General features: G+C 40.0%; 5 protein-coding genes across 5 annotated transcripts; all 5 read right to left on the bottom strand.

Annotated features, from left to right (window-relative positions):
• Positions 1-25,455: 25,455 nt before the first annotated feature.
• Positions 25,456-26,284, bottom strand: LOC122013719 (uncharacterized protein ycf23-like). The gene is made up of 5 exons (XM_042569951.1): positions 26,204-26,284; positions 26,065-26,124; positions 25,884-25,973; positions 25,699-25,806; positions 25,456-25,623 (listed from the first exon to the last, which is right to left on the bottom strand). Exons 1-5 carry the CDS (start codon positions 26,282-26,284, stop codon positions 25,456-25,458), a joined length of 507 nt encoding a protein of 168 aa, XP_042425885.1.
• Positions 26,285-49,506: 23,222 nt separating this feature from the next.
• On the bottom strand, positions 49,507-51,865 carry LOC122014432 (rho-associated protein kinase 1-like). Its single transcript, XM_042570666.1, has 3 exons — positions 51,508-51,865; positions 51,250-51,442; positions 49,507-51,166 (listed from the first exon to the last, which is right to left on the bottom strand). The coding sequence occupies exons 1-3, from the start codon at positions 51,537-51,539 to the stop codon at positions 49,610-49,612; spliced, it is 1,782 nt and encodes a 593-aa protein (XP_042426600.1). The 5' UTR covers positions 51,540-51,865; the 3' UTR covers positions 49,507-49,609.
• A 155-nt stretch (positions 51,866-52,020) lies between these two features.
• On the bottom strand, positions 52,021-53,895 carry LOC122014433 (transcription factor MYC2-like). The gene has a single exon (XM_042570667.1). It carries the CDS (start codon positions 53,805-53,807, stop codon positions 52,146-52,148), a length of 1,662 nt encoding a protein of 553 aa, XP_042426601.1. The 5' UTR covers positions 53,808-53,895; the 3' UTR covers positions 52,021-52,145.
• A 2,562-nt stretch (positions 53,896-56,457) lies between these two features.
• On the bottom strand, positions 56,458-66,825 carry LOC122014764 (protein SCAI-like). The gene is made up of 10 exons (XM_042571182.1): positions 66,631-66,825; positions 66,147-66,549; positions 65,566-65,772; positions 65,241-65,459; positions 63,799-63,865; positions 63,507-63,722; positions 63,219-63,310; positions 57,558-57,746; positions 57,325-57,461; positions 56,458-57,104 (listed from the first exon to the last, which is right to left on the bottom strand). Exons 1-10 carry the CDS (start codon positions 66,747-66,749, stop codon positions 56,828-56,830), a joined length of 1,926 nt encoding a protein of 641 aa, XP_042427116.1. The 5' UTR covers positions 66,750-66,825; the 3' UTR covers positions 56,458-56,827.
• Positions 66,826-67,537: 712 nt separating this feature from the next.
• On the bottom strand, positions 67,538-68,925 carry LOC122013718 (formin-like protein 6). The gene is made up of 2 exons (XM_042569950.1): positions 68,834-68,925; positions 67,538-68,204 (listed from the first exon to the last, which is right to left on the bottom strand). The coding sequence occupies exons 1-2, from the start codon at positions 68,923-68,925 to the stop codon at positions 67,538-67,540; spliced, it is 759 nt and encodes a 252-aa protein (XP_042425884.1).
• Between the last annotated feature and the right edge of the window lie 2,682 nt (positions 68,926-71,607).

Genomic DNA, 71,607 nt, shown 5'->3' with positions numbered 1-71,607 from the left:
ACATGATCTTGTGCTAGCACTTGTTCCCTCAACCTCTTAAAAGGTGTATCCACTCTACATAGGTGGAGAACTGAAACCAAATTAGTAACCACTTAAAACATCTCCAAATTCTTAGCTGAAAATTTAGTGTGAATAGATTTGTGAAACTCGAAATTGAATTCTGTGAACAGATTTGTTACTGAACCATGAATCAGTGACTTCTATAGAACTTGCAACTTGATAGAAAATTCTTAAGTTCAGTGTATATGAATCAGCTGGTTTATATACTCTGTTTCTATAGATTTCTATATCAGAAATCAAAAGCAGATTGAATTACAAATACTTCCAATAGTTTCAACAAATTCCATTTCTGCAGTACCTGATACTTTTCTCTATGTCTGTGTATTTCTTCCTGCTGCAGGTTTTTGGAACACGAGTAACCAAACCATTTGATTCCAAACATCAGTTTCAGCAGATTCAAAATTTATATTAAATGCTGAGCAATTGAGGTTGCTGTTGAAAAATAGCTTAAGTAAGAATTGACACATATACTTAAAGAAACTCAAACTGTTCTTCAGCAATTACGCAGCAAGAAAAAATATTGTGTTCAGCTGCAGCTGCCAAGATCAGATTCCAATCTAATTCTCAAGGAACTCCTTCAGCAACTGCAATACTTCTAGGATCCAATTAATTTCTGCAATTCGGGTACTCAAGAATCATGTCAAAATCAGAAATACAACTGATTCCTCTTGTTTCCATATTCCAGATTCCACCTCACTGATTCCATCTCCAAAGTGCAACTGATTCTAAATTTTGAATTCTGGGAAACCATTGTCAAATAGAAGATAAGAAGTTAACTTGAGTTTTCTTCATGTACAGAGTACTACACAAAGCAATGGTACTCCACATATTGGAATTGGCATAGAATGCTGCCCAATGAATAGAATTCAGAAACTTAATTGGGTTTCCTGCAACTTGAGATTTTCATAATTTAAGCCTTCCTTCCTCTAGATTATCTGGACTGTAGAACATCAAATTGTTGCTATTAAAATATAAAGCTTGTAGAAATCATGGAAGAACTCGAATACCATTTGCTTCTGCACCCAGAAGAGTTTCACTTGGTTCATTCTCTTATTAAACTGCTACTCTTGAATCTTGATACAAACTTGATACACAATCAGATTTCAGCATTTCTGAATTTTCAGCAAATCCTTAATCTCTTGCAGCTATCAACTAAAACTTTACATTTCTACACAGAGACAATTTCAGCTTCAACATTCTTTTTGTTCTGAATATTCAGTTGCTGCAATTCCTTTCTTTTCTTTGTCTCCTACATTACTTGCGTGTTGCATTCACCTCTATTCAGTTTCCAGAAAACAGTTTCAAAAATCTGCATTCTGTCTTGTTGCTCTTACTTCAGAATTTCATCAATGAACTAATCTTCTGAGATGCCCATTTACAACAATTAGACTCCCTAACACCCTTTAAAATCCCAAAGCAAGATCTCCATTCAAAATGTTGCATAATCATGAATTCTAAATGATGATTCAATATCACTTAACTACTGTATTTCACAAATCACCATCCAATTTCAGCTAAAGTTCAAAGCCTTTAAGTTGCCTAAAGCAATTCAGAAATTCAGATTCCTTTTTATAGATAATTCTTTCACACTTTCAACCTATCAAAGATTAAAAACTTTCAGAATCTAGATTCTGCAGATTTCTATTGATTGTACACTTCTGCATTTAAATCTTTGTGCTCTGGTTTCTTCATACAAATCTTTGCACGTGATTTCAGAAACTAATTACACAACTGGCAAATGTAATATAGCTGGCCAAATCAGAATTTTCAACAATCTGCATATCTTGTCAGCTTAAGAAACTGATATAAGTTTCAGATTTAAAGCAATGACATACTCTTCACAAATGCACCAAATCAGTAACTACCAAATCTGCATTTCAAAGTCCAGCAGCTCAGAACAGGGTTCAAAGTTATCTTAGCTTGAGAAATGAATATCAATATCCTGCAATTGTGTTCTTCTTTCTTTCTTTATTTCTAATTTTGCAGATTCGAATTCCATTGTTGGAGCTCTTGCTCCAAAATTCCAGCATCAAAATGCAGAAATCTAATTCTCTGATTTTTTTTCTTCAATCCAACAGCTAACTCTTTTTGATACTTCATTGACCAATCCATTTCTTCAAATTCCGTTTAGTTTAATCAGTCATGCCATTCGGAAAATTAAGATTGAGGATAAAAGTTCAATAGAATTTCAAGATCTTCTTGACAGAACTGAATCCGATTTTTTTTTTTTTTAACTTTCATTCATAGATAATCCTTACACTTTCTTTTGCAACAGTCCAGAAGTAGAATACAGTTTAACACATCCTGCTTCTTACATTTCTCCTTGAAAGCAAATGGATTTGAGAAATCAAGAGCTTCACTTAAATTTCTTCTGATTAAAGATTTGCAAGAAAACTTGGCACAAACTAGAGTAGCTTCTGTATCTGATTAAAGAACTGAAATCAGAATAGAAATCAAAACTGATTTTGGCACAAACAGAACTCTGTTTCAGCTAGATAAAATCCAAATCTGATTAACTTTTACTGAAATCCAGCTCCACAGAATTGTTAAGATGGTATCTTCAGCAGCTACGAAGCTTTTAGTATCCAAGTTATTTCTGTAATTCTTAAGTTACAACTGATTTCTTTTGTTCCAGATTCCAGTTTTCATATTAACAGTTTCCAGTTTCAGCATATCAGAAATATGCTTTTTATCCACTCTTTTTCAAAAACTTACTGATTTCAGCAACTCTCTAACAGTCTACTCTATTAAATCAACTTTAAATTTTTATCCATTCTATTCAAATTTCTAGCATGTCAACCACTAATTCTGTAGCTTCAAATCTTCTAATTTCATATACTTTATGCTTCTCGTTTCTGCAGAATTCAGTTTGAAAAGGCATGGAGTGAAATAATAAACCATTTTGTTACTGAAATGAATAGAGTTTCACTTGAGATTTTGCTGATTTAAGGACTGCTACTAAGATTTTGGTACAAACTTGATACATCATAGTCAAGTTTCAGCAGCTATATTTACTTCCAGTTTCACTTCCTGTTTAAACTGTGGATCATTGATACCTTTTGTTCCCTTCCAAAATTTATTCCTCACACAAGAATGAAGAATTAAATTCAGCTATCTCACAGCCCAGATCTCTTCCAAAGCAAATCAATACTAACTCAATCAACCCAACTCAGCAACTTTCAGATAGAAATCTGTATTTAAAATTGGCACAATCCATGTGTGTTTCAGAAATCTGATTTCAGCACAGATTTCAGATATAGACTAAGCTGCAAAATTTGAAGAGAGCTTCACTGTTCGAGTGGATTAAATCCTTCCTTCACATAAAGAAATCAAAGTGCACCAAGAATTCCACCAACCAAATCTAAAGCAAAGAAAATGAATCAATCCCCATAGACCATTGCAAAATCTCTGATACTTCCAATAATTTATCTTCGCATCATCTCTCCCCCACACTCAAAACCTTGTCCATCTTACAAAATCTAACTCATCAAGTATTCAACCAAAGCACTCGACAAGCAAAGATTATCAAGAATTAAAATGCTAGACGAGAATGTATAAAGAAAATTGTGAGGAAAGGAATTGGAAAGTATGAAGGGGAACAAAATTGACAAAATCCTCAATTTCCATGCACACAAATGCTATTGTGACTTTGAAAAGAAGCAAAGCAAGTTCTAGAGTTTAATTTGCTATGAGCGCATGGCACACAAGAGAAAATAATAATGTATAGGCTTAAAGTGGACCTCACTAGGTATTTACATGCAATCTAGCTTCATCAATCAAATTGGAATTCACTACCATTTTAACCAATACCATGTAAGAAAAGCATCCAATCATGCCAAGTGACCTAAAGTTGATGATCAAATTTAAGAGACTTTTACCATCTTAAAAGTATCACTAGAAAAATTCATGGAGAATTTTATTCAAATGACATGCTATGTATACCAAACTAAATGTAAAGTATGGAAATAAAATTGCAAAATGTATAAACAAAGTGCAAATGCAAAGTATGAAACTAAAAAAACGTATAAAGAATTTATTAGAGAAAAACTAAACATAAAGCATGAATTTAAATGCAAGAGTAAGTAAAATTGGAACTAACTCCCCTTTAATTCCCGATGGTTGAAGAAGGTCTAAAAGAAGAAGCCACCCCGGAGGTAGAGTAATCATGGTTCCACTCAAATTCTCCTTATTACTCATTTTTCCCTTCAAAATTCTTTCTGGAGGTCTTAATCGGTTCAGTTTTAGCACCCACTCCGGAAGCTTGTGTTCTCCTACGACATCAATAAAAGAAAATACCTCCCACACGCATGTGGGGTAAAAAGAAAATAGGAGAATATTAGTGTGAGTAAAAGATATTTCAAGAAATGATTCACATCTAATAAAATCAATAAATGGTACCTCTATAAAATTCTCTGAAAAATTACACAAAATTCTCACCTTGTCATCTTGAAAGGTACCCGGAGTGGTGCTTGTTACCTTTATCTCATCAACTAATGACTCAGACTCCAGTTCTGGTGTATGTACATCTTCATGTAGTGATTCTTGGGTGCTTGGCTCCATAGCACAAGTCCCTACACTTACATCTTCATCATCATCAAATCCAGGTGATTCTTGAGGTAATGTTTCCAGTAAGCAATCCCCTACACTTAAATCATCTTCAACAATTCCTGCATCATTCACATCATCTAAAGCAACAACATCAGTAGAATCAGAAATTTTAACAACTACATCATCACAAATAAAACTAGAAAATTGTTGTGAAGAAATGGAAGTAGGGTCAGGCCTGACAAGATCTCCATAATCCACCTCTTCACTGGCGTTTTGTATTTGTAACTGATTGATGGACGATGCAATATGATCTAACTGACTCTGAATATTCTGTATCCTTGCGAATTGTTGCTCTTGATGCTCACTCATTTGTTGCATAATTTCGTTGCATTTCCACATTGATTCTTCAATTTGTTCTTGTGCATCCTCATACCTATTCCGTTGCTCCATAGGTAGGTAGGACTGATATCCAAGATGATAAAACTGAGTCTGAGGCTGAAAAAAATAATTCTCCATCCCATCTCCAAAACACTGATGATATGGATCCATGGTCGAATAAATCTCCTATTCTTACACTGAAACACTAGTAAATAAAATCAGAAGACTCAGGAACAAATAAAATCAAACACATGGATATATAAACATGAAAACAATCAAACAACAATCCTAAAATTATTACAATGCTTATAAAGTCCCCGGCAACGACGCCAAAATTTGATAAAGCGAATCTGTCACATCCGCTAATCAAATTGTACAAATGTATTTACACTGAACCCCTTAATTTCACAATAATGTTGTAGTAACGAGCCCAGGATCGATCCGAGGAACCAACGGTAGAATGTAATCTAGGATTGTCTTTATTTCCTATTTTTGGGGTTTTCGATATAAAAATGGAGTTGGGGGTTTTAAAGCTTTGAATATAAATCTACAAAGGAAAACACAGCAGTAAAGAAATTAATCTAAAGCATAACTAAAACCTACCTATGTGCCAACAATCAAACCTTAACGCATTGTCACTCCTACATTGAGATTAAATCATTGACACACTCTTAAACTAAGAATAAACAACAAGACATGAATGAATACGTTCTAAAGCAAAATTTAAATCTTAACTACTAAAACTAAGCTACTCAATAGTGCTGAAATTTAAGCTTAAGCTAAATTAACAACAACTTCAAAATCAATTGAAACTAAATTACTCAAAACACATGAATTAAAACAATTAAGCATAAAATGAACTATGATTACTGAATTCAACAACGAAAACTGAAATCTAAATCAATCAACAATAAAAAGAATGCAAAAAGTAAACCCTAAACCATCTCAACACCAAACCAAGTCTCACGGCAACTTCTCCTTGTCGTCACACAAGGAAACAACGGAGAACACTCCAACTGTAATCGGAGAAGACAATCTCAGTAGCTACACTCAGCCCAACCTTTACCAGCACCATCGGATACCACTCCAAACGAAGCTGATGAAGATCGGAGCCGCCCAACTCTGGAAATCTGCAAATCTGCAACTGCAACCTCATATCTGAAATGGAGCTGATGGTGGATGGATTGTCGTCGGGAATGGTCCAAAAGCAGTGGAGGAACACCGCCAAAGCTCACGGATGGAAACGGAACCTCGAATCGGAAGAACACCTCCAAATCGGGTGCGGCAGAAGTAGAGGTTTGCGGAGCAGAATTCTCGCCGTAGGACCACCTTTGAACGAGCTCAGATGGCCGGAAGCTGGTCGCAAGCAACTGAGGGCATCGTCGCCGATGAAATCGCTGGAAACATGGATCTGGAAGAGGAGATGGTGGTCGGAATCTCGGAGAACGCCGCGGGACGCGAAGAACGGCGCTGTGGAGATCGACGAAGCAGAAATAATACTGTAGCTTCTCATTTAAACAGATCTCATATTTGAACCGACGGCTGAGATTGATTCTGGGCTAAATCAACGGTAAAAAGTCATCAAAAATCTGATCCGAAGGTACTGATGTGGATCTAAGGTCTGGATCTACTCTCCCGTAGGTCGGATCGATCAGATCATCACTGGATGGCCCAGATCGGCCGATCTTCAATGAACGGCCCAGATTAATCCGGCTGGATCAATGGCTGGATGAACTCAGATCTGGATCAAAACTTCTAGATCTTCATCAATGGCTTAGATCTGCTCCCCATTTGGTTGGATCGGCCAGATCTTCAACGGATGGTCCAGATCTGTACTATTCTTGATAAACGGCCCAAATTGACCCAAAGCTTGATCTTGTCTTTTGAACTCCGATTCGAGCCCAATTCCGGTCCAAATAGATCCAAATCTAAGATTCTTTGATGCCTACAAAATAAGAATCAAATATTAGCATCAAATAACACCAAAAATAATATAATTTACAATTAAGTCCAAAATCTATGCAATGCACAAAAATGTAATGTAACCATGATTTAAACTATGAAACCAACATCAAAACCATGCATATATGAATCAAAATAATACAATGAAATCATTGTTATCACTCCGCCCTTGGTAGTTACCATAAAGGAGAGTTTTATTAGTGGAGGGTGTGTGTGTTGGTGTGGATCCTTGGATTAGTCACCTCTTGTGAGGTGGATACCAAGTAAACCAACCGTGTTAGCGTTGTGTGATTGTTTGTGTATTTTCCGCTGCCATATCTTTGAAGAAACAAGTAACGCCGAGCACCGAGCGAACGCGACGAGCTATTCACCCCCCCCCCTCTAGATACTTTTGGTCCTAATAAGTGGTATCAGAGCAAGGCCGCTCTTCACCGGAATCATCGCCGGAAGGGTCAAGCATAACAAGAAAAGCTAGAGGGCGAAGAAGTTGGAGCAAATTCATCAAAGTCAAAGAAATCAAAAGGCTCAACTTCAAGATGCAATTCCAAGATGGACTTGGATTTGACACAAGGGTGGCTCCACCATACACTTCCACGAGCTTCGATTCTTGGAAATCAAGAATCGAAAACTTTCTTATGATGGAGATAGAGCAATGGTTTGCTCTAATGGAAGGATTTGAAGCTCCAACAAACTCGAAGGGCAAGCTTCTCAAGAAAAGCAAATGGAGCTCGGAGCAAGTCCAAAGGTGCGATGCAAATGACAAAGTGACCAAGCTTTTGGTCAATTTATTGCCAAGCACCATCCTTTGCAAAATTGGAGAATTTGAAGATGCAAAGGAATTATGGAGCAAATTGGCCAAGCTTCATGAAGAGATCCCCTCCACTGTACAAGAGCAAGAAGTATCCAGAGAGGGTGACTCTTTGGAGCAAGACCAAAAGGAGGACTCCGAGGTTGAGAGATGCTCAACCTCCGAAGAAGAGGAAATCCAAGAAGCTTCATCCTCAAGGGAATACAACGAAGGGAACAAGGAGGGAGCATACTCCTTGTTTCATATTCAAGATGATGAAGCCTCCACCTCTAGGATTGAGGGGGAGCAATCCTTGGTGACGTCGGATCAAGAAGAAGTAGAAGCTTCTACATCCGGGTCAAGAGACAAAGAGGAGGAAGAAGATTCTACCTCCACAAGTCAAGAAAAATCAAATGGAGGAGAATCAAGGTCCGATCAAGAGGAAGCTTCTACCTCCGGATCTAAAGAAAATGCCACCCCTACAAGCAAAGGTATAAATATTTCAATTAATAATAAAAATCATTTTATATGCTTTGAGTGTAGGGAACATGGGCACTACAAGAGCAAATGCCCTAAATTGGCCAAGAAGAAGGGCCAAGTGGCACAAAAAGGCAAGGTGAAGCCCAAGGAGATCATCCCCAACACAAAGAAGAGCAAGGAGCATATTATATGTTTCTCTTGCAATCAAAAGGGGCATTACCGAAGTCAATGTCCCAAGGGGAAGAAGGTGGTCAAGGCTCAAGGAGGCACTAGTCAAGGGGGAGCCTCCAAGGTAAAGAAGAAGGTATCTTTTATTGAGCCTACCCCTTTACATTATGGTAAAAAGCATGATAGTTCTAATTTTTATCATTTTAATGCGATTTACCATAAGAATAGGAAGCATGAGGGCTTTAAGGAAAAGCATGTGGCCCTACATGCCAAAACTACCCAACCTAAGGTTAGGAAGGTAGATGGACACTTGGGCAAGAACACTAAGGATAATAGATACAAGCCCAAAAACAAAAATGCTCATGGGTGTAATGAAAAATCAAAATCTAAGGATTTAATGATAGAAAATCAAGTCTTGAGATCAAGACTTGATAAGATGGAAAAGACCCTAAAAAGGATGGAAAATATCTTAAAAGGGCAAAATGAGCATAACCTAGGTTTAGGGGTACAAAAGCCATCCAATGGCCATAGAGGTTTGGGATACAAACCCAAAGCAAAAAAGGATGTGCCTAGTTATCATAGGGTTCTATATAGCTATGGAACAAACCCTAAGTCTAGAGGTCAAGTCAAAGATACAAGGGAAGATATCCCTAGAAGTATCTTTGCAACCAAAGTGACTAAGACTTCTAAGAAGTCTAAGAAAGTCACTAACAAGGTCACAAGGGAGGCTATCCCTAGAGTTGACCTAGAAAATGTGACCAAGGCTTCTAAGAAGCTCAACAAGGTCACTAGGAAGGTATCTAGGGAAGTTATCCCTAGAGAGTACCTAGAGCATCCAAGGAGCACAAATAGGTGTTGGGTTCCTAGGAGCATTTTCTCTACCCCATAAATGGGTTAGAGAGTGTCAACTCCGATTAGAAGGGTAGTTAACCCAACTTTGAGGAAATTGACACTCAAGGAGCATTTTCAAGGTTTTGTTAACCTTTGAAAATGAAATGGAATTATTATTTACTCCTTGAAAGAGTAAAATGTGCCTAATGGTGGAAGAATTGATTTTAATCTTAAATGGCACATATTGGGAAATTCATAAGAACTACCAAGTTGGGATTTTGGTATGTTCTTAGGAAATTTAAGGCAATCCGGGCCTTAATTTAAAAGTGCCACTTTTGTGAAAAATGAAATATGTCAACATTTGAGGATATGCTTAATTTCGACTGGCATAAATTAATCAAGGGAATTAGAAATGCCAATTTAGGCTTTGGCATTTTTTTGAAGCACTTTAGGGCAATCTAGGTTTAAGTTGTAAGTTTAGCTAAGGTTTTAAGGATACTTAGATAGTTAATCTAGGTATATTTTATTTATGCTAAATCTTGCCATGATTGTTTGCTCATCATATGCCATGACATCATGTCTATTTTTGCATTCATGTTTTATTATGAAAAATCCAAAAATACCATGTTATGACATTCATACATCATGTAGTTATAGGATATTTTCTTTTGAAAATTATTTCTTTTTGATGTATGCCATAACAGTATCATGCATTAAGTTTAATTCCTTGTAATTAAGGACAAATGGCATTTAACAACACTTATTAACAAGTGACATCCTAGGTGGATGTCTAATATCTTTAAAATGCCTAGATAGATATGCATGATCCCTAGATTAGGGCAAAACCAAAATCTACATCTCACAAAGACTATAAGGTGACTTGTATGTGCTTTAGTGCACATTAGATACAAGTGAGATGTTAGGATGATGAACAAAGCTCAAGATGTTGATTTAGTGCATTCTTTTGAGTTTTTAGGTTCATCAAAACACAATAGTTATGTGTTTTCCCATCATTGGGAAAGCTAATGTACAAGTCATGTGCATTATGCCCAAGGAACATGATGGGATATTGGTTTTGAAAATGTTTTTAAAATGCTTTTGGAAAACCATGGTGAAGGCTATCTTTTGATAGTAATCACCATTGAATAGTTAGACACAAACTTGAAGAAAACGCTAAAGTTTTAGCAAGTTTTCAAGCTTGTGTCAATCTTTGAAAATATGATGTATTTTCATAGAAAACTATTTTTCCATGATTAAGTATGCCCTAAATAATGTCTACACGAAATTTTATGATTTTTGGATTTTTGTAGAATTTTCTAGGGGTTTCTGAAGTTGACTGAAATGGAATTTCAGCAACTATCAGAGCTCCGATCGATCCATGGATCGATTGGAGTGCCTGAATCGATCCGTGGATCGATTCAGTAGGCAAGTCTCCCGTGAGCAGAAGCTCGCTGGATCGATCAGCCGATCGATCCAGGTAGTCTGAATCGATCAGTGGATCGATTCAGAAAGGTTCAATCGATTGGAACCCAACTCCAATCGATCCAAGTTGCTGATTTTGGCTGGGAAGGCCTTATTTCAGCATCTTTGAACCTCTTTGAGTCTAGGTAACCATTCCAAACCCCTACAATACATTTGTATACATACAAAGGGTGTTTTCATGTGAAAACAAGGATGGATTGGTTAAGGAAGGCTTCATTGAAGTTTAGGTTGAGGTTTGTTTCAAATTTTGAGTACATGAACCTCAAAACTTCTAAATCTGGGTTTCCTAAAGGTTTAGGGATTCCAAGTCATTGTTGGTGCAATGACAGAAGTTACCACCATGTCTTTAGGGGGAGGGACTCTTTAAAGACATGAAAAATTATTTTTCATGAATCTTGGAAGGTGGTTAACCTTCTTTAAAGAAAATGCTCATGTATGAGCTTTTGAACTTGAAATGGGGAGTGGATATCCTCATTATTTCAAGTGGGAACTCAAGTGGTTAGAAAATACTCAAGGTTGGGTATTTTTCTACATTGAGGAAGAAGTTAAGGATAAATGAAGGGTATGGGACCTTCATTATCGTGCTGATCACAACGAGCGATGTTGTGAACAACGAGGAGCAACTCTTCAGGGGGAGAGTCGTCAACAAATGGATTTGTTGATGTGTACCCAAAATTGGGGCAAGGGTTGATGTGTGCCCAAAGATGGGTTGATGTGTGCCAATAGGGGGAGAATGAAAGGACCTGTGAATGGGTGTAAGTTAGGCTTTCATTACTTAGAGGGAGTGTGCCCTCTTAGGGGGAAAATGAAGAGCTTAATTTATGTGTTCATTACCTAGTGGCATGAAGATTGAGGCTATAGGATTAGTCTAACTTATATGTGGTATTGTAAGTATTATTGTGATATTGTCAAACATCAAAAAAGGGGAGATTGTTGGTGCAACATCCCTCAGGTCAAGGTTGACCTGGTTGACCAAGCTGAGTCTTGGTTTGAGTTTAGATGTTTGACAATAAGAAATTGATTGAAGAAGAGTCAAGTAGGTCAAGGTTGACCGGATACTTGACTGGGAAGTCCTAACTGGGATGTTAGGCAGAAGGAAAGTCCTAGTGAGTGAAGCTAGGCAGATTGAAAATCCCAGTGAGTGAAGCTAGGTGAAAGTCCTGGTGAGTGAAGCCAGGTGAAAGCCCTAGTGAGTGAAGCTAGGCAGATGGAAAACCCTAGTGAGTGAAGCTAGGTGAAAGTCCTGGTGAGTGAAGCCAGGCAAGGGAAAATCCAGATGGATCAAGGACGATCGGACATCTGGTGTTGGGAAGTCCAAGTAGGTCAAAGGATTGACTGGATACTTGGCACGAGGAAATACAGATAGGTCAAAGGGATTGACCGGACATCTGGTGGAAGTCCAAGTAGGTCAAGGGAGTGACCAGATACTTGGCATGAATAGAAAAATCCAAGTGGGTCAAAGGGATTGACCAGACACTTGGTGGGAAGTCCTAGTAGGTCAAAGGAGTGACCAGATGCTAGGCATGATGTACCAACAGGTCAAGGTTGACCGGATGTTGGTTTGAGAGGCTTGGAACTTGGTTTTGGGCAAAAACCAAGTGTTGGATCGATCAGTGGATCGATCCAGGAGCTGGATCGATCAGTGGATCGATCCAGGCCTTCTCTAGCGAACAGAGAGCCTCTGGATCGATCCGTGGATCGATCCAGATGTCCCAATCGATTAGTGAATCGATCGGGACGATGCTGCTTCGCGCGATAAGCGCTGGATCGATCCGTGGATCGATCCAGGCGTTACTCCAGAGCACAGAGGCACTCTGGATCGATCCGTGGATCGATCCAAAGCCTCCCCGATCGATTGGGAACATTCGAATCGATCGGGATCCGACCGTTAGCGTCGATAAAGGCCACAGGCGCACGATTCCTTCGGTATCTCTTCACCAATTCACTCCAGATCTCTCGCCAGCTCCTCCACAGCACTCACAAAGCTCAGATCGCCAGTTCTTGAAGGATCTTGGAAGTTCTCCAAGTCAAGAGGCGGATCAAAGCTAAGAAGAGAAGCTAGGGTTAGGGTTTATACTCATTGTAAGCTTGTATTTCTTGTATCCTTTCCCTCTCTTCTTGTATTGAGTCTTGTAGGGCTTCTCCGCCCTTGGTAGTTACCATAAAGGAGAGTTTTATTAGTGGAGGGTGTGTGTGTTGGTGTGGATCCTTGGATTAGTCACCTCTTGTGAGGTGGATACCAAGTAAACCAACCGTGTTAGCGTTGTGTGATTGTTTGTGTATTTTCCGCTGCCATATCTTTGAAGAAACAAGTAACGCCGAGCACCGAGCGAACGCGACGAGCTATTCAACCCCCCCCCTCTAGCTACTTTTGGTCCTAACAGCGATGACCTATTATACCTTTTTGGTTTAAGTCCCGTTCAAAAGAGCCTACAACACTCTTTTGGTAAGTTTCAAAATTCTTAGTTATCCTTCCTTTACTAACTAAAATGTTCTCTTGTTTGTCGCAGTGGATACTCTGTTCAGAGCTTTGGTTGATAATGAAATCCATCTGGCCGACGAGAAAGTGTCAGCTAAAGAGCAAGAGCTTAGGGTAAAACTTAATGTTGCTGCTTCAACATCTGATACTCTTTTACCTGAGTCCTCCGACCCACCAACTCTCATGCTTAGCTCTTCGACTACTCATGAGGAAACATCCGCTAGCATTCCTCCAGAAGATGTTCCTCTCGAGACACAAGGATAAGTACCTGAGGTTGTTCCCACCAGGAAATGTCCCGGACGCCGCTTGACACTAGTACCTCGTCCTAAAAAGTGGGCTACTACTACCCCCAAGGAAACATCGGAAGAGGATATCCCCCTTTCTTCCCCGGAGTCTACTCTCTCTTCTCTATATCCTGCTCTCGCTTCCTCCGCTTCTCAATCACTGGAAACCCCTTCGCTTCTGAGCATCAGCCCGGATCCTGTTTTTGCGAAGAATCTTCCTGAATTTACTTTCCCACTACTTTCAGTGACTGAGGGCTCTACCATTCTTATTTTTTCCCCTCCTTCCCTTCACAGTTCCTTATCGTCCTCCTCCACATATATCCCTACCTTCCCAATATTACTGGGTGGTTCTCTAACGACGGCATGGCCAGAGGCTCGCCAGGAAATTGAGAAGCTTGCCCCTATTGAATGGACTGATCAAGCCTCTTTCGAGGAAACTAAGGTAACCTACTTTTTCCACCTCTGCTTTCATAATGCAATTCTAATGATAATCTCTGAACAACAATGGATCACCAATATGAACATGCATCGACACATGTACGAACTAACGCAAGAAGCGGCCAAGCTCATGTTACAAACTCCTAAGACCTCCTCTTCTCAAGCTTCTAAAGAATTATCTTACCAACTACTAGAGACTCGCCAACTTCTCGAGGTTAAAATCCTAAATTCCATAAAATGGAAGACCTCTTCAGAAGATTTTGAATTTCAACTAAAGGCAGAGACCCTTCTCCGCACTGAATTGGCATCCAAAATGGATGCATATACCACCGAAAATGCTCAATTGTTGTCAGAACTTCAAGTGTTTAAAGCAGACTTAGTAGCCAGGGATGCTACACTAGAATCCAAGAATTCCGAAATAACTTCCCTGAATTCATCCTTGGCCTCAATTAAAGAAGAGTTGGCTGCCAAGGAGCTTGAGTCAAAGGCTTCCCAGGATACTCTGGCAGTTTATCAAGCAGGGGAAGTAGAGTGATTCAAGAAGAGGATGAGGGCTATCCTAGAATCCTCCGAGTTTAATACTCCTATTATTGCCTGTATTGCTAAGGCTTTCACTCATGGGGTCAAGGGAGGTATAAGGCAACTGAAGCGGAGAGGACTACTTATTTCTGATCCTCCTGCTAGCTTCTTGGACCGTCATGAATTACTGGCCACTATACCCCCTAATTTGTTTCCTAACTTGCTCACATTCTGTGTTTTCACTGTCCATCCCGAGTGTTAATCATGGCTTTCCCTTTGATGCTATGTATGTTTTAGTGAACTTTCAAGGGTTTGTATAGTTTTCAATGTTGCCTTTGTTGGCTTAGAAACATTTTATTACCACCTTGCATATCAATTTAACAACTTCACCCTATTTTTTGTAACTGTACAAAATAACTTTTATATTGATCATCCGGGTTTAATGCTACCTCCATTTAGTATTCAGTCAGCTATGGGTGGCCCTTAAAGTATAACCCTATGCTTCGACACCGTTCATCATCCGGCCGATTCTTGATGATCAATCAGACTTATTCATATGTTTATATTAAAATTCAACCTCAGACCGATCATTAATGAGTGGTGGGGTTTGTATCATGATTTCCTCTGAATTTCGTGACCGGCCGGACCTTTGATGACCGTCCGAGTTCCTTGTCTATTTTTATTTTTCATACTTGGTCAGTTTCATTGACCGACCAAGTTTATGTTTGAACTAACCCTAAAATTTGATTAACTAGTATTACTTACCAGAGCAAGGAATCCTCCTTGAGTTCTCCGAACTTTTTACGCTTACCCTTAGCAATGATTTTAACATATTGAAAATATAATTTTTCATATTATCTACCCATACTATTTTCTTATTGGTAACACGTCTACCTATGATGTTCAGCATGTACTCGTTTTCCTGCATATGCCGCCTTACTATTTCATGACATGGTTCTCCTTTAATCCCGTTTTTCCTGTGCTCTTAATCCAACTTCTTTACTTGAACTACTCTTTTCGACTTTTAAAGGGAAAATAGGAAAAATCCCTAATCGTTTCGTCTTCTTCCTCGTGTCTGTGTTTTACTTACTCCCTATTCTCTGTTACCTATTCCCGCTTCCCTTATCTTTTTCTATTGACAATGTCGACATCTTATGAATGGTACTTCCAATGTGTTTCTGAGTATTCTGAAGCAGAGGCCTACGAGCTTCGATGGAATTACGACTTTCCTACATACGTGGTTGCTCCTAAGAGTAGGGATCGCCCTCATCTCCCTCCTCCTACGAGCGTGGCGATCTTTTGGGAATAGGTCCTGTGTGGTTTTAGGCTTCCCCTTCATCCTTTCTTCGCTGACGTTAGTGTATATTTTGGGCTTCCCCTAAATCAACTCATTCCTCAGTCATTTTCAATCATGGTTGGTTTTGTTATCATCTCTCGTTTGCCAGACTTTTCTTTGCCAGCTTGACTTTTTCACCATTTCTTTATTCCTCGTCGAGTGGAAGAGGATATTTTTAAATTTCAATCTCGCCCTAAAACTCCCCTATTCTATAGAATTCCTCCTCGGAGGGAATGGAGGAGTAAATTTTCCTTTATGCGTCTCCCTACCCCACCTCCATATCCCATAGGTTGGTGTATGGAGCTTCCTTCTATTCCTGCATTGGACAATGTCTCGGAAGACCCTACTCTCCGTTCTGCGTTGGGGAAGTTGAAGGGTGCAAAATTTAACTTACCTGCTTTACTCGTCGAAGCCTTATTATTCATTTTTGGTCTTAGCCCAGCAGAAGCGGTCTTGGATGTTCCCTTTGGTAAGATTATCTTTTCTACTCATGTTTGAAACTTACTTTTTTTGTTAAGGTTAAGGCAAATCTTTCTTTTTTCTCCAGCTGATGCTATTCTTCCCGCTCTTATATACAAGAATACTCACCTGTTAAGGGAAGTTTTAACTAGAATGAGTGAGGAGTTGTTGAGAAATCATCCTCCCCCTTCTACTTTTGTTTTACTATCTCCTTCCGAACAACTTCAAGAGTCTTCCCATTCCTCAGAGTCAGAGAGTCCTTTTGTAGTGAAACGTCGGTCACCCCACACTTCAAATCCTTGTCCTATCTTGCACACTTTAGCCACTTTTGAACAAATTCCCATTGTTCCCGCTGACATCTCATACTCTAAAGGTAAAGAACTTGCCCCTATTACACATGTTTAATCTAATTTTGCATTGCTTGTGATGAGACAAGGACTCCTCATTCCTGCCTCTCCTATTATTCCCCAGATGTCCCTGTGTCGGAGGAAGCACCCATTGCTCCTGAGGCCACGCTGCCCCTTCGCCCAGCTCTACCTTCTTCTTCTACTCAGCCTCGAGCTAAGAGAACTCCTTGTAGGAGGTCTGTTACTTCTGGGCTGGATACAATACCCATCGAGCAAGACCCTCCGCTAGCTAGCCTCCCATCTCCCAATCCTTCTTTACCAACCTCTGATCATCTTCCCTCTCCTTCTTCATCGTTTACCAATTCTTCTCGTCCTTCCCCATGATTTACAAGTTCTCCCCGTCCTTCTCTTTTATTCCAAGAAGGTCATAGTCTACCATCTTTTCTTGGCCAAGCTCCCCCTCTTACCACATCTGAATTATTACAACTAAAAGGGACGTTAGCTGAGTTTTGGTTGCAATCCCAGGAGCTTCTGAGGAGAAGTACCTATATTGAGCGCGCCGACAACCATACTCGTCAAGTCACTGTAGTAAGTTTTTTAGACTCAACATCCTTTTTTGATACTTGCCAAATGTAATTTCACTATCATTTCCCCTAGTTATATGCTTCGAGTCTACACTTGGGCAAGGTGGTTGTGGATCTGGAGAGAACCAATCAAATTTCAAAGAACAAGGTACAAGAATTAAAAGTTGCATCCAATCTTATCAATAATGAACTTCTCGAGCTGCGGGATAGGGTGAACTCGCAAGTTAAGTTCACTGCCAATTTAGAGAAGACTCTACAAGACACCTGCCAGATGTTACAATCTAAAGAGGAGGAAAGAAGGAACTTGGAGCTACAGCTAAAGGGGCTTAATTCCACAATTAGTATGGAAAAAGCTTTAAAAGATAAAGCCCCCTCAGATGTCACTCACCAAACTTCTCCACTGAACCATCCGGAACAATCACATGGTTCGGGCTCTTAGGATTTAGCTCTAGAGCTGGCTTCAAAGGACTTTGTCTTGCTCCAGCAACAAGAAACATTACGAGCACAAGATCTGCAAATGAGTTCGCTCCTAAAAAAATTAGAAGATATTAAGGCGGAGAAAACTATTCTACAAAAGGAAAGAGATAACCTGCAATCTGAATTGCAAGCATTTAAAGCGGGTGAGGAAGAAAAATGGTACACCAAGTGCAAGGCTTATCTTAAGTCTCCTCAATTTGGGGAGGAGTATGCCAGACGAATTGTGGGAACTCTCAATCACTCAGTAAAAGGGGTGATACAACAGCTTAAGGAAGAGAATTATCTATCTGGAGTTCCTCCTCCCTCATTCATAGATCGTCGGAGACTTAACAGAGAACTCCCCCAAAACCTTTTAAAAGAGTTCGAGTGAACTTAGGATTATGCGTTGGCATAACAATTTATAATTGATGCATGTGATCTACTGTTTAGAAAATGCTACTAAGAGTTCATACTTGTCCTTCCTTGCCTGATTTGTTTGTCTTCAGAACCACCCAAGTGTTTGTATAAGTGAGCCTTCCCAAGATGTTGACCATGTGTAGAGAGATCCTTTGAAAAGATTATACCCAAAGGAAGCAGGTCCCCTGGCTTCGATATGAAGTACTTCTGGCCCAACATAGGAACCGACCTGATTCATATCCTCAATTGAGGTTAGTTACTACATATGTGTTCCTTTGAGGTTTCCTGACTGTATAGAAGACCGCTCGGGTTTGCCTGCCCGAGTGAAATTAAATACGTACTGTATAGGTGCTCCTTCGGGCTCTCCCGCCTATATAGAAAATCGGCCAGGTATGTTTACCCGAGCGAAATTAAATACGTGCTGCATAGATGCTCCTTCGGGCTTTCCCGCCTGTATAGAAGACCGGTCGAGTGTGTTTGCCCAAGCGAAATTGAATATGTTTAAACATTGTTAATGTTCACACTTGTATGATTGATCTTAGAGGAGGTTCAAAGTCTCCGATTCTCTTGAAGGAAGTTAGGTCGATCACTCCTTAGGGTACCCGATCGACTGTTATGGAGGTTTAAAGTCTCTGATTCTCCTTAAAGAAGTCAGGTTGGTAACTCCTTAGGATCCCCGATCGATTGTTATGGAGGTTTAAAGTCTCTGGTTCCCCCTACGGAAGTCAGGTCAGTCACTCCTTAGGGTCCCCGATCGACTATTATAGAGGTTTAAAGTCTTCGGTTCTCCCTAAGGAAGTCAGGTCGATCACTCCTTAGTGTCCCCGATCGGCTGTTATGGAGGTTTGAAGTCTCCAGTTCCCCCTAAGGAAGTCAAGTCAGTCACTCCTTAGAGTCCCTGATCGACTGTTATGGAGGTTTAAAGTTTTCGATTCCCCCTAAGGAAGTCAAACTGGTCACTCCTTAAGTCCCCGATCGACTGTTATGGAGGTTTAAAGTCTCCGGTTCCCCCTACGGAAGCCAAGTTGGTCACTCCTTAGGGTCCCCGATCGACTATTATGAAGGTGTAAAGTCTCTGATTCTCCCTGAGGAAGCCAGGTCGGTCACTCCTTAGGGTCCCTGATCGACTGTTATGGAGGTTTAAAGTCTCTGATTCCCCCTAAGGAAATCAGGTCGGTCACTCCTTAGGGTCCTCGATCGACTGTTATGGAGGTTTAAAGTCTCTGGTTCCCCCTAAGGAAGATAGACTGATCACTTCTTAGGGTCACTGATCGACTGTTATGGTGGTTTAAAGAGAGATAGGTATTTCTCCCAAACAATATTGGCTGCATTTCATTTGTTATTTGTATACAAAATGCTCGAACAAGGTACACTAATGACTAACAATATATCTGTTAAGCTCTATACGGTTGCAGGTGATTAGTGCTCCAAGGCCGCTCGAGTTTTCTTCCTTCTACATCTTGAAGGTAGTAAGTGCCCGATATAAGTTTTTGTATGATTTTGTAAGGTCCTCCCTATTGTGGCTCTAGCTTATTAACATCTCCTACAGGTTTGATGCGCTTCCATACCACCACCTGAAAGAATCTTAGAATAAGCCTTTTGTTGTAATTCTGTCTCATCCATTGTTGATAAGATATAAGTCGAGTTGCTGCTTTATCCCACGTTTCCTCTATTAAATCAAGCTCCATAAGGCGTCGATCTGCGTTGTTGTCATCATAAAGCCTTCTTTGATCGGACTCCACTCCAACCTCTATTAGAATTACTGCTTCCCCGCCATAAACCAAATGAAAAGGGATAATTCCGGTAGCTTCTCGAGGAGTAGTACGAAGTGCCCATAATATAATGGGTAATTCATCTACCCAGCTACCACCCACATGATCTAACTTGATTTTGAGTCCTCTGATAATCTCCCTATTAGTTAATTCTGCTTGTCCATTATTTTGTGGATACGCCACAGAGGTAAAAACTTGTGTAATGCCATAATCAGAATACCATTTCCTAATTTTCCTTCCTTAAAATTGTCTTTCATTATCAGAAACTATTTTATGCAGAATACCAAATCTGCAAACAATATGCTGCCACAGAAATTTGATAACTGCATGTTTAGTAATTCTGGCTAATGGTTATGCTTCTACCCATTTGGAGAAATAATCCACTGCTACCAACAAGAACCTTCTTTAAGCAGGAGCAAGAGGGAAATGCCCCACTATATCCATGCCCTATTGGTCAAAAGGATAAGATACTATAGAAGTTTTCAATAATTCAGTAGGATGGTGAGGAATATTTTGATGTTTCTGACAAGACAATAAGTTCTCACTAACTGAGCAACATCTTCTTGTAAAGTGGACCAAAAATATCCAGCTAATAATATCTTCCTGGCTAAAGACATGCCTCCCATATGACTGCCACAAGAATCTTGGTGCACTTCCTGTATAATATATTGTATATCATCTGATCCCACACATTTAAGCAGAGGACTAGAGAAATCTCTTTTGTATAAATGATCCCCAATCATAGTATATTAACTAGCCCTTCTCTTGAATATTCTAGCTTGCTCCGCATCATCGGGTAAAATTCCTTGTCGTAAAAATAGAATGATTGATGTTCTCCAATCACCTTGAATTTCTAGATTAGCCTGTTGTTCCACACAAGATACTAATAATGTTTGTTCTACTAGCTTATCCAAACTCCAAGGCATAATGGTAGAAGCTAGTTTAGCTAACTCATCTGCAACTTGATTATCTGTTCGAGGGATTGTCTTTATACTTCTTGAAATTCAGCCTTCAACTTGTCAAAAGCCTCCGTATATAGCTTGAGCCTTTCATTGCTGATTCTAAAGCTGCCTGTTAATTGATGTGCCACCAATTAGGAGTCAGAATGAATTACCATTTTAGCAGTTCCCACATGCTTAGCAGCTTGCAAACCTGCTATTAAGGCTTCGTATTCTGCTTCATTGTTGGTAGTTCTATAATTCAGTTTGACAAATAACTGTATTCGATCCTCCCTAGGAGATATGAGAAGAACTCCAATTCCACTACCTTGATGAGTAGAAGATCCGTCCATATAAATAACCCAGGTTTCCTTGGTTTCGGGGCCTGAAATTTCTGTTATGAAATCAACTAAAGCTTGGGCTTTGACGGCCGCACGAGGTTGATACTGTATATTATACTCACTGAGTTCGGTTGTCCATTTGATTAGTCTCCCGGACGCTTCTGGGTTGATAAGCACCCGATCGAGAGTGCTATTAGTTAACACTGTAATCAGGTGCGACAGAAAATAAGGGCATAACCTTCGAGCTGCTAGAACCAATCCGTAAGCTAATTTTTCGAGTATTGTATATCGACACTCTGCTTCTTTTAACAAATGACTCAAGAAATACTATGGTAATTATTCTCTTTCTTCCTGCTTCACTAATACAGAACCGATGGCGTGATCATTAGCGGACAAATACATCCACAAAGTTTCTCCTACTACTGGTTTAGCTAGTATAGGAAGAGTAGACAAATACTCTTTTAAGTCTTCGAACGTCTTACTACAATCCTTGTCCCAATAGAACTTGGTTGCTCGTCGGAGTACCTTGAAGAAAAGGAGACTCCGATCAGCCGACCAAGAGATGAAGCGGGATAGGGCGGTAATCCTTCCTGTCAATCTTTGAGCCTCCTTCAAGTTCTTTAGGGTAGTCATGTCTTGCAACACCTTCACCTTGCTGGGGTTGGCTTCTATGCCTCGTTCGATCACCATGTATCCCAGGAACTTTCCACTCTTGTCTCTGAATAAATACTTTCCGAGATTGAGTTTGGGCTCATACTTTCTCAGAGTCCTACAAGTTTCTTCAATATCAGCACATAAACTAGAAGCCCTTATAGTTTTTATAAGGATATCATCGAAATAAACTTCTATATTTCTACCGATCTGTTTCTGGAACACCTTGTTCATAAGTCGTTGATAAGTAGCCATGCATTCCTAAGATCAAAAGGCATAACATTATAGCAATAAGTACCTTCAGCAGTTATAAAACTAACCTTTTCTTGATCGACCTTAGCAAGTGGGATCTGATGATACCCCTGATAAGTATCCAGCATGCTAATAAATTCACAACCGATTGTTGAATCCACCAATTGATCTATACGGGGTAGAGGGTAATAGTCCTTTGGACAAGCTGTGTTGAGATCTCTGAAGTCGATACATACTCGTCATTTATTGCCCAGCTTAGAAACCAGAACCACATTTGCCAGCCAGCTTGGGAATTGTACTTCTCGGATATATCTCGCTTCCAGTAATTTATCTACTTCTTCTTTGATAATTTTATTTTGATCAGCTCTGAAATCCCTCTTTTTTGTTTGATAGGCCGGACGTCAGGATAAACATGCAGAGCGTGTTCCATAACTGTTGGGGCGATGCCTTTCACCTCCTTAGGTGTCTAGGTGAACACATTGTTGTTTCTTGTCAGACATTTTATCATATCCTCTCTGAGATCAGGATCCAAGTCGGAAGCGATACGCGTGGTAGCTTCCGATCGACCATGCTGTATTTGCACCTCATCCTTTTCTTCATATATGAAAGTGGGTGGTTTTTCATGAATTGCATTGATATCTATCCTTTGAGCTTTCCTGGCAGCATTAGCTTCCGCCCTGACAATCTCCACATAACACTTTCGTGTTGTTATTTGATCTCCTTTAACTTCCCCTACTTGATCATCCACAGGGAATTTTATTTTTTGACAAAAAGTATAAATGACCATCCTGAATTCATTTAGGGCTGGTCGACCCTGGATAACGTTGTAAGCCGAGGGGGTATCCACCACTATGAAAATCGATTTGCGAGTTCGCATAGGGGTTCCTCCCCCAAAGATATGGCCAGCTTTATCTGGCCGAAGGGGTTCACCTCATTGCATGTGAATCCATATAACGGGGTGATTATAGGTTGAAGCTCGCTCGGGTCAATCTGCAATTAGTCAAAAGCTTGTTTAAAAATGATGTTGATAGAGCTGCCAGTGTCAATAAAAGTGCGTGAGATATTATAATTGGCTATAACAGCCTTGATTATCAATGCATCATCATAGGGTACTTCTACCCCTGTCAAGTCTTTGGGTCCGAAATTGATTTCTGGTCCAGGTGCCTTTTCAGCACTACACCCAACGACATGAATAGTTAATCACCGGTCGTGCGACTTCCTCGCCCGATTGGAATTACCATCAGTCGACCCTCCTGCTATCATGTTAATGTTACCTTGAGCAGCATTATTACGATTTTCTTCCTGTCTAGCTGATGACGACTCTGATTGTACCTGGCCGAGTGCTTAAGTCGATGACCCAGGGAGTGGTAATATTCCTGCTTGTGGCCCACTCGACGGATACTCAATCTTGAGCGGATTATTTTGTCGAGGATATTGTCTACGATTCTGAATTGGAGAACGCCGACAGTATCTATTATTGCCTGCTTGTTGGTTCTTCAAAGTAAAATAATTCTCGGTGTAATGAGTATTGGTTAAATAATCACTACAAGAAAAAAGCTAAACAACAACGCTTTTTTGGCGTTGTCGTATGTACTTAAAAAGTGATGTTGTAGATGGTGTTGTAGAAAGTCATATCAAAGACAACGCTTTAAAAGCGTTGTGGTTGGTCACAAAGACAACGCTTTTTAAGCGTTGTCTTTTCGTTCTTAAAAAGCGTTGTTATAGATGCTGTTGTAAAAATGCACATATCAAAGACAACGCTTTAAAAGCGTTGTGGTTGGTCACAAAGACAACGCTTTTTAAGCGTTGTCTATTCGTTCTTAAAAAGCGTTGTTAAAGATGCTGTTGTAAAAATGCACATATCAAAGACAACGCTTTAAAAGCGTTGTGGTTGGTCTCAAAGACATTGTTTTTTAAGCGTTGTCTTTTATTACTTAAAAACGTTGTCTTTTTAAATTTATAAAAAATAGTGTTTTTCTTAATAGTAAAAATTATAAAAATACTCAAAATTTACATATAATTGAATATCCACAACCACAATCATTTTTATAATAAGACTATTTAACAAATAAATAAAACTTTATATTATACAAACAAAATGTATACATATTGATCCACAAATTAAATTTGTATCATACAAGTTATCCTTAACTTCATGACAATAATTTTTCAAACACACAAGTTTTACAAAACCTCATCATTGACTAACCGCTGTTGTTGGTGTCCATCGCATGGAATTTCTTCTTTAAGTCCAGCAATCTCTTCTTCTAAAAGGCTTTCAGCTATCACTCTTAGAGCCATCTTCTTCAACTTGTCATCAGCACACCTGGGGTTGTAGGCAATCAAGAAATTTTGTATGAAAACTTTCATACATGTAAATCTCGTACTAAATAATATGTCAATGTTATATATACATGTAATTCATACCGTAAGTGTGTTTATATCGTAACTGACAAGTTTTCTTTAGGGCCAACTTCTACTCAAGCTCTTTAAACACTGCATCAAAATAAAAAAATTGGCATTAGTTCTGTGCTAAATGAAAATCATATTTAGAGGAAAAAGTGGGAGTGCTGTAGATGGATATATTAACCAAGCATATTAATGTTTGACCTGTCTTTACAAGTTCTAAGCATATATATTAACCAAGCATATAACCTAAGAGGAATAAGTTACAAAATGCTACTTGATGTTTGACCTGTCTTTATTGGATTTTGCGGCCCGGTCTTCTTGTAGCCAGGCACAATGTAATACTTGATCTTGACTCTACCTTTGCAGTTGTTTCGGCTTGAGGAGTGGCAAAGAATGGTGGAGTAGAGGATGGATTTCAGGTATTCATCCGTGCCATCGAGGAAATGACTCCAGTAGGTGACTAGCATGTTGACCAGGGCATGCTTGGAGAAGATGACTTGTTTCAGAAGCTTTTTAGATCAAAGATACGAAGTGCATTGTTATAAAACTAGATGCACGAACACTTGCTTATACGGTTCTTGAAATAAAATACATTCATCATCACTAGCCCAAGCTCAATAAGGAAAATTCACGGTAAATGTGCATAGTATACCTCAGATACTGCAGATGATAGGGAAGGCCAGAAGACAGTTTGACGCAAATATTGAGATTGCCCAAGCCAATCCATGGTACTAATCCTGACAGCTCCTCCAAATATCACTGACTTGATTGTGTCCACCCATCCTTGTTCATCAGCTTGGAACCTTTGAAATGAAAGCTGCATTGGGTACATGGAAAAAACAACAAAAAGGGAGGATAAATGATAGCCACCAACCTAATTGTTCACAAATATCTGTATAAGTTATTAAGGGTGTTCATAGAAGTTGATCCTTTAGCCATGTCTGTTAGATGGTCAAATCTAGGCGCCAACTCAAAAATGTTGGCGTCCAAGTGTTAGTGTTCAACTACTTCTGACAATGAAGTAGTAGCAGATAATCAAGAACACAAGAGAATCTGAAAGAGTCTATATTTCTTTCACTAGTAGCAGATAATGATTAGATTAGAAAGCAAAAGAACGCATACCACACCAGCTGCTCCTGCTGTTAAAGCCATAGGTGCAGTGACAGCGCTTAATCCAGATGAGCACATAACTGGAATCTGAACTGCTCGGGAAATGGAGTATGCAACTGCTAGCGTTGGTGTGGCCTACATTTTAAAGAGGAAAAATATCACATTTTTCATCACAAGTGTGCTAAGATTTCTTATTCGTACTGTTGTTACCTTCTCGATCAAACCAAGGACACCAGGTTTTGATGGACTTGAGTATTTCCCTCCTTCAGTTTGGATTATATCAGCACCTTCCTGTTCCAGCAACTCTGCTAGCTTCACCTTTTTAAATTGAACAAAAAACAACGAGAGATTGTGTTAGTGACAAATCTCAGTTTACGAGGAAATAAATGAGCTACCTGATCAGGGAGACTAAGCATGTGTGGCACGGTTACAGACAGTGTAATGGATGGAAGAATCCTTCTAGTTTCTCTAGTGAGCTTTAGAATCTGACAATGGCACCACAGAATAGTGACGAGATAGAAATAGCTGAAAATACTCGAGGAACTGCAAGGAAAAGTACGATCATGATTCATATACCTGTTCAGGGGAAAACTGAATTCCCATCTCGTAGAAAGAATCATAATTTCCAATTTCCACCTGCATTTAGCACAAGGATTTTAATGTTTGGTATGACAGACAATCCGATCGAAACCAGTCAAGTTCATCGCATCCTAACCATTTGGGCACCTGCTTCCACTGCAGAAGGAAATGCCAAAGGGTCCACAGAGGAAACACAAATATGCAAGAACAAGATCATCATAAGAAAGAAGAGCTGTGGAACTCTGAAAATGCGAGCTACTGAGGCAGCGAGCAATCTACTTGAACAAGGTAATCATGCAGCGTTGGAACTCTGTCGTGAGCATCAAAGACCAAATATTACCAAATATTAAGATCACTGACAAACCAAATAATACCTTATTTTTAACAGCTATCTAGAGGATCTGGCTTTTTGACTTGAAGCTGGTTCAAAGAAGACAAATCAAATATACAAATACTAAGATGAAAGCATAATGAAGTAGTTAACTTTTTCTACTTTACCTGATTATAAGATCTACAGCTTCTTGCTCAGTATTTTGCTGCACGAGTAATTATTAGAAAAACAAACCCAATAGTGGAACAAAAGCTAGATAAAGAAACTAGATAATTTACACTGACAGAACTTTACAGAATAACATATAATACAGTGCTTTGTCCTTGCATATTAATCCAGAAAACATCCTTTCACCTAAGTGACAATTTTTCCAAAACATCATCATTCACTAAAAATTTTCACAAGTTTTTAAACTTCAGTGACAACTTTTCTTTGGGGTCAACTGCTCAAGGTCGATCTGGTAACTATGCACTGCATCAAAAAAATTGGCATTAACTATGATTCCACCAAAAAAAACCACCATTCCATGAACTTAAATCTAAATAGAATTATGGCAACTATCATTCCATACCTATTCATAAATATGATCTTGTATGCACTCCGCCAACTCGGACCGAACCTCATCAATTTGTTCACGAGAGTACCCTATTTTTGTGAACTGTGAGCATACACAATTTATGTTAATGGAAAAAATAATCAACACTGATCACTTTGCAATTTTAAATAGTTTATGTCAAATAATTTGAGATAAGCTAAATAATGTTACTATTGATTGCAGCGAATCTCTCTCAATAGTCTCAACTTCTTCAATAATTTCTCTCATAAATCGCATCACAAAAAAATCACATTGTTTCGCATCCGGTTGTTGAGGAGCCTATATATAGTAATTAGAGTCAAATTGTTAATGAAAATTATACACATTACAATATATGTTAAACAAAAGTACACATACCTTAACTACTTCCCACTTAACATTTTTCCTACCTTTCCTTCCCTTGGTTGAATTAAACAATTTTAAGGCCCTTCATACGTTAAGAATATTTGTTAAATAAGATTTTTATTATAATAAATATTTACTAAAAGAAATCTGAACTCACATTTCCATTACGTATTTTGAATCATCATCGCGAATGCGGCAACTTAGGGAATCCAGTAGGTAAATAGCATCCTTGTAAGGTTCAATAACACTAAGATTCCAATGGAAACTAGGCAAATACATAGGATTAGATCATAAAATTGAATAAATTATTGAAAGGAAGCAATTGAAAGTGATGTTTTACTTCTTGCTTACCCGACATTACATGGCACTAACACTAGTTGATCTATTGATGCACTTGTCAACTTATCTGCTAAAAGAGTTGCCCTTTGATTCTGGGTTTCAAGCTTAACCGATTTGTCTTGTGCCGTTTTTGCCAGATATGGGAGTTTGTGAGGATTCATAAATCTGAATTTCTTTGTCTTGGTATCTTTCACCATCTTTTTATATAGACACCTATCATTGCAAAGAAAAAAAATATTTAGATACTAAATAATAAAATTTAGATACAAAACACTCATAATAAGTTGGAAAAATAATGATCACTCATAACACTAAGTTATGGTGATGATAGTAACATCCATACATGAGAACTTACTATGAACAGTCTTGCATATTAAACATACCGTAAATGTATACATGCAAATTCTTTTATTTCTTGAGGACAAGCACATTTAAGATACTTAAAAATATACAAGAAAAAGATATGAGCAAAGTACTTCCTGTCTAGAAGAACAAATGGCAGAAGGCAAACATTAAGGGTCGGTTGAAAATGAATGAGCTATATTTATGTAAAGTGTACCACATCAATTGATATTAGTAAACCTCTCAATAGAAATGATGAACTATTAACTTAATGAGAATAACATGGTATGAGAAAATTACTAGAAGTTGAATTTTTCAAGAGTAAACTTGTTCACACAACAATATTAGTAAACTTCTTGCAGTTCAAATCAGGGATTTTCTGTCTTGCTAGATATTAGAATTTCCCAACAAACATAAAGCAATGCAGTAATTTCCCAGCATAAGTAAAGCAATGCAGTTGCAACTGAGAAAATAATATTTAGATACTAAATAATAAAATTTAGATACAAAACAATCATGTGGATTAAAAAATAATGATCACTCATAATAAGTTGGTGAAATTGTAACAATAAACCATAATAAGTTGCTAAAATTGGGAAGCAAACATGTGATGAAAAAGTTGCTGAAATTGCTTAAATAAACTTACTTACCATATGTAGGCAACGATCAAATTTCCTGAAATTGACTCCAAATGATACAAAGAATTGATGTCCTCAAGGTCAAGAAAAAGTTCACAATCTTCATCAAACACTTCATTATCTAAGCACATTGATATACATTTTCCTCCATCTAGAGCATGCTTACTGTAACAATATAACATATGTAATTCTCTTGGGACACTTGTTGACAAAGTAGGTTTTGATTTTTTTAGTTCAAACTTCTTCCTTCTAGGCTTCTAATAATTTCAAATATAAACAAGTTAGATATAGCTAGGTTGAATAATAATAAAGTGGCAATATAATTAGAAATATAATAATAAAGTGACAATATAATTAGAAATATAATATCTCATATACCTCATCTTGCTTCACAATCTGCTGTTCAGGCCAAGCCACAACAGTTCCTATGGCATCACCAATTACTTCACATTCACTTGGAATTGGATATGGCAAAGGAGCGGATTTGTCCACTGCTTGATCAATGGAGACTCGAATGCAATTCTTGGGAAATGGAATACCATGAAGCATTTTTTCCATGCCATTGAAACAAACAATTGTACCATATGCAGCAATATTTGAGCAAGATTCCAATGTCAATGCAACTGATTGACCCTAAAATATTAAAAAAAACATGTTGATTATATTTAGTTTATAATGCTATAATAATAATGAATATCACTATAACTTATATTTTACCTGTAAAACTTCGTCTTTACCCACAATCTGTACGTCATCTTCTTCAATATTCTTCTGATGAAACTTCACCGAGCAACTGCCTTTGTCATCAATTGAATTGTCCCATGCACCCCAAATCCAAATGACAGAGTTGAAGGCTTTGCAGCAGTAGGAGCGGAGAACATAGATGCACTGGAGGGAGTTGATGTAGCAGCATTGGTAAACCCAAAGGAAGGTTGGGACACAGCAGATGTCGGAGTCGCAAAAGAAAAGCCAGTTGCCAAGGTGGACGTGGTAGTAACAGGTGAGGACGAAGTAGTACTACCAGACGACACTGCATCGAACGAACTCGGAGCAAAGGAACTGCCACTTCCAAAGGAGAAAGGAGAGGTCGAAATGCTGGTGATAGCAGGAGAGGAGGTAGCGGTAGCAGAAGAAGAGAATAGAGGGGACGCAGAGGAGGAGGCAGGAAACGGGGATACGAAGGATGGAGCTGGAGCAGACGTCGGCACAGAAAAGGCGGGGGGAGATGAGGACGTAGCAAACGAAGGCACCGAAGGTGCGGCACTAGCTGACGAAGCAAACAGTGTCTGAGCCGAGGACAAGGCCGGCGCCGGCGCCGGCGCTGGAGGGGAAGCGGAAGTACCAAACAACGGAGAGGCAGCAGTGGAAGACGAACCGAAGCCGAAGTTGGGAGTCGAAGCCCCCAATCCAAAACCAAAATTAGGGCTTGAGGAAGCGGAAGGTGCGGCGGATGCTGAGGGAAAAGGGATGGGTTTGGGAGAAGAGACCGCCTGCGAGGAAAAGAGACCGGGGGTAGTAGAGGCGGAGGATGGAGCAGATGGCGAGAAAAGACTAGAGGTAGTAGAGGCGGAGGATGGAGCAGATGGCGGGAAAAGACTGAAGGTAGAAGCGGCGGAAGATGGAGCAGACGTCGAGAAAAGACTGGAGGTAGAAAAGGCTGAGGATGCGGCCGATGAGGAGCCAAAGGTTGAGAGGCCGAAGAGAGATGGGGAGGAACCGGCGGAGGAAGAAGCGCCTAGGGAGAAACCAGTGGCGGAAGATGAGGCGGCGCCAGCGGCGGTGGGAGCGAAGGAGAAGGGGGAGGCGGAGGAGAGGGAGAAAGAGGAGGAAGCGGAAGAGACTGAGGGTTTGGGTCGACTTGGAGGAGTTGGGCCGGCGTGAGGAGTTTTGCGTGAGGAGTTTGGGTCGAGATTAGGGTTCAGAGGAGATCACGCGGCAAGGAGAGGAGAAGGCGCTCGTGGAGAGGAGTGGAGAGGAGAAGGCACTCGTGGAGAGGAGTGGAGAGGAGAACTCGTGGAGAGGAGTGGTGAGGAGAAGGCGCGCGCGTTGAGGGTTTAGAGTTTAGCAAAGCGAGGGCTGCGAATTTATTTTAAGTGAGTTTAGGGGAAACATACACAACACTTTAAAAAACGTTTTTTAAAAAAATGTTGTCTTTGACCATAAACAACAACACTAAAGACAACACTTCATTAAAAACCGTTGTCTTTAGTAAAAAGTAAATACCATAGACAACGCTTTTCACTAAAAGCGTTGTAAAACAAAGAACGACAACGTTTTTATTAAAAAGCGTTGTCTATTGGGTGTTGTTGAATGCAAAAATTCTTGTAGTGAATAGGTGCACCACCTTTGAGGAAACTGTTGAGAAGCTCTCACGTGTTGCACTACTTGAGGTCGTGGCTAGGGATGACGATGGGGCAAGTCCGTCCGAGGTCCTTTAGGAGGCTGAGCAAGTCCCCCGGGATGAGCTACTACCGGAACTGGTGCAGGAGCATTAATTTCTTTCATGTGTGCAGCTTGAGCTTCTTCCACATTGATAAATTCAGAGGCCCATTCAATTAATATATCTAAATTGGTAGGAGGGTTCCTAACCAAGTCCTTGAAGAAATCATTATCATTAAGCCCCTAAAAGAAGGCGCTTACCAAGATCTTCGTAGTGGCTGATGGAACATCAATGACCACTTGATTAAATCTCTTAATATAAGCTCTGATAGATTCCTTAGACACTTGCTTAATAGAAAAAAGACTCCATGGAGTTTTGTGATATCTCCGATTGCTGGAAAAATGATACATGGAGTTTTGTGATATCTCTTAATATATATATAGCGCTAGTTTGATACTAGCACCTGCAAATATCACGTTGGTGCTGATCTTTTAATACAATATCTAAAGTAGTGCTAACTAACACCATTGTTAGTGCTGATTTGCATAAATCAACACCAACATGGTGTTTGTTTGCATAAATCAACACCAATGTTAGTGTTGGTTTGCACAAATTAGTATTGGTGCTGGCTTGTGTAAATCAACACCAATGTTGGTACTGATTTGCGTAAATCAACACTATGTGTACCAATAGTGGTGTTGGTTAGCACCACTGTGTTGGATCAAAAAGATGCTAGAGGGAGGTGAATAATGTTCTACGAAAATCGAGAATTGAAACAAGTTATACAGCGGGATAAAGAAAATAAAAACAATGCTAACAAGGCCAAGTTTTACTTGGTTTGGCGCCTTCGACAACTCCTACTCTAAAGATCACACTCGTCAAGTGCTTTCGTTAGACAATCCACTAATAGTTCAAAAAGTTATAATAGTGAAGTACAAAAACTATATATGAAAGGTTATCAACAACAGATAAACTAAGAAGAGCTTGATGTCCTGTTGTCAGTGGAACATACAAGAGCAAAAGTTGAAGTAGATGTTGTTCTGAAATTGCTGGTCAAAGGCCTTTATATAGGTCCATTCTGAGCACCTAGAATCCCTCCGGATGCCTGGACTATTGCTGACGTGGTGATCTCTCATCAAAACTTAATTCGTCAAGTTTATCCACCTTCGGACGCTTGGACCGTTGACGTGGGTTCGGCCAGTTGTCATGCTCTAACTTAGCTTCAAGATGAAATTTTTTGGTCCAGGCACCTGGACCAACTCCAGACGCTCAAACTACCCGGGTGCCTGGCCAGGCCGCCCAAGCGAGGTTGGTCTGGGCGCCCTAACCAGCTTCGGGTACTCGGAGTCCGGGTGCCCGGATCCCTTCCTAGCGCTCGGAGTTCAGCCGCCCGAGCAAGGCTGGTTCGAGCGCTCGGACCAGCTCCGAGCGCTCGGAGTCGGGGCACCCAAATCCCTTCCGGGCGCTCGGAGTCCAGGCGCCCGGATCCCTTCCAGGCGCTCGGAGTCTTGGCGCCCGGACTCTCTCTTTTTCAGCCATCTTCCCTGCAAAAAAAATATAGTCCTGGGCAATAAAAATATATTTATCCTGTAAAATAAAATTAGCATAATATAATAAGATAGGAATAGTAATTAGATCCTGTCTCCTCAAGACCAGGATCTACTCAAGATCTTAAATTAGGTTTCTCAAATGGACCTAGGTTGGACCGACGCCAATAGTTCCCTCAACCGGGAACGCGCCCTCACTAGATCTCTTCTCCAGTTGCTTACCTCTTACTTACCTAATCACTTGACTTACCTTTGACCCACCAAGTCTTTCCGCCAGATGTTAGGTCCGCGGATTCAACTAGACTTTGACCAGTTATTAGGTCCCGCAGACTCAACTGAACTTCCTGCCAGATATCGGGTCCTGCAGACCTATCTAAACTTTGCACCAGCTATCAGATCCCACGGAACTTGCTGGATTTTAGCTTGGTGTCAGGTCCTTAAGATCCATCAACTTCTGCGCACTTGTAAAGTAATTAGACCACAAGCACTTTAATTTTAATCTCTTTGTCATTTATAAAAATCTGAGTTAGATCATTAGTACAAATTATACCAACAATCTCCCTTTTTTTATGCAATGACAACCTGCTTTAAAGTTAGTAAAAAGATAATATTGAAGGATAATATGCAAAAAGCAAACAACTAATTTAAGTTAGTTTTACATTTGAATTAGCTGATTAAGTTTGTTTATTTTTTTCTACATTAACCCTTATCCCCCCTCCTTTCTTTGGCATTCATAAAAAAAAAATACTAGGATAAAAGAATGATGGGCATAAAATGTGATTAAGTAATGCCAGATAGGCATGCAGAATATTACTGAAAATAAACACTTTTTATATCTCAAAATCAGTGAGAGATTTTAACATAAGCTTGTAAACATTTTTAACAATATTTATTAAGTAAAATTCTGGCAAAGTTATTTTCCAAGTAAAACATTGTAGAAATTTTCAAGGAAATTTCTACAATTGTTGAGGAATTTTTTTTCAAAAGAAATTTCTAAGTCAAGTTTTTCAAAGAAAAAAATTGTTAAGTGAGCTTCTACTAAATAAATCTTCGAAAAAAAATTTAAGTAAATATTTGTAAAAAAAAAATCTAATAATGATTTTCAAAGTAAGTTAAAGAAATAATTTTCTAAGAGAAGATTTTTAAAGCAATTTTAAAGAAAAATTTATCAAAGAAAGATTTTCAAAATAATTTTAAAGAAAAATTTTCAAAGTAAGTTTAAGGAAAAATTAAAAACATATTCTCACAAATTTTAAGGTAAACGTTTCCAAAAAAAATTATAAATGATTTTAAAAAGTTTTGATTTTCAAAAAACTTTCAAAATTATCTGAGTAATCTTTTTTAAAAATTTCTAAGTAAATTTTTTAAAATTGTATGAGTAATTTTTTTGTTAAAAATTTGTAAGTAACTTTTAAATTTTTCAAGGAAGTTTGAAGAAAATTTTTCTTAGAAAGATTGTCAAAATAATTTTAAAGAAAAAAAAATTCTTAGTAAGATTTTTAAAGTAGTTTTAAAAAAAAATAAAAAATATTTTCAAAAATAATTTTTAGGCAAACATTTTCCAACAAAAGTTTAGTAAATGTTCAAAAAGATTTTAGGTGAGAAATATTTTCAAAATACATTTAAGAGTATGAATTCAAATTAATTTTCCATATTTTAATGATATGTTGTTCAAAGTAAAATAATTTTAAGAACAAAGTGAACATATTTTTTAAAATATTTGAATTCTTTCTCCCTCTTAAGTTAACACTCCCTCTTAATTCGTATTAGGATTTGGATATATTAAATTTCAAGTGATTGGCCTAACACATTATAATTATCTTTGTTAGTTATAAGAAGTATCCCGTGGTAGTTTTGATGTGGTCAACCAAGTTAAAGTTAGGTCATGTGTATTTGATCCTTGTGTCTAAGTGTGCAAGAGCTTAGAAACACAAGAAGTAGAGTGGAAGACGCAACTAGCGAGAATGACGGCACGAGAGAGAGCCGATGGGCTCGATGCGTTCGAGGGACGAGGTGCTGTGGAAGAGTACACCGGTGGACGAGAAGAACGTGTACGACATTCGAGGGATGAGAAGCCAGGGACGAAGTCTGCTCGAGGAGAAGGCAAGAAAATGGGTTCGAGTGAGCCCTATTTTGGATGGTCAAAATCACTCAAGCGAGTGGAGCAGTAGAAGAGCCAAAGGAGAAGTTTATAGCTCGGTAGTAGCTGTTGAAGGCACCTTCAATGGAATTGAAGGCACCCTCGCGCCTTTCGAGAGGAAGGCGCCTTCAACCCTTGAAAGCGCCTTCAAACAGTGACCATTGCGAGGATAAACTTTATCTTCGCACAGATAGGATTTGTTACGCTGGAGGCGCCTTCCACCCTATTGAAAACACATTCTAACTTCGGATAAGATTTTCCAAGGGCTAAAAAAAACCTCTGGAGCTAGGAATTAGATATCAACTCTTGTATTCATTTCCTATCAACTTTCTGAGCATTCAACGAGTGTAAAAGGCTTCCTTGCCTTCATCGAATGAGACTTTTAGTGTTTTTTTATTTATCTTGGATTAACAACCACCTAGGTTATAACCAAGTAAATTTCATTGCCTATTCTTTTATTTTGTAATTGTTTAATTGGATTAACAACCACGTATGTTATAACCAAGTAAATTTCATTGCATTCTTTCATTTTGTAATTGTTTAATTTACTTGTTATAATTATACTGTTGCTACTAATCTGAGTTGAAAGTCGGGAAAGATTCATTTTTTTTCAACAAGCAATTTACCCCCCCCCCCCCTCTTGCCAATCCACCTGGTCCAATAAGTGGTATCAAAGCAAGGACGCTTCAAAAAAGACTAGCTACCACTGAAGCAACAAAACAATGGTCGGTGCAAACATTCGTCCATCGAAGTTCGAGAGAGACTTCACGCAATAGAAACGCTGGATGGAGGTATTTTTAAAAACATACTTTAAGATCCTGTTAATTATGAAATATGATTTTGTAGCCACCAAGGACGAACATGGAGTTGGAAAGGAAGAGTGTTTATGGACGAAATAAGAATAAGATGATTTCGTGGTGAATGATAAAGCAGAGTGTCATCTGCTAAGCGTCCTTCCACCCAGGAGGTTAATCGAATCGGCAGCTACGAATTCGCCAAAGAGCTTTGGGAAAAATTCCTGCAACTCCATAAAAGTTTTTCGGAAGCAAAGTTAGCAAGGCGAGGCATTCTCTAAACCCAGCTAACAAACCTATGAACCATGGAGAAAAGGTAGCGCAACTCTAAACATGGATCAAAGAACTCATCACTCAGCTCAACAATCTCGAAGAATCAGTAACAAACTAAGATTCAATCTGGTACGCGCTCAACACCTTCCCGAAAACTCCAGAATGGTCATCCTTAGTAGATGCATACTGCATTGATAACTATGATTTGGCTATATTATTTTAATTCATAATGCATATTTTTCATGATCTTTTCATAGCTTAATTTTACATTTTACATCATATTTCAATATTGCATTTGATTTTGGACCTAATTGTAAATTAGCTAATTTTCATGGTATTTGGTGCTAATATTTGATTTTTATTTTGTAGGCATCAAAAGGGTCAAGGACCTGATCAGATCAAGCCACATTTGGGCTCAAATCAAGGGCTAATCAAGTCGATCAAGCCTTGGAGTGTTTTGGACCGCCCATTGAAGATTAAGCAGATCTAGGTCATCCGTTGAAGATCTGGCCCATCCAACCTAATGAGGAGCACATCTCAGCCGTTGATGAAGATCTAGAGCTTTCTATTCCGATCTGAGACATCTCCACCATTGATCAAGCCCTAATTAATCTGGACCGTCTGATCAGATTTGAAAAAGGGTATAAAGGCTTTGAGAAGCTACAGTGCAAGCTGGAGCTCGGCGGTTTTCGCGACACCACCACTGTTCACCCTTCGTCTTCGTCCCCGTCGCAGCTTCCCATTCCACTTCCAGATCTGAACTTCATCCTTACTCATCTCCGACGAAACCCTAGTGATCCGGCGTCCAGCAAAAGAAGCGCAAAGCAGCGATTTAGGGGCGTTCTCCGGTTGTGATCCTGCTGTCCGTGAGCTTCATCCAAGCGAGATTTAGGGGCGTTCTCCGATCTGAGCTTTGGCCATTCTCTCTGGGGGATTTAGGGGCGTTCTCCGGTTCTCCAGAGATCAATCCATCTTCACTTCCACCTCGCGTTCCGGTTTCAGCAAGAGTGCTCTGTTTTCTTTGTCGGCTAGAGAATTCAGATGATTCCGAGCTCAAGAGGCGTTCCCAGTAGCTCTGGACTTCACCTGGATGAGCTATGGATTCATTGGGTTGCTGTGTTTGCTACAAGGGCGTTCTCTGAGGCAAATCTGTGTTTCGGCAGAGAGGAGAGGTTTAGTTTCGGGTTTGGTTGTGGAATGTCAATTAGGTTTTGTTTTATTTATCTTAATCTTTGAATTGTTCATTATCTTGCTCAGATCTGAAGATCTGATAGTATAGATTACATTTTAGTCTTTGATTTGCCTTTCTTACTTTAGTTTAATTTGAGTTTTCTTTCTTGCAATCCCATTTATGATTTCCTTAATTGCAATTCTGATCATGGTGAACTTTTGCTACTTTAATCTTGTTAAGCTACTCCATCAGTTTGTAATTCAGTTTATGCTTTGAATTAGATGATCTTGTTATCATAAGTTCATTAGATTCGATTATTTAGTTAGTTAGCTTTTGTTACCTGCATGAGAGCAATTGTTGTTGAGATGAAGTTGAATTTGTGAATGCTCAAGTTGAGGAATTGATTGTTTACTGTTGTTCAATGTTATTGTGAATGAAAGTTTGAATTTAATTGATGAATAAGATTGTGATCATGAATTAGACGTTACTTCAGTACTTATGAGAGTGTTTGAGCATTTTGGTTTAATGGTTGAATTTGTTTGAAATTTGGAATTAAATGCTAGTTTGGTTTTTAAAAGTTTGTTTGGTGATTGAGTTTTAATAGTTGCTGGATTGAGAATAGAAGGCACAATAGTTGACTAATTTGATTCAATGTTGCATGAGATACCGAATTAAGTTGATATTCATTTGATGGAAATTCAATTTAGATCAATTCTAGAATTCACACACATTTACTAGTTAATCCTTGAAAAAAATACGACTTGGGACTCCTTACTACACTTGTTATTTTAGTTATAATGAGTTTCAATCATAATTAATTTAGAGCGCCTCGTGACATATAAAAAGGCCGACACCATGCATCTCTAAGGACTTTGAGGTAAGTACATTAGAGAATTTGTTTTCTACTTTTGAACTCCATGAAACTCAATGTGTAGATCTTAAAGAAATTGAAAAATCGAACAACAATCTTGCCTTGAAAGCCAAGAAGGAAGATCCAGACTCCGAAGCATCAATCGATGAAGACGAAGCAGCCCTAATGGTAAGAAAATTCAATAAATTTAATAAGTCGCATGCAAAGAAATAAACTTGGAGCAAAAGGAAGGCCCGGTGTTACAACTGCCAAGGAGAAGGGCACATCAAAGACGACTGCCCAGAACTACAGAAAAAGGAGAAGGACAAGGGCAAAAGATTAACGAAATCTAAGCTCAAAACTCTGAAGGCGACGTGAGATGAAACGCCATCATCAAAATCTGAAGTTGAAGCCTATGTCAGACTAGCCCTAATAGCATACCATCAAAAGGAAGATGAAAGCAGCTCAGAGATAAACATTGATGAAGGGGGAGGATCATCAAAGAAAAGCTGCAATAAAGGGGAGCATCAGAACACGAGGTAAGTTAAGTACGTGTCTTACCCCCTGAAAAGTCATTTCAATTTATTAAAGCACTTTTTAAGGATTTAATAAAACTGGAAAAAAAAGATAATGTTAAGTTAAAATTAAACTTAGTAAGATCATGCTCCTTAGATATGTTTGATAAGTTAAAGATAGAAAACAAAAAATTGAAAATAGAAATCGAAAGGTCGAAACATGACCATGCATGCTCAAACGATTTTAAAAAGCCAAAATTAAGAAATTATGGTAGAATCAATTGGTACATTAGAAGTCATCAAGGCCAAATTAGAAGAATCTCACAGAAACATATTCCGAAAAAATTTATGATTAATCCAGTAGAAAGAAACTTATATTGGGTTCCAAGATTATGCCTAGATTAAATTGTAATAATTCAATATTTTTAAGTTAAATTGAGAAATCTCAGAAAGAAATTTGAATATTTAATTTCTTTAAAAGGCTTTGTCTATAAGTGATTGTTGCTCCAATATCCAAGAAGGTCTAGTGCCTCGCCATAACCTACAAACCAATTATTAAAATAAAATATTCAATTAACTAATTGTTAAATGGTTAACTGTTATAAATTTTTTAAAAAAATTTTCCCAATCTAAAAAGAAATTCTTAAAAAATTATCTAACTGATAATTACTGTTGTATACCCCTAAATGGTTTTTTTTTTATTTCTCTATTTTTTTATGTGATTAAAGAGAGAGACATAGGTATAAGTTAAAGGGAGAGTAAGAACATTTGGGGAGTAAGAACATTTTTATCGTTGTTCAAATTTGAGAAATAGGTATAAGTTAAGGGGGAGTAAGAATATTTCTATCATTGTTCAAATTTTTATAATTTTGTTAACTTGGTTAATTCTCTATATTGCAAGAATATAGTCTAACTACAACTTGTTATTATTCTGTTAGACCCTAACTTTAACTTGGGTTGATGCACATAAAAAAGGTAGAGATTGTTAGTATCCCGTGATAGTTTTGATGTGGTCAACCAAGTTAAAATTAGGTCATGTATATTAATCCTTGTGTCAAAGTGTGCAGGAGCTTAGGAACACAAGAAGTCGAGCGAGAGACGCAGCTAGCAAGAAGGATGACATGGGAGAAAGACGACAGGCTCGGTGCGTCCGAGGGACGAGGTGCTCCCGAAGAGTACAACGGTGGATGAGAAGAACGTGCATAACGTTCAAAAGACTAGAAGCCAGGGAGAAAGTCTGCTCCAAGAGAAGGCTGAAAAATGGGTTCGGGAGAGCCCTATTCCGGATAGTCAAAATCACCCAAATGAGCGGAGTAGCAGAAGAGCTAAAGAAAAAGTTTAGAACTCAGTAGCAGCTGTTGAAAGCTCCTTCAATGGTATTGAAGGCACCCTCATGTCTATCGGGAGGAAGGCGCCTTCAAATCTTTATGGAAGGCGCCTTCAACCCCTTGAAGGCGCCTTCAAACAATGACCGTTGTGAAGATAAACTTTATCTTCACACAAATAGGATTTGCCATGTTGGAGGCGCCTTCCACCCTATTGAAGGCGCCTTCCAGCTTCAGATGAGATTTTCCATGGGCTATAAAAAGACCTCTGAAGTTAGGAATTAGATATCAACTCTTGTATTCATTTCCTAGCAACTGTGTGAGCATTCAACGAGTGTAAGAGGCTTCTTCACCTTCATCGAAGGAGACTTTTATTGCTTTTCATTTGTCTTAGATTAACAACCACCTAAATTGTAACCAAATAAATTTCTTTACCTCTTATTTCATTTTATAGTTGTTTAATTTACTTGTTATAATTATACTGTTGCTATTAATTTGAGTTGCAAGTCGAGAAAGGTTCATTTTTTTTAAAGCAGGCAATTCACCCCCTCTCTTCCCAGCACACTTGGTCCAACAAAAGCTCCTTTGCATTTTTGTGCAGGCCGACGTGGTTCAGTTCATCCTTCGTGAGTTCGCACTAGATCGTGTTCAATACCTTAAAGTTGGTTTGCACCTCTTTTTTTCATCTCCGGAGTCCAGTTTTCAAGATCCATCAAAATTTTTGTGTTGTTGTCGATCGGAGGCTTGTATCCCATGCAGATGCTGAACCATTGGTCGAAGTCTGTCTTCAGGTAAACCTCTATCTGCTTCTTCTAATATGAGAAGTCGTCCCCATTGAAAAGGGGAGGACAAGCGGTGTTGTATCCCTCGTTTTGGGTCATTTAAAGATAGAACGTTGCACACAAAGAAGAAGAAGAAAGAAATCTCAAGACTAAGCCTTGGATTAGTTGTGTGGGAGATAATAAAAGTATTAAAACTCAATTGGTGTTGCACAAATTCAAAGTATTTTGTAACAAAAAAATGTCAAAAAAGTTAATTGTGCCAATTTGGACTATATTGAAAAGCTTAAAAATAAAAAAAATATTAAAATAAATTTTGAAAATCACCCCCTTACCTAATTGTGGTTGCACTAATTCTGAGCCAACCGGACTCTGATACCACTTGATGGATCAGAAAGATGCTAGTGGGGGTGAATAATGTTCTTCTAAAATAAAGAATTAAAACAAGTTATGCAGCAGCATAAAGAAAACAAAAACAATGCTAACAAGGTCAAGTTTTACTTAGTTCGGAGCCTTCGACGACTCTTATTCTAAGGCCCGCACTCATCGAGTGCTTTCGTTGGGCAATCCACTAATAGTTCAAAAAGTTATAATAATGAAGCATAAGAACTGTATATGAAAGGTTACCGACAACAGAAAAACAACGAAGAGATTGATGTTCGATTGTTGGTGGAGTGTTACAGTGTCATAGAAACTTTTTCGGAGCAGCACACAAGAGTGAAAGTTGAAGCAGATGTTGTTTCAAAGCTGCTGGTCGAAGGCCTTTATATAGGCTCATTCTGGGTGACTAGAACCCCTCTAGGTGCATGGATCGTTGTTGACATGGCGATCTCTCGTCGAAACTTGATCCGTCAAGTTTATCCACCTTCGGGCGCCTGGACTGTTAACGTGGGTTCGGCCAGTTGTCGTGCTCCAACTCAACTTGGGATGAAATTTCTGGTCCGTGCTCCTGGACCAACTCCGGGCGCTCGGACTGCCCAGGTACCTGGCTAGGCCTCCCAGACGAGGCTGGTCCGGGCGCTCGAACACTCTTCTTTCCAGTCATCTTCTTTAAAAAAAGAGTTAGTCCTGAGCAATAAAAATATATTTATCCTGCAAAACAAAGTTAGCATAATATAGTAAGATAGAAATAGTAATTAGATCATGTCTTCTCGATATGAAAATCTAGTCAATGTTTCAACTTGGGTTTCACAAATTGACCTAAGTTGGACCAACACCCACAGTTCCCTCAACGGGGAACTCGTCCTTACTGGATCTCTCCTCCAGTTGCTTACCTCTTACTTACTAATTTCAATCGCTTGACTTGCCTTTGACCCACCAGATCTTCCCGCCAGTTGTCAGGTTCACGGACCCAACTGGATTTCGGCCGGTTATCAGGTTCCGCGGATCCAACTAGGGATGACAATTTTCCCCGTGGATTCGGGGCCCCGCGGGGAAAACTCGAAATGGGGATGGGGATCCCCGATTTTTCGAGGATGGGGCGGGTATGGGAATACTATCCCCATCCCCGAATCCGCCCCGAATATTATTATTATTATTATTATTATTAAATAATAATAAGATTTTTTTAAAAGTATTAATAATATTATTATTAATAATATTGATATTAATATTATCATTAATAATAATGATAAAATAATAATAATAATAATAATAATTAAATATTGGGATGGGGTGGGATGGGGTGGGATGGGGATTTGATCCCCGTGGATTCGGATTCGGAGAATTCCCGAACCCGAAAAAATGAGAACAGGGTGGGGATGAGGATGGCAAACCCACCCCCGCCCCGCCCCATTGTCATCCCTAGATCCAACCATACTTCTCGCCAGATATTGGGTCTCATGGACCTATCTGGACTTCGCACAGGCTATCAAGTCCCGCGGACCTAGTTGGATTTCAACATGGTGTCAGGTCCTTCACACCCGTCAACTCCTACACACTTGGTAAAGCAATTAAACCATAAACACTTTAATTTTAATCCATTTGTTATTCATCAAAATCCAAGTTAGATCATTAGTACAAATTGCACCAACACACTGTTAGTACTGGCTGGTGCTGGTCTTTAACGTTGGCATTGGTAATTAAGACCAGCGCAACGTGGTGTTGGTCTTTAAGATCAGTATCAACGTGATGTTGACTGTGTTGGTTTCAAATCAACGCTGGTGTTACTCTTAATTAGCATCAAAGACGTCACATTGGTGCTAGTTTACGCAAATCAGCACCATATTGTTGCTGATTTATGGAAATCAACACCAATGTGACGCTGGTCTTCAAGAACAACACCAATGTGATGCTAGCTGGTGCTAGTTTCAAACCAGCGTTGATGCTAGTTTTTAAAGATCAACTTCAATGATGTCACGTTGGTATTAGTTTACTTAAACCAGCACCACGTTGGTGTTGATTTGCCCAAATCAACACTACGTTGTTGGATGGTGCTAGTTTCAAAGTAGCGCGGGTGAAGATCAACACCAATACTATGTTGGACCCCTGTGGTTGTTTTGATGTGATCAACCAAGTTTAGGTTAGGTCCTATTTATTTTCTGATCTCTGTGTCTAAGTGTACAGGAACTTAGGAGTACAGGAAGTCGAGCGGAAGACGCAGCTAACGAGAAGGACGGCACGGGAAGGGAGCCGACGGGCTCGGTGCGTCCGAAAGACGAGAGAGCTGCGGAAGAGTACACTGGTGGGCGAGAAGAACGTGCGCAACGTTCGAGGGACGTAAAGCCGGGACGGAAGCCTGCTCGAGAAGAAGGCCGGGAATTGGGTTCGGGTGAGCCCTATTCCGGTTGGCCGCAATCACCCAAAAGATCGGAGCATCGGAAGCTAAAGCGAAGTGGAAAGGAGCTAGAAAACAGTCCTGAGGCGCCTCACACTGGACTGAGGCGCCTCATACTGGTTGGAGGTGCCTTAAGCAGTTTGAGGCGCCTTCAACATAGCTTGAGGCACCTCCAAGCTGGTCAACTCGACTATTTGAGCGTGGATAGAGTTTTATCCGCATGAATTGGTTAGAGGCGCCTTGGACCTTCGAGATAGGATTTTCAAGAGCTATTTAAAGGCCCATGGAGCTAGGAAATATTCATCAATTGAAGCATCCAACTCTGTATTCATTCTTAGCAATAGTTCTGAATTATTAGTGTGTAAAAGGCTTCTCCGCCTTCAGAGAAGAAGACTCTCTTACTGCGCTTTTCATCGCCTTGGATTAACAACCTTCTTGGTTGTAACCAAGTCAATTTCTGATCTTTTCTTTCCAAGTCTTTTTGTTTTATCATTTTATTACTATTGCACTATTTGAGTTGAAATCGTTGAGGAGGGTATACTTTATATTTTCAGGCAATTCACCCCCTCTTACCGGCCTCGCTGCACCAACAAGTAGTATCAGAGCCAGACTGCCTCAGAAGGACTAACCGCCAACTAAAGCACGAAGATCAAGATGATGGCCGGAACAGGCATTCATCCCTCGAAGTTCGACGGAGACTTCGCGACGTGGAAATACCGGATGGAGGTATTCTTCAAAATGGATTTTGATATTCTTCTAACTATGAAATATGGATTTGAAGTTCCTAAAGACAAAGAAGAGCACCAATGGACGAAGAAGGAACAAGCAGACTTCGTTGCCAACGGAAAGGCTGAGTTCCACCTGCTCAGCGTTCTGCCGCCTCAGGAGGTAAGTTAGATCGGAAGCTACGACTCCGCGAAAGTTCTCTGGGATAAATTCCTGGAGTTTCACGAAGGTACATCCGAAGTGAAGCTTGCAAGACGCGACATCCTCTGGACTCAGTTTACGAACCTCTGGATGAACAATGGCGAGAATGTAGTGCAACTCCAAGCAAGGATTAAGGAGCTAATAACTCAACTAAGTAACCTTGGAGAAGAAGTAACGAACCAAGACTCGATCCGGTACGCACTCAACGCCTTCCCCAGAACTCCAGAATGGGCGTCCTTAATAGATGCATACTACATCTCTAAAGACTTCGAGTTAAGTACTTTAGAAAATTTGTTTTCTACTTTTAAACTTCACGAATCTCAAGTTGCAGAGCCTAATGGAGTAGAGAAGACCAGTCAGAACATTGCTTTAATTTAAAGGCAAGAATAAACGGTTATGACTCCGAAGCTTCGGTCGACGAATCCGAAGCGGCTCTATTGGTAAGACGTTTCAATAAATTTTTTAATACTAATAAATTCAGATCGCAGACAAAGAGGTTTCAACGAAATAAAAGAACGGTTCGTTGCTACAACTGCAACGAAGAAGGACACATCAAAGATGACTGCCCAAAATTGAAGAAAAAGGAAAAAGTAAAAGAAAAGCGACAATCTTCCTCCAAACAGAAGAACCTGAAGGTCACATGGTCAGACTCATCCTTCGAATCAGACATTGAAGAATTCTCGGGGTTAGCGCTAATGGATAACCATCAGCTGGAAGAAGAGTCAAGCTCAGAAATGAGCATAGATGAAGGGGAAGGAACATCAGAAGAAGAAAGTTGCGATGAAGGGGGAGCTACGGATATACAGGTAAGTAAGGTACGTAATCTAACTCCTAAGCTGTCCTTTCAGTTTATTAAATCTCTTTCTAAAGATTTACTTAAATTAGAAAATGAGAACGCTGATTTAAGTAAATTGTTAGATAATTTAAAATCAGAAAATGATCATTTGAAAATGCAAATTAAAAAATTGAAATCTACTGCATGTTCATATGTGTTTCAAAAATCAAAATTAAGAATCTTTGGTAAATTAAACTGGTATATTAGAAAACATTAGGGTCAACTTAGGAAAATTCCTAAAACTTATGTACCCCCAGATTTTTTATTAATCCTGTATGAAGGAACCTCTATTGGGTTCAAAAATCTGTGCTAAATTAAAATTGTTTTAAATTAAGGCTTTCAGAAGAGAAATTAAACGGATAATTTCTTTTGATCCTTTGTCTAAGGAAGTGGTTGTTGCTCCAATAACGAAGAAGGCCTAATGCCTCGCCACGACCTAGAAGCTAAAATATTGAAATGAAAAGTTTAATTAACTTCTTAGTAAAGCATTAGTTAATGCTTAACATTTTTTTAATCTTTATAACTATTTTTGCCTAAGATAAAACGTCTTTTAAAGTTAAAATTTTTTGGGTTTAACTTAAATTTTTTTAAAAAACTTAAGAAAAATCTTAGAATTTTTTTTTAATATTTTTAGAAAATCTTTTTCAAATCTCTTCTTACTTAACTTAAACTTTATTTTGAAATATTTTGAACCTCATTTTTGCTGTGATTAAAGGGGGAGAGATAGACACAAGTTAAGGGGGAGTTAGAAGTATTTTTCAAATCTGTTTGAATTTTTTTTCTTTTCAAAATTGGTATCATATAGAACTATATTTCATGTTGCAATTTATTTAATTGCAAAAAAAATTTTCTTTCCAAATTTGGTATCATATAGAACTATATTTTATGTTGCAATTAATTTTAATTATAAATTTATGCTTAAAAAATGTTAGTTTAGTAATTTCTTCAAAATTACTACTTGTCTATTTTTTCCCTAACTTGAACTTGAGTTGATGCACATCAAAAAGGGGGAGATTGTTGAACCCCGTGGTTGTTTTGATGTGATCAACCAAGTTTAGGTTAGGTCCTGTTTGTTTTCTGATCTTTGTGTCCAAGTGTGCAGGAACTTAGGAGTACAGGAAGCCGAGCGGAAGACGCTGCTAGCGAGAAGGACGGCACGGGAAAGGAGCCGGCGGGCTCGGTGCGTCCGAAGGACGAGAGAGCTACGAAAGAGTACACCGGTGGGCGAGAAGAACGTGCACGACATTCGAGGGACGTAAAGTCGGGACGGAAGCCTGCTCGAGGAGAAGGCCGGGAATTGAGTTCGAGTGAGCCCTATTCCGGTTGGCCGCAATCACCCAAAAGATCAGAGCATCGGAAGCTAAAGCGAAGTGGAAAGGAGCTGGAAAACAGTCCTGAGGCGCCTCACACTTGTTTGAGGCGCTTCACACTGGACTGAGGCGCCTCATACTGGTTGGAGGTGCCTCAAGCAGTTTGAGGCGCCTTCAACATAGCTTGAGGCGCCTCCAAGCTGGTCAACTCGACTGTTTGAGGTGCCTTGGACCTTGTTAGAGGCGCCTTGGACCTTCGAGATAGGATTTCCATGAGCTATTTAAAGGCCCCTGGAGCTAGGAAATATTCATCAATTGAAGCATCCAACTATGTATTCATTCCTAGCAATAGTTCTGAGTTGTTAGTGTGTAAAAGACTTCTCCGCCTTCAGAGAAGGAGACTCTCTTATTGCGCTTTTTATCGCCTTGGATTAACAACCTTCTTGGTTGTAACCAAGTCAATTCCTGGTCTTTTCTTTCTAAGTCTTTTTGTTTTATCATTTTATTACTATTGCACTATTTGAGTTGAAATCGTTGAGGAGGGTATACTTTATATTTTCAGACAATTCATCTCTCTCTTGTCGGCCCCGCTGCACCAATATACTAGTGCTAATTTTTAATGACCAACACCAACATGCTTCTGGTTAGTGCAAATCAGCACTGACAGTGGTGCTAACCAGCACCACTGTTGGTGTTGGTCTTGAAAGACCAGCATCAACAAATCAATGAAATGCTTACTGATCTTTAAAGACCAACACTAATGCTTGTACCGATTTATAGAAATCAGCATCCACTTAGTACTCATTTGTACAAATCAACATCATCTTGCATGTAGGAGAGTGACCTACATGTAGGAGAGAGAATATAATTATATACAGATGAGAGAGAAATAAAAAAACATTTTGAACATCTCAAAACATCGACGTTGGATGTTGTCCATCATTGTACCAGTATCACCTTGAATGTAGGAGTGTGACTTACATGTAGGAGAGAAGAGAATTATATACAGATGAGAGAAATAAAAAAATAATTTTGGCCATCTCAAAGCATCGACGTTGGATGTTGTTCATCGTTGTACCAGCACCATCTTGAATATATGAGATGAAAGGAGAGTGACTTACATGCAGGAGTATATATATATATAAAAGCACAGGCGTAAATAGTAAATAATGCGTACCTCTGTCGGTGCATGGACCCCCTTTATATAGCGCTCCAACAGCCAACGTGCATGTTTCTTGAGGTATGGGAATGTTCTCTAATTTGTGCTATGAAAGGACCTGTCAAGAAAGTGCCTCTGACACCATATCTTAACAGGGCATACATATCCCTGACAAGACAGTAGAAGCTTCCGTCGTACGATCCACGTATTGATCATGTCTTGTGCTATCTCCTAGAAGGATATTAAGAGATACATCAATGATCCCTCTGCTCAGCCGAGCAGAATAGCCGCTTGGCTGGGAAGTGCTCCACTCGGCTGCTCTTTCTTGCGATGACTCGACTCGATAGCTTGTTTCTGCGGGACCGGACTAACGCTCCGATTGCACCAACATTCCTTTGCTCCATGATGGACACCTGATGATCTTGGCTATACGAGCGTTCTGTTTGGACCAGCCCTTTGTCGGTCGGGCAATTCATGCCCAATCGGCCACTATAGGAGAGCTCCGCTCGACTTCTTTTGGTGTATTCGTTGATTTTCTGTCGTTGACCTCCACGTCTATCGTCATCTTCATCTTTTGATCCACAGTTAATGGACCCCACATCATATATATATATATATATATATATATATATATATATATATAAAAGGTATCCACGTGATGTTTTTTCAAACAAAGAAGACATTTAATTACATTTTTAATTCAACCAAAATCTAATTAATTAATGGACGTTCCCGTTCAAAATCAACTACCGACGAGGGCCTATGGTTTTGGTTTTGAGGCCTCACATTTGAGGGACCCGCACCAGGGCAGCGACGACACGCACCGCATATTAAAATCGTTCGAAAGGGAATTTATGCGTCCGCAAAACTCAGCTCCGATTGACCGAGGCAAGTGCAAATTCGTCATTCCGCAAAGCCCAAGGGCAAAACCGGAAAAAGGAAAGGATAAGCGGTCATTTTCCAAATCGCGAGATCGAAGGAACACGACGACAGAAGTCGCGGTGGGGATAATTTAAATCGGTTCGCTCATCTCGCGAAACGTCTTTTTAAGTGGTCGCAGAGCGTCACGTGGGCTGCTTTTGGCCGTCGGATACTCGACGGAGGCGTTGGCGCGCGTCCGATGGAGCGAGCGACATATCGGTGAGATGGAGAGAGGAAGTTACGAGACGATGTGGCGAGAGATATGACGGGAGTTAAATTGAAGTGACTCCGTGACCCGTTCGTGATAGCGACCGTTATTTTGTCCGTATCGGGCAGTGGCTAAATCTAACGTCTGCGGCGACACCGCAGGACGCTGTGACCATTCCATCCAGGCTTTTATCGTATGGTTGAAAAATAGTTATATATGAGAGAATATTTCAATTTTAAATAAAACTTTTTTAATTTGAGTTGTTTTGATTTTTTTTTTCAGATTTGTATTTTTATTTTTTAAATTATAATGGGATATACTTTTGATTATTTGTTATTCAAATATCCGTAATTATAGGATGCGCAAGTAAAAATACTATTTTTTTTTATCGTCCAGCACTTTTTGATTTACTCCCATATTAATGAGAGTAATTGAATTTATTGTATTTTTTAAATAAGAAAAAATTAATTAAATAATTAGAAAAGCAACATTTAATTACTTTTAAAGTGTCTTTAATGTCATAGTATTTATTTTCTTAGGATCTAACTTGTCAACTTTAATTTACGCTCTAGGATGAAGCCAACGTGTGTGCATGCAATAATTGCAAGGTCTAATTTTCTCGATAAAACTTTAAATATTCCTCCACTCAGAAATTAAATATTATATAAATAAATACATTATAATTTATATTTTGGTAATAATATTTTTAAATATATATATATTTTATAGATATTAATGAATTAGTTTAACTTTGCATTGATGGTCCTAAGTATATATGATCTATTTTTAGTAACCTAATCAACATGCTCGGTACGATTGACCCAACTAGATTGATTCGCTCGACCAAATCTGTCAAACCAAATCAAGTGGCTTGACCAACCCAATCGGACCAATCAAATCAATTACTAAGCGTGTTGATACAATGGCAAAATGGCGTTATTAGAAGAAAACAATGTTACCAAGATTGGCATTTCAAAGCATATCGATAAAGAATCTCAAAGTAATCGAATCATATAACACAAATACATGATTGAAGAGCCAACTAATGATTCCCCTTCCTCAGTAGGTTCCCAAAGTTGTAGAGTACTAATGCCCTTTTCTTCTTCCTTTGAAGCTTGTGTCGCTCGGTTCCATTCGTATGAGTAACACCGTCGGAATTCATCTTCGAGTCTAAGTCATCGTCGACGCTTTCCTCTTCAAGTTGCCTTTGTAGTCCTAAACCATTGTCCGTGAGGCCTTCTTGGTAGCGATCCTCCTCGGTGTATTCTACTTCAGTGTTCGATACTCCACTATTTTGAACTTCATTCTCATCATCTAGTAATGTTTCACTCGGCTCCAAATTCTCATTCTTTGATGGTTCTTCTTTGTCGGGGCAAGAATTCGCAAGTTCTACATCTCCGATTGATTCATTCTTTTCATGTTTAGCTTTCAAGGAGGCAATCTCCTCTTCCAATTTTCGAATAGTACCGATGAAGCTTTGTTCATCTTTGCATCTTTTCTGAAGGCACACGAACTCGTATCGCGCTTCGTCTAGCATCACTTCATAGAGTTCTTTCGTGTTTTGTAGAGCTCTACTCAATCGGTCGATCTCTTTGTTTGATTCTTCGATCTCGGTTTGCATCCTCAAAAGCCTTTCTTCCCTCTCTCGGGCTTCCATTGACAAGGCCTTGAATTCCAAAGCCAAACACTCCATTTCCTTGTTAGCCTTTTCCCCTTCATCTTTGCTAAGCTCGAGCTCGGCGGTGAGCTTATCGTTCTCCTCCGCGAGGCTCTCGATTCTCAAAGAAGCGACCTTTTCGACATTAGCAACCTCCAACTTCTCCTCCTCCAATCTCTGAAGCTCCAATTTCAGTAACTCGACTGTCTTGCCAATGTTCAGTGCATCTTGCTGTGCCAACTCAAGCTGCCTGTTTGATTCCTCAAGATCAATCTTCTGCCTCGCTGATTCGATCTCCAATGTGCTTATCCTCGCTCGAAGGATCGATATCTCCAATTCCGCATCCTCGAACAAAGACTTGCTCTCTTCCAGCTTCACCATCATGTCTGCTAGAGAATCGGATGCTGATTTCTCAGACTGATAAGCTTCTTCAAGCTCTGCCTTTAGCCTCTCGACCAATGCACATACATTCGATTCCCCGTTTCGGGCATCGGTCGCCTCGATCTGAAGCTTTTCGATCAACGATTCCATGTGAACCAACTTCTCTTCGGCTATTTTTGCCCTTTCGAGTTCCGATTTCAGCATGCCAATTTCAGCTTCCAATTCAGACTCATGCGAGGCCTTCTGATCACAGGCTTCTATCGGCGCGAGCTCCGCCTTCGCTTCGTGTACTTTTGCGGCCCTTTTCGCATCGTCTACCTCGCGCAATATCATCTCTTTTTCAACCTTGGCACCCCTGAGCTCCTCCTTGACCCTGTGGAGTTCTTCAGCCATGCAACTCAGGGAAGACGCATCTTGCTCATGCTTAATCTGCAATTCCTCTTCCAATTCCTCGATCCTGCGTCTTTCGATAGCCAAGATCTCTTCTGCTCGCATCCGAGCAACCATTTCCTTCTTGAGCTCCACCTCAACTGCCTCCAACTTCCCCTGCAAGCTTGGTTTCTGAGACCAAACCAATTCAAGAATGAGTCGATACGAAACTACACCAAATAACTGAAAGCACTGACTGAACCATTCATTCTTACACTAGGAGGACCGGTGCTGTTCTTGCTAGAGACTTTCGACTCGAATGACTTCGTCGGCCGATCGACGGAGCCACGCGGTTTCGGAAGGGGGGAAGAAGACTGCTTCTCCAGTGGCTGAGAATCTGACTTGGTGGATCCATTCCTGTTCAGTCTGCTCACCTTGAGATCTCCTTGAGCTTTGGTGGAACCAGACCTATCGGAAACTCTAATCTCAGATTCTTAACAAGTGTAACAAAACAAAAGTCGGAGGATACTCACTTGGCTTTGGAGGGCACCATCATCATCATCATCTTCTTCTTCCTTCCAAGAGACAGCTCTGAGCTAAGGAAGAACTGAAGAAGAATAAGTAGAAGAAGAAGAAGAAGAAGAAGAAGAAGGGGGGACAGAGCTAGAAGTTAAAGGCTTGATCTCAGCTCGTTGCTGGTGGTTGCATGAGTAACATCACTTGGTGTGTGACAGGGCACCGACAACAGTTAGCCTTTTATTGTATCAATTTGGTGGCACTTCATATTCAGTGAGCATCGTATTTGAAATGTTATGACAGGGGAATATAATTATATAATGATTAAATATTAATAATAATAGTTTAATTTTTTGATATAATGCAGAAATACAACTCATAATGATCAGCTCCAGCTGGCAATGCCCACAGTTTAAATCAAGGGCCCTTGTCGAGTCACTCTCTTCATAAAATAGGGTTTTTCTATCATTCATTGAGAGCTTTTGATAGTTTAAGTTTAGGGGCCATTTTGGAAAAAGATGCATACTGACTAAGGGATTAACATGAGATTTTTAATTAACAGGGTCCAATCTACATATAGGACTTGTGGGGTCTTGAAAGCATTAATAATATACAATAGGATAAGTATGAAGTCGAGGCCCAGGCCCATTTACTTCTAGATGGGCTGAAATAGGGCGACGTAGAGAGCGTCCTTGATCTGCTCCTGCGAGTAGAATCGCCGCGTCATCTCCACCGTCGCTTGCAGGATCATGAGGTCTTTCACCACCGTCACGTTCGCGTAGCTCACCTCCACATCCAGCTCCCTCAGCGCCACCATCACCCGCGCCGCCGCCTCGCGCCGCCGGTCGCACTCCACTACGATCATCGCCTCCCGCCCTAGCACCTTCACTTCCACCTCGGCCGCCGCGTCCTTTGCCGTCGTCGTCGACTCTCTGTTGGTTCTATTGAGCTTCGAATCGAGCGTTTTCTTCTCCGATTCGAGGGTTTCCGCTTTGATCCGCAGCTCGTTGATGTAGGCGACGGCGTCGGCGAGCAGAGAAGCCTTGTCCATCTTGGACACGTTGGGAACGACGGCACGCAGGGCGTAGAAGCGCTGGTTCAGCTTCTCCCGCCGCTGCCGCTCCGCTTCCACGTGGTCGAGCGGCACCTCGCGGCCGTTGGCCGGCTTCCGGCCTCGCTTCTTCGGGCGCGGTTTCTCCGGATCTGTCGCCGCTGCCACGCTCGTCACCTCGCGAACCGACGCTTCGAGGTCCGATTGGTCAGAATCTCCGCCGAAGAGCCCGCAATTGCCCTCCTCGGGCATCGGCGTCGCTGTCGACGCCGAGTTCTTCGGCCCCTCGAAAGAGGTGTGTTTGTCGATGTAGAGGGCTTCGCAATCGCTTGCGGTGAAATTGAGATCTTGAGTCATGTGAATGGGGACTAGGGTTTCGGTGAGGCCACTGGTGGTGGGTTTCTCTATACGGGACGAGGGCTTTGGTGCCATCGGTGGCCAAGGCATTGAGGGTTCAGCGACGAACCCAAGCTCCATCGCTTGGGGTGGCGCCGGAGGCCAAGATCCAGCTTCCGGACGCACGGCGCCGCTGTGGGTGAAGAGATACCTCAACTTCCTCAGGATCTCCGGGCTCTGAGAGATCTCGTGAGTAGATCCAAGTTCGACGACTCCACAGCCGCCTCCCAGGGGGACGCAGGCAATCGTTCGCAGCCCGAAAGCCCGCGCTTGGCGCACTCGCTCGCACGGTGCCACCGTCATGGAATATTCCCCGGAGATCCACACCGGCGAGCCGGCGAGGAGGACCTGCCCGGGGAGGCTGGCGCCTGCGGCGAAGTTCTGGGTCATCGACACGAGGAAGAACCACTCCGTGTCGGTGACCTCTTCGTCCACCCCTTCGTCAACGCTGCCGGAGATGAGTGCGTTGAGCTCCCGGAGCACGTGCTTCCGGTGCTCCTTCTCCTCCGGCGTGGTCGACGCGCCATTCCGCTTATCCTCCTCGCAGCCTTTGTAGTACCCGTCGCCCCAGCTGAGGACAGGGGAAACGCCGCCGGAGGACTGCCAGAAGATGGCGTAGGTCCAGGTCTCGCCAGCGTACTCGATGAGGGAGTGGAGACGCTGCTGCAGGTTCTCGGGGATCAAGTGCGGCCCTGCGGAAGAGGTCATAGTGGTCTGCGACGAGGAAGTGGAGCAGGAAGAGCTCGGGACAGGGACGGGGGGTTGGGCAGGCCGCAGCCAGCGGACGTCGCGGCTTTCGGCGGCGGTGGAAGCGGATGAGAGAAACGGAACCATGCCGGAGGCGCTGTCGTGGGGCGGCCAAAGGCTCATGGACGCCGCGGGAAGGTGACCCGACCGCTTGCCAACGAGAAGTAAAAGTGGTATTGGACAGTGTCGGTGGACATTGCAGCTGAGAGTGGTTTTATAGAGTGCCCAACCGGATTCGATATCTCAGCGCTTTAACAACCGACTTGAACCGGCGGTTCCTTGATTCGGTTTGTGAGCCTTTCTTTTTTAATTGGAAGATAATTATTTACATGAAAAAGGATTTTTAATGAGGAAAATTGTATTTTCACTTTTTTTTTTTTGAAAAAAAATCAACGTCAAAAAAACACCTCAATTTTTAAAAATAGCCTTCATCGTATTTTTCATCTTAAAAATATCTAGATTCTAATACTATTAAAGATTTAGTCAAAATTCTATGACATAAAATAAATCTTTATTTCAATATCATTATAACAATTTTATTCATAATTGATATAATATATAATACTTTTGTTCAACAATATTATAGGTATTAGTTTTGGCTAAAGTTGCTATAAATAATTTTAATTAAATTATTCTATATTGCAATAATTTTAAACAAAGTTATTGCACAATTATATTAATTTTGACAAGAGCCACTATAAAAATACTTGGAGTCCTCTTTTAGTAAAAATGATAATAAGAAGTCCTCTTTTAATTTTTGCCAATTAAAAAACAGAAAGGTTATGTTGTACAATTTTTTTATTAAAATATGATATTCTACAGATAAAAAACTATTTTTTAAATCTTAAAAAAAAAATAAAGTATTGCCTTTCAAAATTTAAATATTTTGTAAAAACATAATCTAAACTTTTATCAAACATTAAAATGCTCTAAAAACACTTTAATATTAAAATATCAAAGAGAATGACATCCTAATAATAAATAAAGACTTATGAGATATTTCAACATCAACAAAGTTTGAAAGAACATTCTTAACAATTATTTAAACATTATTTATGTTTCACAATTCACAAAACGTGAACATAAAAAATATACACACAAAGACAATGTGATAAATGTGATCTATTACTTTTCAAAAGATGCTTATAATTTCATAGTTGACTGCATTGCAACCACTTTGTTCTTATCTAGTCTAAATTCATTTCCTCCACGTTTCTCTTACTATTTTTTAATAAAAAATTATAATATGGCGATGAAGATATCGTAGTTTAATCTACACCTTTAGAATACAGATATTTATAATTCAATAAGACGACAAAAATGCTGTCAAATCAATCCATAATAATAATAATAATATTATTATTATTATTATTATTAATTTAAATATCCTTCCCTTTAAATCAATTAATTTAGAAGCTTGACCAACCCGATTCACACAATCCATTTTATTATTACTTATGATTAAAATTTAGAAATAATTTATAAATAAATTTTATTTATTAATTTATTTTCCTTTATTTGAAATGAAAAAGATATAGTAATTTTGTCAAATTAATGTTTTTATAAGCATAACAATGTTTTAGCTTGAGTTTAAATCCAACTGCATGAAAAATTCTTAAGACGTAAACTTAATTAAATTTGGTAATAAAAATAAATAAAACAAAATTCCACGAGATGGGACCATAAAAATATCGGACGAGAAAATAATGAATAGTAGGGATGATGAAACGTGTTGCTCGGATTCAGCAAGAGTGAGCATGTGATATGTGAGGTTGGTGTTTAAAGGATGGATGGAATAAAATTATGGGCAGGGAAAAGAATTGTAAGAGAAAGAGTTTTTTTTTTTTTACGTATTTATTTATCTTGATTGAGATAAGTGAGTACATATGATATAATTTTAATAACTAAAAAACATATATTCATCATTTTTTAAATATATATTGTAATTGTATGAGTTAAAAAATATATATGCATCATTATTTTATATGTGATATAATTTTATTAATGAAAAAAAGATGCATCTGTATTTGAAACGACGGAATTAAAAATGATGAAAATATTTTAACGGTAATTTCTTTTTCTTGTTTACATTGGAAAAAACAATGAATTTTATTATTTTTCTTTCTCGACTGATTGATTTACGAATCCATGTGGATTATTTTTTTAATTATTTTTTACATCAATAAATAATTTCTTCTCTTCTAATTGTTGTCGAATTTACCTCACGTAGCCATGGACGGCGATGGACGGTGGACGGCGATGGACGGCGATCTCGGGCGGCAGTTCCACGCGAGATTGCTTAACATGGAGGGCCCACGAGGTCACCTAGTACGACCACAACACCTAGCATCGCGATTGAAACATGACACTCAAGTTTTTTCCATTAAATTCAACACCTACGTATACATAGAGGATTGAAACATGACACTCTCAAGATTCGTTAGGCCTTGGGGGGACGATTTTCTTTTTTAAAAAAATTGCTTCTCTGATAAATAAAACTAAAAACAATTCATTGACGTTAATTCACACAACAAAATTCTAATATGTCAAAGCAAATACATATGTATACATAAAAACATAAAAAAAAAAATAATAATCCAATGTACAAACCTCCTGTTATACGGAGACCAAGAGAAAGGTCTGTTATACGGAATCCCAGAGAAAGATCTCTTGTACGTAATCTTATCCTGTTTTCTTATAAGAGGCTATTTCCAGAATGTATATATAAAAACATAAAAGCCATTGCTCTATTTATCATTTTATTGTGAACCCATTTTATCATAATCAACATAAAAGAAATTATTCTAGAACCAACCAGAGCAGCAATTATCCAATGAAATCATAAACAACAGCGTTGATCACCAATCTGCTTATCACATATTTCTACTTTGTTTCAATGCCGATAACAATTATCACTTACCATGAGTTTCTAAAAGGAGGCAAATATAAAATAAGAGCTCGAAGAATACTTCATATCCAAATTCCCAAGTCGTCGCAAACCATTGTAGCTCAGCGATGATGATGAGCTGCTAAGAATGAGGCTCAAAGTCACTAGCAACCAGTTGGTGGGCAATGTAGGCAAGAGCGTAGTGAGATGCTTCTTCCAGTAGATGCAATTGCTAACAAAATTTTGGAGATGATGCTTATGTTTCATCAGGATCCGTTGTGTCGTCTTCTTCAGTTTCTGGAAGTCTTTCCATTGCAGAGTCATCATCGCCATGCTTTGATAGCAGAATCTCTTCCGAAAACACAAACTGGTTTATGATGCCAAATGTGTCTGCTAGCTTCATTATAGCAGATTGAGAAATGTAGCTATTTGGATCAACTGGTTCGGGTAAATGAGGTAAGCATTCAGGAAGATATTCATCGTGATGCCATGCGGGTGCATAAAGTGCAAGAGCAGTCCTGCAAAAGATAAATCTGCAACACAAGATTCGAAAATGACAAACGTTACTATACCCTGATCAAACTGCCAACTTGTGAGAATGAGAACATGGCATGAATTGTTCAGGTACCGAAAAATTCAGTTTGATGTCAATAGATAATGCAATTATTTCCGCTATGTAGCCCAACAGCCACCATAAAGTATGGCGTACATGCTATGTTGTAATAGTCATATAAAATAAAATCAAGGAGTAACCTGAGAAGAAGCCGCCTCAAAAATGGGTCGCCCAAGACTTCAATCCAAACTGGATGTAGATCATTTGACGTCACTAAAGCTCTTTCCCACTCACTGAGTGAAAATGACAATAATTTTTCTGCCTTATCGTATTTATCCTGGAGAATTAAGTAGTGTGTACATAAGCAGTAAATTTAATTTGACAAGAGGATGGCTAATGTACTATCATAAAGAAATGAGATAAAATTGTAAACCTTATCAACATTTGCACCGGAAATACCAATCAAGAAGCAGAAAGCTTGCACTGGTGCTGACAGGAACATAGTGAATTGGCTTCCTTGTTGAGAACGAGCAAATTCGCTAGTAGTTCCTGAGGGTGGAGGCCTAGAGCATGGAGAGAGAAGCATAGCAACTGTCGCACCTTTCTCAGCTCCATGTATAACCTGTTAAAATTTCATCAAATGTTCTGAACAGTGAGCATGAAAGGAAAATATAAAATTATGACATTAAACCAGATAGATGATAGAAAATTCATAATTTTACTTTGGTGTTAGATTTTGCACCACTGACAAGTTAAGGAAAAAAAGTGTGATCCTATATAGCTTAAGGCTCAGGAGATATTATCATGTTCGAATTTACATGTTTCACCAGTTATTGTAGTTTATTTTACAAAGAAAAATAAAATAAAATGGCATACTGAAGAGTAAACTTTAGTCAATTTTCTCGAAAGGATAGAAAGGTAGAGGGATGGAAATGTCCGAAAATGATTGTATGCAAATAAAAATGTGATTTACCTCTCTGTTTTCCCATATTTAAAGGAAACTGAACCTAAAAATTTAAGATATCAAATATACATATATTAAAGTTACAGCTGCAGAAATCAAAATCAATACCCCATCAAGAAATTTATTTACCCAATGTGGTCTGATCCTTCTCCGGGATTCAGATTTGGCGGAAGCTTAGTGCACTAGGCGGCCTTTTTCGTCTAGCATTTTTATATTCTAAATATAAGGGTTTATCTTTGAAAAATTAGAACACAAACAAATGCTATTCTGGTTCTTTATGTGCACATTTGAAAAAAAGAAGACTTCAAGCTGCAAAATGTCTACCGAGAAGTAGTAATTATATGATGTTAACAACAAAAGGATAAATGATATTTATACTCATCCCATTCACCTGCCTGCGCCATCCCACTTTTGCCACCACACCACATCCCGACGCCCCTCTCACAATGGGCATCCATATTCCATGCATCATGCTCTTGTTTCCGTCATCTTCTTCAACATTCACTATTTGCTTCCATCTTCTCTCGAATCATAAATAAAACTCTTTTCTTCCACTTTCTGTGTCACTTCACCTATAGTGAACTCGTCCAAGGACTCCCTCAGTAATTCCATCTTTTAGGTCTTCCACCTTTCTTATAGGACTGGTGCTAGCATTCTTGCCATCGAGACCTCACGCGGTCACGCCTGCCACCATCCTCCACCCTCATGTAGGTCTTGCAATTCATCCCCGCGGCAACACGACAAACTTTCAAATCTGCTTGCAATTACACCAAGAGCTCTACATTTACCATGCCACATTCATTGCTAGCCAACCTCTCTCAACGGTCCACATCACTCTTACCCCTTCCCCTCCTAGGCATGTCATTGGAATCTACAAACCCTCACACAGATCTGTGATTTTGCCCTCCTGCACTTCATCCATGCAAGTTGGCAACAACCCATGACAACAAGAACCCTCAAAAACTGATGCAGCCAACTACACAAGCAGGTTAATCCAACTCCAGAAAGAAAGAATAGGAACTAAATCAGTTTCAGGTAACAACTAACAATTATTTAGAAAGGGAAAACTAAGTGGTGGGTTCTGCTTTAAATTGATTGGGGAGAGAAAGGACAAATTCGGTAGATCTGGTGTAAGCCAATATTGAATCTAATCCAAGGTAGTAGAGCTAATGTAAGCAAATATTGGATCTAGTCCAAGGTTCCTTGTAGACATAAATTGCAATAAGTTAAAGATCTTGTGCAAAGATTCGTGCAAGAAAGGGATCCATCCCAAGAGTGAAGAGATCTAACCATTTTCATCAGTTATCCAAATCGAACTTTGGCAACTTCAATAAAGGAATAGGCTTGCATCACTTTGCTATAATCAGTCTCTTTTGAAAAATACTTTTCTTGAGTTAGTTGGTTAGTCAAGATTTTTGCATTTAATTAGTTTTTCTCACATACCATCATACCTTCGCAAAAAAATATCATCACATGCAGAATCTCACGTGCATACACTAATTTAACCATCATTCATCAATAAAAAAACATTTTCTTCATTCTTCCCTAGTGTATTATGTTGCATTACTTTTAATCTTCACTACTCATCAACAATCTAAGAACGTTAAAATGAGAGAAATTGCCACTACTATAAGCAATATAAGAGATATAATGTTAGTTGCCAAAGTGTTAAAATTGAAATGCAAGACGAGCTTAAATTTACAAGAATTTGGATAATCTAGAAAGTTCACAAAATTCATTGATGAGCCATTACAAAAAAAGCAAGGATCTTCACAAGCATGTCAATTGATTATAATAATTTAAAACCTAGCGTACATCTTGAATTAATAGAAAAGAATAGAAATGATGATATTCACTCTTTAATTTACCCATACACAAAATGAAGTGAAAAAAGAATTATATGGCATTACATAGTAAGCTACATAATTTCACCCAAATTTCTGACACATAGAAGCGCACTAGACTTTTTATAATTACGTGATATGTGTGTGCGAAAAAAAATAGAATAGTCATAACTAATGGAACTTACAGGAATATCGTTTTCAAAAATCAAACACTAGAATATAACTCAAACTGGAGCTTCATCCAAGTTCTCCACAATATAGTAGATAGCTACTACCTCACCTAGTGGATCTTTAATTAAGCCTCATTAGCCCCCAGGGCATAATACAGACGGTGGGCGCATGACATCTTTAGCGTAATGGTCAGGGGTTGATTCTCAAGAACTAGTGACTTGGTTTACTCCACCATACGCTTAACACCTAATGTTTGTGTACCTGCATTTACCTCTCTCCATATCCGTGGGGTCGGAACTAGGGGGGCCATTAAGGTAGCAAATTTACCTTTTTTTGTAATTAAGCCTCACTACTTATCTTTTAAAGAGCCTCCTGATGACATAATATATGCAATGTGACACTAATATGCAATGTGACACTAATCATATAACTACCAAGTCTCTTATGACATTTAGTAACTCATCTTCTAAAGATCGATGATACTTTCAGTGAGACACCTAAGGAGGCTGCGAAAACTCACCAACTTTGAGAATCACTCGACCTGCCATTAAAAATGAATTAAGTTGACAATTGTACGCTACTAAAAGAGTTCAAAAGAGCACACTTAACTAAATTATCAAAAGAATAAATTAGGATCACAATTTTTTCTTTTACCAATTGATGAAATTGCTTATAATAATACATCTACAAGCATGTGTTAATTTATAGTCATTTTTAGCCTAGAGCTCATTAACTTGTTGACTTGATTCCTTTGCCAAATTCTATCTGCCAAATTGAGAGTTTCACTACATGTATAAGAGATACATATCAATATCAGGATAAGAATCGCATTGAATAATGATTATTAAAAAGTACATAATGATGCACTAAGTAAACTAAAAGAGCCAAAGATTATTATGCCCATGTATTCATTAATGCAATATATCGTATAATTGTTCCTCCATAAGCATTACATTCACTTGAATATCCCTTATTGTGAGAAATTTTTTTGGTTCTAATGCTTTTTTATTTATTTAACCAGCTTATTAAACATTAATCAAAATTTTACCATACACGATTTGCTACCTTATTGGGCAAAACTCCACCTTTACATGTTGATTTTGACAAATGCTAAGCTCTTGTCTAGATGAGAGAGTGCTCTCGAGTCTCGACACTTATTTCCAAATGCCTTGATTACCATAGAGATAAAGACATTATTTTCTACCTCGTGACTAGTCAAAGCATTTCCTTACCCAAGGGATGACTAAAAAGAAGAGGAGGTGAAAACTTAGTACTTCAAAGCTTGAAATGAATTAAGAATGCAATTACTACTTACAAACACCCTATTGAAGATGTTGACCAAGGTTTTAAAAATCTATTTTAGGCAGTAGGCAATCAACTTACCGAATAGTGTCTAAGTGGTAGGTGAGCACCTAAGCAGGGGCCTAAGTAGTTGGCATTAAAATAAAATTATATATAAAAGAGCAAGTAAATAATTTGAATATATCTCAAGAAGCACTCTATTGAATTAATTTTTTCCCTTGTTTATAGATACATTAATCTCAATGTTTCACACATTTATAGATCCAAAATTATAAATATAGTGAGGGCATGAACTCAAAGTGTGTTATGATAATAATTTCCATGATGTATATGGTAGAGTTTGACATGTTTATGATAATCATTTAATAACTCTAGAAATAACATTTGATATATTGCATGCATTGTCACAAACAAAGTGGATAAACAATCAAAAGTTTACAATCACAAGTAAACAAGTGTTAATTAATAAGCAAACATGTAATAACAAGAAAATACAACATATTTCATTACAAAATTAGATAAAAATATAATGCAACAAAGGAGGGATATGGTGAGAATGGGTGATTAAAGTCGTATTCATATGAATAAATTAGATAAATAAATTATTTTTCAATAAACTCATTTGGACTATAAAGTTGGACCACCCGGGTTGCAAAAGCAAGTCAAATTGACTAGGTAGGACACTGGACCACCTATATAGGCCATCTAGAGTGGCTAGACGGCCTAGGCAAACTACTTAGCCACTGAGAAGTGGTGATTTTTCATTTCTACTTAGGTGGCCACCTATACTTCTTTTTCTTTTTTAGAACTATGTTGTCGACAACTCCCCAAGAGTTGAATTCTCTACAACAGGGGAGAATAATGCAATATTTTAGAAAAAAAAAACCCCAAATCATTAAGTTTTCTATTAAAAACTTTTTTACTTTTTTTGGAATTTAGAAGTTATAAGATTTTATTTTGGTTGACTTTAGAAAACTAGGTAAATCTAACTATTGTTTAGGGAATAAGTTATTTGGAGAATTAGTTTTCTATTACTTAAGTTGTTTAGGAATAGGTTAAATTTTTTATTATTCTTTAAGTAGAGGGCCATGGTTAGGGTTTTTAAAAGAGACATCAGTCCCTCCCTCTTGTTATATCATCTTTAATCTAATAAAATTTACTCTCTTTGTGAGTTTTGTTCATCTCAGTGTTGCATGATCATGTCAAAATTAGGGATAGGATATTGCATTGATGTTAGTGTTGTTAAAATGAGAAATATTACATTATAGGACACCTTATAATTAAATATTCAATGCGGGACTAAAAATATTGAAGGTGTAATTACAATGCTATTAATAATTCTAACAATATGAAATATTTTAGAATTGAATTAAATCAAATAGCCTGTGATAAAAACTAGCCTCATAACCACATATTAATTCCACTAAGGTAAAAGGTACAAAGTGGTTTACCAGCTGCTGTAAGGACAGAAATTATGGGATTATATCAAAAGAACAAACATATGACTGTGTCAGTAAAAATCTATCCTAGAACAACTGCTATTATGAATGTCATATTCTAATTGGCATTTTCAAACAAGGTTTAAGGTGTGCTCTTTCCTCATTGCTGCCACTTTCTGTTTATCCTTACAACTCGTATAGCCATCTCTAGCAATTCCTGGATACAATGATTTATTTTTTCCTTTTTAATTTCACAGAGAAGATGGTATGATCACACTTAGCTAAGGGAAATATTTACGTGTTTATTGGTAAAGTGACTGAACCTTTGAAATTCCAGAAATACAGAAAAGAGAAATTAAAGTTGACAAACCTGCCTTGAATGCTTGACTCCTGTCACTGTCGATCACCAGAAAAATTGGTTTTCTTGTAAATGGAATCAAATCGCAAGGGTAAATAGAACTTGAACCTGAAAAGAAAAGACAAGATGTTGATGCCAAGTACAGTAGTAGGCTTTATTAAAAAAATAACATAATACAATTTTAAGAAGCTTCAATTGTAAGCTGTAACTGCATAACATTCATGTGCTTTATGCTAACGACCATAAATTCCTACATGCAACTCTAATTATTACTAATGATCACACATGCAGGCAAAAAAAATACCTCCAGTTCCACGAGAACCTAACCATAAAGAGGCTTGTTCATCAATACCAATTTCGCTAGCATCCTTATTTTCAACACATGGACGAGTTGGTCTACACTGTTGAGAAACCAGTGGTGAGCATATCTCAAGATTACTAAAATTTCCTGCAATCTTCTCAGCAGTATCCAAGGAAATTTCAGAAGTTAATGGTACTGGATTACTTAATCCAGATCCTCCTGCAAAATCTTACAATGAAACAAATTCCATGTATTCCAGAGACCAAACAATCTTAAGATAAAAGACATGATTAACCTGCAGCTGAAAGATATATCAGCATGATCCCGTCAGGAGGAAGTTCCTCGCAGATTGTGGCCAGGACCTGCAATACAAAAGCACTGTAAACAAGATAAAAATGGAGTGGTGTTTTTGATTGCCACCACTAGAGAAGCTCAAGTCTAACTTCCATGTTCAGTAGCTTCTTTATAGAGGTGCAAATTGGAAGATTTAAACAAGGAGAATAGACAGAATGTCACAAGAAGATTTGCAACTATCTGGCATTTTTTTTGAGTGCCCATCTCTAACTTTGGTAAGATGCTCATGAAAGGGAACAATAAAAACAGAGAAAAAAAACACAAGTTATTTTCCTAGGCGCACTTAGAGACATAATAATAGTAGAAACGGACATAATTTTGCAATTCAGCTCTTTAGTATATATCCTCTCCATGAGCTTTTTGTATTAGACAAAGGCTCCTATCGTATTAGATAAATGATGGAAAAGAAGAAGATCCAATACAAGGATTATTAATATCTTGTTAGATTAAAAGATTCAAATATCTTATAATAATATTATAAGATTCAACTATAAACAAACTCTTATGATAGATTATAAGATTCAAATATAAAATGGCACACATCATAAATATGAACTAGAGTATAAAAGTACTGAGACAATTTGATTCAACTCAATATGATTTCATATGAATTTTATCTTACAAGATCCTGAAGAGAAAAAAAAGTTCTACCAACTAATAAAAGCAAACTTAATTTATTAAATTAAACAGATGAGTCAAAAAAAAATAAACCTAAAGTAGAAAAAAAAAATAAAGGATGAATCTTTTGTTACAAGATACAAAAGGTAGGAGACGTGGAATTTCAAAGTTGACAATGTAGAAGAAAATTCTTGTCACATGGAAATGCAAAGTCAACCACAGCTAAGATGGAATCTATGCCGAATAGTGACTGAAAGAACAAATCTTGTCAATTTTGTCTTCCATCTTCAACAATATTGATGCCAACAAGACTCATATCATGCTGAATTTTGTATTTTGTTAGACGTGGAGGTAGTGAAATATCTTCTTGCCTATTCCACTTCAATTCCTATAAAAATGAAATAAACAATATCTGGAATTTTTTTATGAATGTGAAATACAAACCTATATATTTTCCAGCTGAAACCTATGTCAATGCTGTGAATTACATGTAATATTAACATCTAGCTATCATCATCTAACCAACTAATGATTTGAAATAGAGAAGAAAATTTGAAACAGCAAGGGCATCTAATCCAGGGAACCCAAGTAGATAGGCAGCCTGGAGGGCCAACGGCAACATTTTGAATGGAGATATGAAGCATCAATTTATCAAGCATTAAGACTATTATGCAAATATTAGCTTATCAATTGCACAGAAAGACATCACCAGAGAAATTCTAATCGGAAACATCTTAATGGGAGCAAAGGCATTGATAAACTCACCAAAAGGAAATGAGTAATTGAAGGGCGGTACAAAATTAACTTCCGTGGATTGGGTGGCAATGTCTGGTCCCTAATATCTTGGAATAGATTCACTCGATTAATGCCAGTCCCAAAGTGACCACTATCAGTTCCATTCCTCGTTGAGAATGAACCAGAGGGCTCCCACTCCAGGCATTGAAGCATTCTGAAGGTATCTAGAGTCAGCTCTGTAAACTTGACCTGATGAGACAAGGTCAATTAGTTACTTCCCTTATTTTAAGCATTTGAAGATATTAGCATGATGCTAAGAGGAGATATATCAGGTCCAAAAGAAAATGTAATCAACCTCATTGTGATGATAACTGCACAAAATTGCATCACGTACTACCAAACCCCTCCTAGTGAAGCTAGAAGATATAACAGGAAGAGAGTCAGGATGTGAGTCAAAGAGAAAACTATATCTTAAAGGCCTCATGTTCATGAAAGTTGTATCAGCTTTAAGAAATCTGATTATTTCTTGGACCACATGCTTCCACTCTCTGAACTCTGCTTCCTGCACATAATAACCAAAGAATTAGGTTGAGGTCACCACCTGCAACATATCCACTATTTCCTCCCTCTGCACTATAAACAAACTATAATTTCGATAGGACTTTGAAAAATGCTTCCCCATCACGGGCTTAAAGAAACTTCATCAGAGAGCTTAAGATATTCAACATATTCCTCAGGTAACAGTAGTGAATTGTCATGAAAAACAAAATGAATGTTCCACTTAAGAAGGTCCAGATTGCCTTATGTTTTATCTATCAATTTTCCATCAAACTTGAAGTTTATGGAGATTTTTATTTAGAATATTCAAGTTAATTCAGCAGTGAAACACAATTAAAAATGAAGAAACGATTTCCATTATTCTCAATCGCGACAGACCTGGAAGCTCTTCTTGCACTCATCCACCATCGCCTTGAGCGAACCGACCAACTTGAAGACCATCTCCCGCCGGCCGAGCACAAGGCAGACGATCAGGAATCGGGCGAGAAACCTGAGCTGCTTGTTTGCCAGCGCCGTATCCTGCGCCTGAGCCCCTCCGCCGCCACCATCCCTGAAGTACTCCCGGCTGAAGATGGCCTCGTAGAAGATGTAGGCTTCGGAAAGGTAAGAAGAATCGCCGGTCCGCTGGTATTGCCCGTAGTATAACTGAGCGATCCGGGCAGCAATCTCCCCCACCTCCCATCGTCGAAGCCCGGCTTCCACCAGCTTCTGCCGATGCTCCTGCTGCAGCTTCCACAGCTGGGTGTAGATCTTGAACGCCTTGTGGAAATCCGCGTCGTTGCTGCACGGAACCGAGAGTGATTAGGGAGGAGGAGGGAAAAAAAAAAGGGCCAAAAAGGAGCGGAAAAATTGGGGGTAGTACCGATTGCGACCGAAGTTGGGGAGATCGCGAACCCTAGAGAATTTGCGATCGGCTTTGTCGAGGAGAGACCAGAAGAGCTCGGTGATGGGGATGCTACTCTTATTGCTGGTCTGCGCCATTTCCCAAGGTTGAACGAGATCGAAGGGTTTCGGATTCGAAGGCGGAGGAGGTTTTTAGCTCTAGACTTTGACCAAACTACGAGAACAAAATCCCGATTTTAAAATTCGGGAGATATTTTTTTTCAAAACAAAAAAGAAAATAGAAACAAACTAGCATTTTCATTTTTCATATAAAATAATTTTATTTGAATTTTTGTGATTTCGCTGATAAAAATGGCAAAAAATAAAAAAAAAATAAAACGTCCCAAATTAAGAGAACTATTTCCTAAAAAAAAATGGGGACCTCTCTTGTTATTTTTATTTTAAAATTCCTTTGGTCCAATATTAATGTAGAAGTTATCAGATAGTTAATATAAATGATTTTGTCGAGAAGTTGAGAGGACGAACATGCTGAAATGACGTGTCTGGAAGGTTGACCGCATCCCCATGACCCGGTGGCGAGCTGTCTTCTGTGTTGATCAAGTCGCCTTAAGTCCTCTGGTCAGCAATCCCTACAGCCAGCGATCGGGTTGCCTCGATCTCTGGTACCTCGATGCTCAAGGTGGGTCCCGCGAATACATAAGCATCCACATAATAACAAGACAATAAAATAAGTACAAAATGAATACGGTGACGTACCCTGGCCCCGGGGGACACCCTCGGATGGATGGATGAGCTGGTCGAGGTGTTGATCGAGTCGCCGCGGTCGTGAGGAGTAGGTAGATGCCTGCCAGATGAGTAGCTGGCCCCGGTGGCTAGAAGCCGGACGTGATACGGATCCGCAAGGCAACGGACGACCTGACTGGGCACTAGAACGACAGCTGCCTGAAGGGCGCCGGAGGAGGCTGTCTAGAGGCGTCGGCAGCGGCACTCGCAGCCACTATAGGCTGCGGTGGGTGCGGGAAGGAGCGGCGGCAGGCGCTGTGAGCTGCGGTGGGTGCTGGAAGGTGCGGCGGCAGGCGCTGTGAGCTGCGGCAAGCGCCGGAGGGAGCGGCGGCAGTCGCTGTGGACTGCAGTGAGCGCCGGAGGGAGCGGCGGAAGGCGCTGTGAGCTGCGGTGGGTGCTGGAAGGTGCGGCGGCAGGCGTTGTGAGCTACGGCAAGCGCCGAAGGGAGCGGCGGCAGTCGGTGTGGACTGCAGTGAGCGCCGGAGGGAGCGGCGGCAGTTGCTGTGGACTGCGGTGGGTGCTGGAAGGTGCGGCGGCAGGCGCTGTGAGCTGCGGGTCGACCCCTTTGGCTGCGCGAGGAAAAGGAGAGCTTCCTCCTCTCTGCTCGTGGTGGCTGTGGCGAGAGGAGGAGAAGTAGAGGCGGCGGTCCGGTCTTTTGGCGGCGACGACCGGCGAGAGGGCTGGAGGAGGTGCTGTGAAGAGGAGAAGGAATGGGAAAGATGTTTTGCCGGCGGCCTCGCAAAAGTGGCGGCGAGGGAGGAATGCTCCACCTCCTTCCTCTCTACGGCGGCGGCGGAACCAACCCCCTCCCTCCTCGATCAATGAACAGTGCATTATAAGCACTCAAACCCTTCTCCTGCCATAAGACGAAAATGCCCTTCCCATCTTCTCTAATCTCTCTTGTGCCATAAACCACATCCGCATCATAAGCCTCCCCTTCAAGTCTAGTCGAACGAAGCGCAAGTCCGACTGACTGGACCAAGCCCTAAATAGAATCACTACCGAACGTGAAACCATTGGGCTCGTCTTATCATGTTAAACGAGTAGTTGTGGCGATGTCGAGCAAATGACTCAAATAGCATCGAACAAACGACGAGAAATAATGCCAAGTCGACAGCCGGAACGATGCCGAGAGAGCGGCAGAACGCGATGACGAGTGGGCGGCGAAATGTCCAGCGAGCGACGAGTAAAATGATAGTAGCCCGAGCGACACGCGAGATGCTGAGTGGATCGAGCGAACGAGTAGGCGATCCCAAACGAGCGACTGAGAAAATGTCGACCAATAGATCGTAAAATGCTGACCGAACCATCTAGAGAATGTCGAGCATTTGACCAAGTAGTTTAAGTGTTTGGCCGAACGGACGGCTGAGCGATCATAAACTGCCGCTCGGATTGCCGTAAAATGCGACCGGGAGATCGAGCGAGAGGCAAAGAAGCACTGGGCAGGCATGAAGCCTGAAAATTGAATGGGAAAATAGCTCGTGAAATCGAGTGCGAACGGAGATGAAAGTCGTGAGCCGAACGGGGGCATCGCACGTGAACTGAACTGAAGCATAACCCGCGAGTCAAGGGCGCGTGGAAGCAAAAGTCGTGAGTCACACTGGTGCATACGCCCGGTCGATCGATCACGGGGTCTTCTGCCTCGAGCCCGTGGCTCGGATAATATACGCCCGGTAGATCGGCACGGGGTCTTCTGCCTCGAGCCCGTGGCTCGGATAATATACGCCCGGTAGATCGGTACGGGGTCTTCGGCATCGAGCCCGTGGCTCGGATAATATACGTCCGGCCGATCTACACAGGGTCTTCGGCATCGAGCCCGTGGCTCGGATAATATACGCACGACAGATCGGTACGGGGTCTTCGGCATCGAGCCCGTGACTCGGATAATATACGCCCGGCCGATCGGCACGGGGTCTTCGGCCTCGAGCCCGTGGCTCGGATAATATACGCCCGGCAGATTGGCACGGGGTCTTCGGCCTCGAGCCCGTGGCTCGGATAATATACGTCCGGCCGATCGGCACAGGGTCTTCGGCCTCGAGCCCTTAGCTCAGATAATATACGCCCGGTAGATCGGCACGGGGTCTTCGGCATCGAGCCCGTGGCTCGGATAATATACGCCCGGCAAATCGGCACGGGGTCTTTGGCATCGAGCCCGTGGCTCGGATAATATACGTCCGGCTGATCGGCACGGGGTCTTCGGCATCGAGCCCGTGACTCGAATAATATACGCCCGGCCGATCGACACGGGGTCTTCGGCCTTGAGCCCGTGGCTCGGATAATATACGCCCGGCCGATCGGCTCGGGGTTCCTCGATCGAGGAACATTGACAGATCAAATAACCGAAAGAATATAATGGAAAAACTGGCCTGCCGACCAGCTGAGGATCTGACTCAGTTCCTCGACTCCCGAATATCCGTGGAGTGAAGAGAATATGATATATTTTTCAGAATCTATCGAGGTCTTGAGGATGACAGAAAGTTTCGGCGTCGTCCATCTCCACGTTCCAGACCAGGTGTGTTCCCACAGACGGTGTCAATTTGATCCTGTCGGGAAGCTGAGAAGACGAACCTACCGGAATGATATGTCTGGAAGGTTAACCGCATCCCCATGACCCGGTGGCGAGCTGTCTTCTGCGTTGACCAAGTCGCCTTAAGTCCTCTGGTCAGCAATCCCTGCAGCCAGCGACCAGGTTGCCCCGATCTCTGGTACCTCGATGCTCGAGGTGGGTCCCGCGAATACATAAGCATCCACATAATAACAAGACAATAAAATAAGTACAAAATGAATACGGTGACGTACCCTGGCCCCGGGGGCGCCCTCGGATGGATGGATGAGCTGGTCGAGGCACTGATCGAGTCGCCGCGGTCGTGAGAAGTAGGTAGATGCTTGCCAGATGAGTAGCTGGCCCCGGTGGCTAGAAGCCGGACGCGATACGGGTCCGCAAGGCAACGGATGACCTAACTGGGCACTCGAACGGCAGTTGCCCGAAGGGCTCCGGAGGAGGCTGTCTGGAGGCATCGGCAGCGGCACTCGCAGCCACTATAGGCTGCGGTGGGTGCCGGAAGGAGCGGCGGCAGGCGCTGTGAGCTGCGGTGGGTGTTGGAAGGTGCGGCGGCAGGCGATGTGAGCTGCGGCAAGCGCCGGAGGGAGCAACGGCAGTCACTGTGGACTGCAGTGAGCGCCGGAGGGAGCGGCGGCAGGCGCTGTGAGCTACGGCAAGCGCCAGAGGGAGTGGCGGCAGTCGCTGTAGACTGCAGTGAGCGCCGGAGGGAGCGACGGCAGTCGTTGTGGACTGCGGTGGGTGCTGGAAGGTGCGGCGGCAGGCGCTATGAGCTGCGGGTCGACCCCTGTGGCTGCGCGAGGAAAAGGAGAGCTTCCTCCTCTCTGCTCGTGGTGGGTGTGGCGAGAGGAGGAGAAGTAGAGACGGTGGTCCGGTCCTTTGGCGGCCACGGCCGGCGAGAGGGCTGGAGGAGGTGCTATGAAGAGGAGAAGGAATGGGAAAGATGCTTTGTCGGCGGCCTCACAAAAGTGGCGACGAGAGAGGAATGCTCCACCTCCTTCCTCTCTACGGCGACGGCGGAACCAGCCCCCCCTCCTCCTCGATCAATGAACAGTGCAATTATAAGCACTCAAACCCTTCTCCTGCCATAAGATGAAAATGCCCTTCCCATCTTCTCTAATCTCTCTTGTGCCATAAACCACATCCGCATCAGATATAATAGTGTTTATATATCTTAAATTTCAACTCATAAATTCATATTAAACACGTTAGAGTAGCTACTAGGTAACTTACATATGTTATAGCAGCTATTAATTGTTGGAGCAATTGATGCCACCCTAGGTTTTGATATTTGGACAAAAGTATAAGTTAGATTATTATTGTATTTGATATGTACTTGTGAGTGTGTATGATGCAAATAACAAGGTAAAGTCCAAGTGTGATATTGACAAAGGAAAATCTAAGTATGATCTTGGCAAAGACAAAGTCCAAGTGTGGAGACTTGACAGTATAAATCCAAGTATGTAGTCTTGGCACCCTAACTCCAAGTATGACTTGGCAAGTGTGAAGTCTAGAGGTGAGGAGCCTCATGGCAATGAAAGACCTAACAATAAAGAACAAGGGGCAAAGAAAGCTCTTGAAGACAAAGCGTGAAGGATGGGGAAGCATCTAAGAGCATCCACAGAGCTCCCACTGTGAGCTGGCAGCAGGGTT

Source organism: Zingiber officinale, chromosome 8B, assembly GCF_018446385.1.
Source record: "Zingiber officinale cultivar Zhangliang chromosome 8B, Zo_v1.1, whole genome shotgun sequence".
Classification (NCBI taxonomy): domain Eukaryota; kingdom Viridiplantae; phylum Streptophyta; class Magnoliopsida; order Zingiberales; family Zingiberaceae; genus Zingiber; species Zingiber officinale.
Note: the sequence above shows the minus strand (reverse complement) of the source record. Positions and strands in the feature narration are given on the sequence as shown.

Coding starts and splice junctions, on each gene's coding strand:
- LOC122013719 (XM_042569951.1), bottom strand. CDS start 26,284: ATGATCTTGTTCTTGCATATTTGTGTTTCCTCTGTGGACCCTTTGGCA. Junction 26,125..26,203: donor TGGAAGCAGGTGCCCAAATG/GTTAGGATGCGA, acceptor TGCTAAATGCAG/GTGGAAATTGGAAATTATGA. Junction 25,624..25,698: donor TCCTTGGTTTGATCGAGAAG/GTAACAACAGTA, acceptor TTTAAAATGTAG/GCCACACCAACGCTAGCAGT.
- LOC122014432 (XM_042570666.1), bottom strand. CDS start 51,539: ATGATGATGATGATGGTGCCCTCCAAAGCCAA. Junction 51,443..51,507: donor ATGGTGCCCTCCAAAGCCAA/GTGAGTATCCTC, acceptor AGTTTCCGATAG/GTCTGGTTCCACCAAAGCTC. Junction 51,167..51,249: donor ACAGCACCGGTCCTCCTAGT/GTAAGAATGAAT, acceptor GTTTGGTCTCAG/AAACCAAGCTTGCAGGGGAA.
- LOC122014433 (XM_042570667.1), bottom strand. CDS start 53,807: ATGAGCCTTTGGCCGCCCCACGACAGCGCCTCCGGCATGGTTCCGTTT.
- LOC122014764 (XM_042571182.1), bottom strand. CDS start 66,749: ATGGCGCAGACCAGCAATAAGAGTAGCATCCCCATCACCGAGCTCTTC. Junction 66,550..66,630: donor CCCAACTTCGGTCGCAATCG/GTACTACCCCCA, acceptor GGTTCCGTGCAG/CAACGACGCGGATTTCCACA. Junction 63,723..63,798: donor GATATATCTTTCAGCTGCAG/GTTAATCATGTC, acceptor AAGATTTTGCAG/GAGGATCTGGATTAAGTAAT.
- LOC122013718 (XM_042569950.1), bottom strand. CDS start 68,925: ATGCCCCCGTTCGGCTCACGACTTTCATCTCCGTTCGCACTCGATTTC. Junction 68,205..68,833: donor TCAGGCTTCATGCCTGCCCA/GTGCTTCTTTGC, acceptor TTGATCGAGGAG/GGAGGGGGTTGGTTCCGCCG.